Source organism: Oryctolagus cuniculus, chromosome 3 (genome assembly GCF_964237555.1).
Source record: "Oryctolagus cuniculus chromosome 3, mOryCun1.1, whole genome shotgun sequence".
Taxonomy (NCBI): domain Eukaryota; kingdom Metazoa; phylum Chordata; class Mammalia; order Lagomorpha; family Leporidae; genus Oryctolagus; species Oryctolagus cuniculus.
This window is the reverse complement of record NC_091434.1, coordinates 180,159,321-180,231,409: the sequence shown is the minus strand read 5'-3', so window position 1 is coordinate 180,231,409 and position 72,089 is coordinate 180,159,321. Positions and strand designations below refer to the sequence as shown.

General features: G+C 41.5%; 2 protein-coding genes across 2 annotated transcripts; both read right to left on the bottom strand.

Annotated features, from left to right (window-relative positions):
- Positions 1 to 1,611: 1,611 nt before the first annotated feature.
- LOC100337722 (olfactory receptor 10AC1) lies at positions 1,612 to 12,407 on the bottom strand. The gene is made up of 3 exons (XM_051849802.2): positions 11,997 to 12,407; positions 6,282 to 6,491; positions 1,612 to 4,533 (listed from the first exon to the last, which is right to left on the bottom strand). The coding sequence occupies exon 3, from the start codon at positions 4,473 to 4,475 to the stop codon at positions 3,498 to 3,500; it is 978 nt and encodes a 325-aa protein (XP_051705762.2). The 5' UTR covers positions 4,476 to 4,533; positions 6,282 to 6,491; positions 11,997 to 12,407; the 3' UTR covers positions 1,612 to 3,497.
- Positions 12,408 to 42,447: 30,040 nt separating this feature from the next.
- LOC100359126 (TRPM8 channel-associated factor 2) lies at positions 42,448 to 50,885 on the bottom strand. Its single transcript, XM_051849853.2, has 5 exons — positions 50,751 to 50,885; positions 49,795 to 50,008; positions 49,246 to 49,485; positions 47,820 to 48,157; positions 42,448 to 42,815 (listed from the first exon to the last, which is right to left on the bottom strand). The coding sequence occupies exons 1-5, from the start codon at positions 50,883 to 50,885 to the stop codon at positions 42,501 to 42,503; spliced, it is 1,242 nt and encodes a 413-aa protein (XP_051705813.2). The 3' UTR covers positions 42,448 to 42,500.
- Positions 50,886 to 72,089: the final 21,204 nt, after the last annotated feature.

Genomic DNA, 72,089 nt, shown 5'->3' with positions numbered 1-72,089 from the left:
TTATTGATTTGACATCTTGAAAATTTCATTCAACATTACATCATGGGCATTTCCTGAAGTCAAAGTCAAATAATCAAAAAGCTCTTTTCACTTAGACTTTAAATGTTCCATTATATTTATTTATTTAATCATTACTCCACTATTGGACCTATAGTTTTGAAATGTTTGCTAACATAAAAATACTGTAATTATTATCCCTTATAAAATTCTTTCTCAATATATCATATTGTTTTTTTCAGGGTAGATTTCAAAAAGTAGAATTAGAGAATCAAAGAAGATGAATATTAGTAAGGATCATGACTTAAGAGGGAGGAATGGGCTCTTCAAAGTTGTCTGTTAGCAGCATCTGAGTGCTGTTCTTGGTGTAATTTTGCTACCACAGATTTGTCAGACAAATTCTTTGTAAGTCTGACAGGAGACAAATACTTTATAGCCTGAGCTTTTCATTACTAATGAAGTTGAACTTATAGACTTTATAAAATTATATGAATTGTTTATCTTTTGCCAACTATGATGTTCATATTTTTCTAATTGCTTTTTTGTAAAAGATTACTTTTATTTGTAATATTGCTTGCGAGTACAGATTTCCAATTTGTCACTTGCTTATATGCTTGCATGTGTATGTATATATATGTGTGTGTGTGTGTGTGTGTGTGCGTGTATACACATACTTTATTTTTTAAATTTTCTTTCTTAGTTTTTCTCAACTTTTATTTAATAAATATAAATTTCAAAAGTACAACTTTTGGATTTTAGCGGCTTTTCCCTCCATAACCTCCCTCCCACCAGCAACCATCTCATCTCCCAATCCCTCTCCCATCCCATTCTTCATCAAGATGCGTTTTCAATTATCTTTATATACAGAAGATCAACTTAGTATATACTAAGTAAAGATTTCAACAGACTGCACCCACACAGATACACAAAGTATAAAGTACTGTTTGAGTAGTAGTTTTACCATTAATTCACATAGTACAACACATAAGGACAGAGGTCCTACATGGGGAGTAAGTGCACAGTGACTCCCGTTGTTGATTTAACAATTGACACTCTTGTTTATGATGTCAGTAATCACCTGAGGCTCTTGTCATAAGCTGCCAAGGCTATGGGAGCCTCTTGAGTTCACCAACTCCGATCTTATTTAGACAAGGCCATAGTCAAAGTGGAAGTTCTCTTCTCCCTTCAGTATATACTAAGTTGATATTCTGTATATAAAGATAATTGAAAATGAATCTTGATGAAGAATGGGATGGGAGAGGGATTGGGAGATGGGATGGTTGCTGGTGGGAGGGAGGTTATGGAGGGAAAAGCCTCTATAATTCAAAAGTTGTACTTTTGAAATTTATATTTATTAAATAAAAGTTGAGAAAAAGAAAAAAATGAAAAAAAAAAGACTCTCTACTTTGTGCTTAGAATGTCTTTCTCCATCCTGAGACAAGCTTATGTTTTTATTTTTAACCCATTGACTTTTTATGGCTTTGTATTTTACATTTAAATATTTAGCTCATCTGACATTTATTATGTGGTGCATATTTTCGGAAGAAGAAACCTAAGTTTATTTATTCTAAATAGCTATTTTCTTTCCACATTGGCTCATGTTAACGTCTTAACCACATCCTACTTCATCTGTCCCTTCTCATCCCCATCCCAGAAGAGCTTCAGTTTAGAGCCATGTCTTCTGTGGACCACAGCACATCATCCTTGACTCCCTCTTGCCCTGTTGAAGCCAGTGCACCATCCCAGTGTGTAGCCATGTTTGTGTCATGCTCCTATCCCCCGAAGTCAGAGGAGAGAGCCCAAGAGCATCATTAAGTTGCCCCGCTTAGCTTCTCAGGGCTATCTGCACTTAGGGTTCCCATCAGAAATATACCCTGGGACAAATATCAATCGTTCTGATAGTTTCTAACTCTAGAAACCATGTTAAACAGCCCAGGAAAGTGGCTGCACTTGGAGAGAGAGAGTCTGGAAAAGCGTGTGCCCAGGCCTTCTGTCACGTGACTCTTCTTTCATAAGCCTCCCCGAATCAGATTGGGAAGTGGATGATTTGAATCACAGCAAATCAACCACTTTCTCCAAAGCCATTTCAGATACCCCAGCCTTCTCTAGGAATCCTTCCCAATTCATGCCCATGTCTGACCATTCCTTTAATTGCCTATTCATCAGTTCACATGCATTCAGTTGGCATTAAATTATGGATCCCTATTTCCTTTTGTTCATTTTAAGTGATCCAGATGCATCTTTGCATGCTCCCTCTGAAGGGATCAAGAGCAGGAATCAAACTAACAGACTTAGTCCTGGTTCTCATTTGCAGGAGAGGCAACTGAGGCTGCAGAGGCAAAGAAAGCCAAGCCATGGAGCTCCGTAGACATTCCCCAGCCTCCTCCCACTCCTTCCATGCCTGCCAGCTTTCCTCTGCAGCCCAGCGGGGGCCCCTTTCTTCCCCATTTATACTCCTTCTCTGGGTGCTATCACCCACCTCCACAGTCTCAGTAGCCATCTGCACCTCCAATTCTCCCTCTCGAATCTCTCACCTGAGCTCTGGGTTGGTATATTTGCAACATCAATCAGCATCTTCCCTGGCTTGGCCTTTCAGCATTTCAAAACAGAGCCCTCTTCCCACTTACACCTGCTCCTGTGTTCTTCTTAGCAAAGGATCTATCCTCCATCAAATGACCTAGAAAAGAAATGGTCCTGAACTGCTCCTTCTTCCTTGTCTCACATCCACTCATATCTTGAAGTGTCCACCTCCAGCATATCTCTCGACTCTTCCCACGTAACAGAATCCCTAATGACCACACTCCATGGCTTCTCTCGTGGTTCCCAGGTGGTTCTCCAGTCCATCCTGCAGCCTGAGCGATTATGCAAGGGCAAGTCACTGACCACTTCATGAACTCAAATCCTTCAGCTGTTTGCAAGTTGTCTTCCAGGTATCCGAGTCCCTGTCAACCAGTTCTTCTCAGGAACATTCTTCTTCCTTCTCTTCACCTGATTTACCCCTGCTCATCCTCTAGTTCTCCACTTAGCTATCATTTCTCCCCAACAAATTTCCCCTGACTTTGGTTAGGCTTCAAACAGTCTGGAAGGAAGCGCTTCCTCTGAGCTACTCCATCTAGCCCCTGTCTACTCCTCACATCTGTCCCTCTCACCCCTGCTGGAGGGTCCCGAGGCCATGAGTTGTGCCTGCTTCATCACTGCAAGTCCACTATCTTGTGTGGGTTCCAGGTTATTGAAAGACCTCAACGGATTTTTATAGAACCACTGAATCCAGGTCCAGGGCTCTGTACCACATTGTCTTGGCTACTCCCAAAGGAGGGGGAGAGGATGGGGCAAGGTGCCCTTTGCAGGGACATGTTTTCAAGTTCTCTTTTCAGAAATAAGATTTGTAGTGCCGCACCACTCCCCACTCCCATTCTGCACGCTAGCCTTCCCGATACAGACACCTCATGGTAGACAGTACGGAGCGGAACTTCCCACTCTGGCTTGGGCCATGTCTGCTGTCACAGCTCACACAGACCCTGACCCACGGCTTGGGTTGGTTGTCGGCGCCCCAGCACTCTGCGGATGGCAGTGGTGATCTCGCGGTTGCGCAGGCTGTAAATAAGTGGGTAGAGCAGCGGTGTGACGTTGGTGTAGACCAGCGCCAGCGTGCGGTCCAACCATGGGGAGTAGCTGGCCTTGGGCCGTACGTACATGAAGGTGGCACAGCCATAGTGCAGGAAGGTGACTACCAGGTGAGAGGCGCAGGTGGAGGCGGCCTTGCGCTGGCCCCTGGCGGAGCGTAGGCGGCGCAGGGCGGCGACGATGGCACAGTAGGAGGCCAGGATGAGCATTGAGGGCAGCAGCAGCAGCACCAGGCAGGCACCCAGTAAGGGCAGCTCGTCTACGTAGCTCCGCGTGCAGGCCAGGTGCAGGAGCGCTGTGATGTCGCAGAAGAAATGTACCAGCAGGCGGGAGCCACAGAAGGGCAGGTGGAAGACAGCCACTGTGAGCCCCACGGACACGGCTAGGCCCCCGAGGCAGCAGGCCAGGGCCAGTCTCACGCACAATCCTGGGGTCACCACAGCTGCATAGCGCAGCGGATGGCAGATGGCCACGTAGCGGTCATAGGCCATGGCGGCCAGCAGGAAGCACTCCGCCCCTCCTAGTGCCACGAACATCTGCATCTGAACTGCACAGCCCAGGAAGGAGATGGGGCTTCCCCTGCTTTGGCCAGGCATGGTGAGGTCGGCCAGGGAGCGGGGCACCACCACCAGCGTGTAGCAGAGCTCGATGGCTGACAGCTGGCACAGGAAGAGCAGCATGGGCGGCCGGCTGGGCACTGAGGCCACGGCCACCAAGATGAGCAGGTTCCCGCTCAGGGTGGCGAGATGTACAGCCAGCAGCAGCAGGAAGAGTGCAGGCCTCAGGTGTGGGAACTCTGAGAAGCCTTGCAGGAGAAAGCCGCAGGGCGTGGTGGCATTGCTGGGGCTGTCCATGCACAGCCTGCCCAGAGGCACCTGTGGCAGGGGTAGGGACAGCTTGGGGAGTGCGGTCCTGTTAGGGAGGAAGGGTCAGGTGGAAGTTAGAGGGTGGGCCAGGAGAGGTGGTGATGGCTCATGGGTCTCTTCCTGGCCCCCTCCCCGTGAGCCAAGTCTTACTGATTTATTTAGAAAAATAGAGCAGCTTTTCCTGCTGTCTGGACTACAATCCCTATAGCTGTTTTCTTAGCCCACTTTTTTTTTTTCCTGGAGAAGCTTTCATTTTAGCCCCTTTCCTTGCAATGCATCACTTCTGACCTCCACATTCAAACAATCTTTGTGCTCTCATTATCATTTTGTGGGTCCTCCATGGCCATGAAGATCATGGGGTCCTGGTCTCTCAGGACATCTAATGGGTCTTTGGTCCCTGCTTCTGTTCCCTGCTCCCTGACCTACTCTAGCGTTTCTGGGCTGTCCTCAGTGCTGTGTCGGAGAATGATAAAAAGGTAAGGCAGGTGAACGCCTTAGACATATCCCACTCATCATCATTTCAAGCAGAAAACAAAGCTGAGGTGCGGGGTGGGGAGTGTGGAAGGGTTTAGCTGCTCATAAAAAGGAACAGAATCAGGATTCCTGAAGCTAGAACTTTCCGTGACCCATTTGAGATTCTGGGAAAAAGTCACTGGGTTAGGGGTCAGTGCTGTGGTGCAGCAGGTTAATCCTCTGCCTGCAGCGCCAGCATCCCATATGGGCACCAGTTCTAGTCCCGGCTGCTCCTCTTCCAATCCAGCTCTCTTCTATGGCCTGGGAAAGCAGTGGAGGATGGCCCAAGTTCTTGGACCCCTGCACCTACATGGGAGACCTGGAAGAAGCTCCTGGCTCCTGGCTTCGGATTGGCATGGCTCCAGCCATTACAACCACTTGGGGAGTGAAGCAGTGTCTCTCCCTCTCACTGTCTGTAAATCTTCCTCTCAAATACATAAATAAAAATCTTTAAAAAAAAGTCACTGGGGTAACCAGACAATCCATCTTTATTTAGTCTTAAATATAGGCTCCTATCTGAGCCAGGCATGGGGTAGACACTTAAGCAGCAGGGATGCTTTGTGGGAGAGCCTTGCTGGGTGTGTCAGGAAACCCATGGCCCTCATACTTCTACTAATTGCTGTCAACATGAGAAGAGGCAGTGTGTGTTCCAACTCGCCTTTCAGAGTTAGAGCATGCTCCACATTTTCCATCCCATCACTTTCTAACCATTATCCAGTGACTCCTTTGCAGGCAATATTTGCAACACAGACGGTGCCTAGGTCTATGCCCTGATTGTAATAAGTAGAATGGAGGCCACGTGAGCCACAGGAAGAAGTCTGGCTTTTTGCAATAGATCCGATTGCCCCCCCACACCCCGCTTCACTTTTTTTTTTATTACTTTAAATAAATAGTCAACCATTGGTTCCTCTGATCATCACTGTTTATAATCAATGTAGGAAATGGACTTTGTCCATAGTTGTTACACCATGGAATGCAAGAACGATTAAGCTGGGTCAAATGACAACAGGTGAATTGGATGAAAGAGCTGGGAAGCTTGCAAAGAGCTCAGCTTTTGCCGTTTAATGCTCCTTGGTGAGAGGACAATCTCAGGGCTTATATGTATCAGTGGCCGCCCTCTGTGCTCCTTCTTGTCACATCTGAGGGGAGCAATTTCAAGCAGATATTTTAAGTTTTATGGAGGAAGAGCATGGTGCATCCAAGGAGGTGGAATCATTTCCTATTGGTTTTAGAGCCTGTAGTCTTCTGGATTTTTTAAATCAATAAGCAAATTTAACAAACCTGGTTAAGTGCCTTTCCTTGGTCAGGTGTGCAGTTTCAGGTATGAGTGAGAGAGAAGCGAGGGTCTGGGGGTTTCAGCAGGATGAAAGTGCTGGCTTACCCACGCCAGCCCTCCTTACTCTGCCTCTGCGTCCTGCTCTACTTCTTCCTCTTCATCTCGGTAGAGAAGCTCGGGGAGAGAATCCGGTTCTTTTTTCCTTCTTGTTCATGCTGCACAAAGATATAGAAGACAGGAAAGGCTGAGTGGTAGCAGCCATAAGTGGAAGCTCAAGGTGTATCAGGTTTGAGAAACAAGACTGTGTAAAGCAAGCCACATGGGTCAACTGGACTGAGAGGAGACACAGGCGTACCTCTGCTCTGCTTCGAGTTTTTAAGAGGAAGGGCCACAAACTCTGGGAAGGCTGTGTGAGAAGTGCCTTTTCTCCGGGGGCAGGGGAGGAGAACAAGCACCGTTTAGCTTTCAGTGAATCAAATGTAGCTCTGCCCTAGCAGGAGAGGCTGCAGAAAGAGAAGAGGTACCACGTGGCCTGCCTGAGCCATCTTCCCCAGAGAGAGAAGGCAGGTCCTCTCGCTGGTCCAGATCATGAATAACATCAGTGAAGAGAGTGCCAGGCCAACACCCACAAGGACTTTACACGTTTAAGCCATTCAGACCCGCTGACAACCCAGTGACGTAAGTGGATTCTTTATATGTCTTATAGATGAGGAAATTTAGGCCCAATGAAAATAAGTGTCATATAGCGAGTTAGTGCCAAACCCAGGTTTACACCCAAGCAATTTTGCTCCTGGCAGTTCATCATCTTCTCAATGATACAGTCTTCCATATTCATACCACCTCCCCACCCCATCCTCCTCACATGAGGCATGTCTTACCCCCTTACCACATCTCCCACCTTCCCCAGACATGGGAACTGTCTACATCCCCTGGGTGTTTCTGTCCTCAGATTTCCCTTTGCTGACATTGTTCTTGAGGACATGTGGATGAGAGCAGTAATGCAGATGCTCTAAGACTGCAAATCTAAAAATAATTCTCCTTAGCTTTGACATTCATTGCTGCTCTCGTTATGGTTTGAGCAGATTCGCTTTTCTAATTGTGCAGGGCTCCACAGAGCACCCACAGAGTCATGGCTGGCTAGTGGCCCAGGACATCTGGATGTGGCTGGAGAAGCAGATCTGTGATTTGATTTCTGCTGTGCATAATAATTGAAATCATCTGTAACAATGATGTTTTCCTTGGTCATTTCAATGCTCAATCAGAGCACTTCTAAAGAGTGGTTGCCGAAAGGGAGATGATGAGAGAGACAATCAGGTCAGGTCCCTTTGGCTCTTGAGGACGCTATAGAATTTGGAACTGGAACGCAGCTTAAGGTAAAGTGGTGTAGACCCTCATGGCAAGCAAGTGAGGCCCCAGAGAGGTCACCAGGCAACCTGGGTCTGACTGCTAGCTCCTGGTTGAACGGTTCTGTTTCTGCAAGAATTGTCTTCCAAAGTCAACCTCAGCCTATTGGTCTAGCTTTATAGTTTATAAAAGCACCAGAGGAGGGGTCATATTGTCCTGTAGGAAGTTAAACTTAGAAGGTTATGAACATGCCTGAATTGTCTAACTTCACTTAATAACTTGTCATGGGCCTCTGGTCTACAAATTTATAGATATTATTCTGTAACCTATTTTTATCCTGTGCTTTTTAAAAAACATGCATCCATAAAATATTTTCTTTTCTTAGCCTTATTCCTAGGTGAAGGAGTCTCTATAGTCTAAATTTTTGCCTTGTTATTTTCTGGATGCTTCATGGGGCAGGGGGGGCAAGTTAACTCTCAAACCTCAAACTCCTCACTGTGGTATGGAGCAAACAAAAGAAGGACTTGATCAAGGTTCCATGGGAGGACAGGTGAAAGCTTTCAGAACAGACCCGACACAGCAGAGACACACGAGAACACCCAAAGCTGTACTTGACAGGCGTGGCACATTTTCCAAGTATTCATCTTCCCATCACGGAAATTTCCGTATTCCTCCATTGTTCCATTTCATGTGCTTGCTCTTTCTGAGGTCCACAAGCGGAGATGTATCTTGTATTCTGGCTGTAGGAATCTCATGGGGAACTAAGTAGGCAGAGATACAGATAAATCTTATCTACGTACCTATCATCTACCATCTATCTATTGTCTATCTACATCTCTCCTTATCTTCTACATTTTTCTATCTTAGGTTTTCTATTGCTTTTCTGCACAGGCTACGGAAGAAGACTTCTCTGGATTCAAATTCCGGCTCAGCCGCTTCCTAGCCACACTAATCTGGGTAAAGTACTCAGTTTCCCTGGTCCTCAGTTCCTTTACGGCTTAAGGACAATGATGCCTAAGTCATATGGTTATGGCGAGAATTAGGAATTTTATGAAGAACGATTGCAGCACAATGCTAGGCACAAAGAAGGTAACAGAAGGTGGTTTCGAATCATATCATGTTAAAACCTTAGCTTCTGGCCGGCGCCGCGGCTGAATAGGCTAATCCTCTGCCTGAGGCGCTGGCACACCGGGTTCTAGTCCCCATCGGGGTGCCAGATTCTGTCCCGGTTGCCCCTCTTCCAGGCCAGCTCTCTGCTGTGGCCAGGGAGTGCAGTGGAGGATGGCCCAAGTGCTTGGGCCCTGCACCCCATGGGAGACCAGGAGAAGCACCTGGCTCCTGCCTTCGGATCAGCATGGTGCGCTGGCCGCGGCGGCCATTGGAGGGTGAACCAACAGCAAAGGAAGACCTTTCTCTCTGTCTCTCTCTCTCTCTCTCACTGTCCACTCTGCCTGTCAAAACAAACAAACAAACAAACAAACAACAAAACCTTAGCTTCTACATCTGCTGACCTCTGTAATTACTATAACGACTCATTTTCTGATGTCCTAGAGCCCTTTCCTTGGGTTCTGGACAGATAACTTGAAACTTTAATTTACAAAAATTTGCATGATTATATATTTCAATTCAAACTTGTTTTCTGACATAAGACCTTTGAAGTAAATCTCATTTATTATAGTTTTTTCTTTGCTCTACTACATTTTTTTAGTGTTTATTTTTTATTTTTTCTCTGCTCATAAGAGCCAACCATTACCTCTGGATTTAGCAATTTCACTGTGTGCTCTTGCTTCCAACCATTTACGATCTCAACCTTGATCCCTATGAGATTACTGCTTGTGTGGTGTTTCCCTTCTGTGAGCTGGTTCTTTTTACACAATAAAGCGTCTACTAAATCCTTGATGAGTAAGTTTGGTATGATCTCTCATCAAAGGCTTTTGAAAGTCTAAATAAAAGAAATATTTTGTTTGCTTCTTATTGCCATTTTCATTCCCTAAAAGCATTCAAGTAGATTTAATGGAGACTATTTTCCTTATACAAACATCCTTGCTTTCCCTTTTTGGTGTTTGCTGAAGCATTTAGTGATCCTACATATGAAAAAGTGAAGTATCCTTGATTGTTTTCCTGTCTCTCTGGAGCCCTTCTTTCAGATTCAGGGTACCCATAGGTCCCGGGGTTGAAATACTACTTTGGGTTTGCATTTTTTTTACCAACATTTGTCCCTTAAATTCCTTGACAATGCAGAATCACCATCGCTGACAATGTTTGCACTGTGTCTAGAGCTCCCTGAAGAGTTGACAGATGTCAGTTTTCTTTTCTTTAGAAGTCAACTGTAGGATTAGGGCTTTGAGAAATGCATCATTTCAGGCTTCCTGCTCACTCTCACTTTCATCTGGAGAGGAGCTTTGAACCAGGAAAGCCGAGGAGTCCTGCTGATTTTAGAGCTGGTGCTTTGCCTTTTATATTTTTAAAGACCCTCTCTACTTGAATGACACAGCACCTGTTTTAACTCATGTCTGTAACGCAGCCTTTCACCACAGGAAGAGGGATAAGCTTCATAAATGAGCACTTTAATGTTCAACATCAAGATCATGTGGTGAGGAGATTGCCCCAGTTCTGGGACTGTCAAGGTCAATGTTATTACACAGAAATGCACCATCATTGCACTGCTACATTTTAGAAAGTATTCTAGGCCTGAGGGTCAGTGCCCTTATCTACTTGAAAAACATTAGTATCTTTCTAAGGAAACTCATTGGCTTTCATAAAATTTTTCCAATTAACTATAATTTTCCATAAAGTTGATTTTAGTAGGTTTGAAAATACAGGAAATGTTAAATCTGCACTTTGTGCTACATGATGACAAAGAGGGCAGCCTCAAAACCTCAAGAGATTCTCCTTCTGAAAGATGTTTTCTGTTTCCTACTGGCTGCAGGCTGAAAGCTGGAGCTAAGTAATGGGGCCAGGCAGCTGCCTGGAGGAGGAAACCAAGGCTCAGTACTGGGGTGTTTCCTAATTCATTATTAGAGGGAAAAACACTGGTGAACGTTGACCTCTTGCACAAACAACATTTCAGGAGTGAGTGCTGCTGACACATTGAGAGGACTGTAGTGCTGTCTGCAAAAGCTGCTGACACCTTCAAAAGTCTGTCACCGTTAAGAGTCATGTGCACAGTTTTAACATCAGGCACTCATTCCAACGGGACCCTTTCCCCACCATCCAATTTCCTTACCTTCTTTTCTTTTCTTTTTTTTTTTTTTTTTTTTTTTTTTTGACAGGCAGAGTGGACAGTGAGAGAGAGAGACAGAGAGAAAGGTCTTCCTTTGCCGTTGGTTCACCCTCCAATGGCCGCCGCGGCCGGCGCACCGCGCTGATCCGATGGCAGGAGCCAGGAGCCAGGTGCTTTTCCTGGTCTCCCATGGGGTGCAGGGCCCAAGCACCTGGGCCATCCTCCACTGCACTCCCTGGCCACAGCAGAGGGCTGGCCTGGAAGAGGGGCAACCGGGACAGAATCCGGCGCCCCGACCGGGACTAGAACCTGGTGTGCCGGCGCCGCTAGGCGGAGGATTAGCCTAGTGAGCCGCGGCGCCGGCCCAATTTCCTTACCTTCTATTACCAAAAGAGAGCCCTGTGGTTGCTGAGAAAGAACAACGGATTAGATCAAGCGAGACAGCATGCACAGGAGACAGCCAGCCTGAGGCCAGCTCCCCTCAAAGAAGGGCCCTGGACTTGGCATGGTCCAAGGACTGGCGATTTCATTCTTGGGCAGGAAGGAGAAACAAAAGGAGTGCTCCTTCCTTGGTGTTGCCAGTGATCACGTTATCGCCCCTGTGCAGTTTAATAATAATCTTGGCTATCATCTTCTTGAGTATTCCGCCTTTCTGAGTTAAAGAAGTAATCTGTTCTTTAGTTCTGTTCTATATTATACTATAGGAACAACACATCACTGGATGCCTCTTATCCCAAGAACCTTTGTTTGCTTAAGGAGACCAGGCTCTCTTATGTTTAGATAGGAAAGCTGCAACAAATAGGATATGTTTGGACAAAATAATTCAATAAAAATAGGAGCAGAGCCTGAAAGTCCTGGCATCTGCAGCTGTCCTGTGTTCTTCATACCCCACCTCAGAGTACCCAACACTGGAGGATTCTACAGGCTAGAAATATGCTGAGAATGATGTGCTCTGTGATTTACTGAAGGGCACACCAGATCCGAGAGAGGGAGGGTGTTGGTATGGGAATAAATGCTTCTCTCATAGGTAGTTGCCTCTTCTGTGAAAATCTCCTTGGAAAGAGTTTTGATTTCTTTCCTTTCATGCGCTACTTTCTGTGTTTCTTTCTCTTCTTCTGCCCATCTAGCCCCCAAACACCAAGCTTCTCCTTACCTGGGTTCACAGAAAGGGATGACTTTTAGCTGGGTGGAGAAGAGACTCAGATCATGGTGACTGGAAGTTGGAGAGATCTGAAACAAAAGGAGGAGCAAGAGACTACAGAGTTGCAATGTGTTGCAGTGGGCAGGTTTGGAGGAGAGAGAGAGCTTGAGAGGAGGAAAACAAGAGACAGAGAAGCCGTAGAAGGGAGACACCCAGAGGGGGCATTCCCACAGTCGATCTGATGAGCGCCAGCTGATAGAGCCTATAACCTCAGCTTGTAATATTCCCAGAGGTGTGGGAGATAGGGAGAAGAGGAGAACACTGTTTCCTTCCAATGCAAGGGCAACAGCAGAAGCTTCCCGTGATTAACTACTCACCACAAAACCCCTCCTCAAGGTTGGAGACCTAGGAGGGGCGGGGCATGCATACAACTTCACAGCCATCCAGAGCTGGGACTACTCCTATCTTAAGCTGCCCACCTGCCCAGAGGGCTGTCTGTCCCCTTGGGTGCCACATTCTTTCCCTAGAGTGCTTGCTTCTCTCTCATTGCAAGAATTCCTGTCTTGGTTTGTTGGACCAGCTGCAGCTTTAGATCCTGTGGTGAAACACCAGGCGCTTGAGAGATCTAAGATACCATAATCTGGTCAATGACCAGAGCAGGGAATTGGCTGTTTGAGAGGTGTGGACAAATCCCCAACTCTCACACGTGTGTAAGGACCTCAGAAAACTGTCTGAAAAGCTTACCCAAGGACTACTCCTAACCTGGAAGAACGGACTAAATGATTCAGACAGTTCCCTGTAAACCAGGAGCTGAAATGCTTCTGATTATTTTGTTATTATACAAAAACATATTTACATGTTTACATGTTTATCTGAATCGTGGGACTCTAGAGGTTATTTGTTCTAATTGATTTTCTCATTAGTTGGTTCAACAAATGTTTATTGAGTAGTTACTATATGCCAGGCTTTGATCTAGGAACCAAAAAAACAAAAATTCCTGTCCTCATGAAACTTACGTTCCAGGGAGAAGAGATAAGCAGTAGGCAAATTAAGTAAATTAAACAGCAGTGTTGAAAGTGGTAAGTCCAATGGAAACAGACAAAGATGGCAATGTGTGAGGGAGGGTGACGTGCAATTTTTAACAGGATGTTTGAGGAAGGCTTTGGTGGGAAAGCAATATTTGGTGCCCAACTTGCAGAGGTTAGGAAGTGAACCGTGAGGATGCCCGAGGGGTGGGGGGACATTCCAGGCAGAAGAATTGGCCAGTTGGAGGCCCTGGGGGTGAGTGCAGTAGCCTTGGCGTGTTTGAGACACAGCAAGGAGGCCAGTGTGTCTGGGTGGGGCGAGGACAGAGCTGTAGCAGATGAGGTCAGAAAAGCAGTAGGCTGCCAGTAGATGACTGTGAGGAGTTGGCTTTTCTGTGTGAGATGGAGAGCTGCAGGAGCCTGAGGGCTGGAACTGCAGGAGAGGATCGCTCTGGCTGCTGTGTGTGGTGGAGGCAGCCCTCATCATAAGCTGGGCACTGAAACGTGACTCAGTTAGGTTAGCAGAAGTGGTGAGATGTGACTGGATACTAGATATACTTTAAATGTGGCACCAGCAGGATCTCCTGATGGATTAGATACGCAATGTAAAGGAAAGACAGGGATCTGAATAACGTTTTTTTTTTTTTTTTTTCACTTTTTTGGCTTGAGCAATAGGAATGATACAGGTATCATTACTTGAAATGAGGAAGCCTTAGTTAATTTTAGGGGGCCAAACTTTTAGAAGTTTAATGTGGATATGTAAAGTTTAAGAAGTCTATTCGATATCAAGGGTCCCTATCTAATTGGCATCTGGGCATAGGATCTGCAATTCATGGGAGACGTCTAAGTTAGAGATACAGATGTGAGGACATCTATTACAGGTTATTTAAAGTCAAGAACTGGGTAATATTAGACTGGGAATGAGTTTACTTGGAGAAATGAAAGGATCCAAAAAGTGGGCCTTGGGGCACTCCAGCGTTAGAGGTTTAGCAGATGAGAAGGAATCAGAAAGGCAATCTGCAGAAGTCTGCATCAACGGCAGACTGGTATTCTGTCTATCTCCCAGTTTGTACATCTACATTCATTTTTTTAAAGCTTTATTTATTTATTTGAAAGGCAGAGTTACAGAGAGGCAGAGAGAGAGAGAGAGAAGGAGAGAAAGAGAGAGAGAGAGAGAGAGACAAAGTCTTCCATCTACTGGTTTACTCCCCAGATGGCTGTGATGGCCAGAGCTGTGATCTGAAGCCAGGAGCCAGGAGCTTCATCTGGCTCTCCCACGTGGGTGCAGGGGCCAAGGACTTGGGCCATCTTCTACTGCTTTCCTAGGCCATAACAGAGAGCTCGGTCAAAACTGGAGCACCGAGATGCTGGCACTGCAGGCAGTGTGGCTTTACCTGCTACGCCACAGCGCCGCCCCCATCTACGTTATTAAGCAATGTTTACATGGAGAGCAGTTGAATGACATAGTAGAGTGACTTCTCCTATTAATAAGAAACAGTTTAGTCCCTACACAAATTTTATGCCAAAGGTAACAAGGAGGTTGATTGATCATTTAGAGATCACTGGGTCCTCTTTTCTCATCTCCCACTCTTCACCAATGCATACGGAGGAGGAAGTGAGGGCAGAACTCAAACCCCTTGGAGGAAGACAGAGCAGGACATTTAATTCTGGAATTTGGAATTCTAGGCTTTTATTCCAAATTTGCCTTGAGGGGGTTAGGGTACATGTACTTGAGCAAGTAATTTACCTTGTCTGACCCTTAGCTCGCATGACTGAAAAAGAATAACCACTCAATCTGTGTCTAATTACGTTGTTTTGACATTTTAAACGAGATCTTATGAAAACACTACAATTTCTGTAGTGCTACACAGCATACATAGTTATTACCTTACAGAGTCACGGTCAGTTATTTTCCTACCTGGAACTTCGGCGCACCCTCCCTGACAATGAGCTTTCAGAACTTAGAGAGCTCTTGCATTCTCATTCTTTTTCTAATGTAGCTTTCCCGCTAGGGACGGATGTGTTCTTGACAGGCCTCCTTATGAGTAGGAGTCATGGATGAGATGCTATCACTCACAAACAGTAGGGTAGTCATGGTTCAGCATTTTGAAACAGTGCCAAGAGGATCTTGGACGTGAATTTCAGGATGTGGAAGGCCTGAGCTAAAGCAAAGTTTACCAGTGACGGGAGTCTGGGGTTTTCTTCTACACCATGTTTCCTTTGGCGGGAAGCTATATTTGAAGAGTTGTGTCAACAGACAGAACTCCCTACATGGTCCTGGGGATTCCTCAGGCCGGTGATGCCTCTGTCCCCTCTCAGAGGGTTGCTGTGAGCTTTCTCAGAGTAGGAGTCATGTGGGATCTGTCTTTGAACAGACACTGCAAACACTTACATCATCTGCACATTCCTGGGACACCAAGCTACAGACAAATCAGCAGGAGGCGGGGTGCCCCCCCCCCCCCCCCCCCGCCTCCAGCAGAGAAGAGGTTGTTTAAATAGTGTTTTGGATGAATATTCTGTGAACTTAAGGAGGAAAAGTTTCTTTTGGGATATGTGTAATTTTAAAAATATTTCTGGAAATACTGATGATAGAAAAAAGTAATAGAGTAAACCCAAATTATCAATGATAAATTGAATTATAATGAAATATAGGAAAAATCAATGGCATAGAGAAGAAACAGCAAAAAAAAAAAATGAGATCTTTTTTAAAACCTGAAGTTGGTTTTGGAAAATTCTAAAAAAAGACTGATCAATTTCTGCAATTCTCAAGAAGGGAAAGTGTAAATAGATGATAAACGAGTAAAAATTGAAAAGTTAGAAATTAAAGTAGGTAGAGTGGGGATTCAAAAAAGATTATTACAAAGTATGTGTGGGTGCAGTAGACACATACCTGATGATTAAAGGCTAACTGAGCTGAGAAGAAATGGAACACTTGGATAAGTTTTAAGCACCAATGACATTGCATTGCTGTTAAAATGGTGACCTCCTGTTAAGTCTCTGACCATCTCATTCCTCTTGTGGAAAATAACTTTTTAAGCTCAAAGATAATAATATTGGAACAATCACACAATCTCTTTTTTCTTCTACTATTGTCACTGCTATGTGGACCCTTAGTCTTCGTTTTCACCATGTCTTACCAATTAGACTTTCAGGATCAAACTGTCTTTGGCTAAGAGATAAAAGTAAAATCATCCTATTTCTCAGGGAATGTAAATAAAAAAACAATAATCAGATCAGGGCCAACGGCAAGAAAAGATACGGGAGACTGACTAAACTGGGCTTCCGTAACACAGCACAAGTGTTGGCTCAGTATTTATTTGGCATTGAGTCCATATTCCTATTCATGCTTCTCAGAGTGGAATACTTTTTACAATTATTAGTTGCAATTTGCTTAAGATATAACCCACTAAAGTTTTTTCTTATTATTTGCAATTCGGTAATAAATATGTGACACTTTTTAACAATTTACAAAATATAACTTTGGGGCTATGTTTCTAACCTCAGCCAGATGGTTTAGCACATTGAACATCACTTTTGGCACTTAAGGGGTGCTAAATAAAATAGTGAATGAAACGATCAAACAGACAAGCAAAGAAAAATGACATCCCATTTATGTTTATCAGGTTGACAAAAATTAAGATGCCAGGTAAGATTGTCTCTGAGGCTGTGGAAAAATAGGAACCCTGCTGTACTGTGAGTGGTGGTGTCCGTTAATGCAGTCATTCTTGGGAGTAGTTTAGCAACAGTGGCGACATAGTGGCATCATATTCGTATTCTGTGTCTTTGCATTTTCACTCCTGTGTATATACCCAGAGATGTTCTTGTGGAGGCATATAAATACAAGGTTTCAGAAATTTGCTTACTCTAATGTAGTTTGAACCAGCAAAGAATTGTAGACAAGGATATGCAAGCTGTGGTACGTGCAAATGATAGATACCATGCAGAAGTTGGAAAGAATGATCTATATTTAAGTATATCCACATTAATAAATCCTAAAATATGCTAAACAAAAAAGTAAGAAGTGTCAGATAGTTAAACACACAACAGTGAGTTCTTGAACATAAATTTATACAATATTAGATATAAGAATACAGAGGAATCATACATGTCCTATCATATTTTTGTGCCATAAGCCAAATAAGATCAAATTTTTTCTTTTTTTTTTTTTTTTTGATTCAGTCCCTCAAATAAGTAAAGCCAAAGGATAGCAATATTTAAACTAAGAACAATTTAGGTCAGTGTGACTGTCATGCACTTGGTCCTTTCACATTTAGAGTATAACTAAATTTAGTATAACTCTGTTATACTAATAAGTTTGTTATTCCTTGTTAATTTACTCCCATCAAGCTTAGATTTTTCTCGTTCTTAGTTGCTTACTACTAACTAATATTCTAAGCATTGATCCTTCCCTTATTAGCCAATCCTCTCGGTTGAGGCCTAACTTGTATCACCAGCTAATACCAGAAAGTCATATTACAATCACCCATACATTTCATAGGTTGCTTTTACCATCCTTGATGATTTCTGGTAATAAATGATGTGCAGTGTGGGGATGGGTAATATTTTCAATCTCATTGCAGTTACATAATCATATCCTTAGTGAAGCAGTATTGCTCCTAATTTTTTAGCCATTTATCTTCTGAATTTCCAGTGATATTAGCATTCATGTTGTAGTACACTAACCATACATCCAACCTCAACTATCTCCACCCATTTGCTTAACTAGTAGCGAGGAGATGCTTAAGCATCACAACTGAGACTCACCAACCCTCCCCTAGAATATCATCTACTGCTCCCTTAAACGGGTGTATCCCTGTTTATGGAGTATGACTGCCTACTTATTCCACCAGGATTCTTTCTTACCATACACCTACCACTCTTTTTTAATACAAGTTTACCAGGCCAAACTTCAAGTAGGTTCCTGTAGGTGTTTGATGATAGTTTGCTCATTTACTGATAATACACAGGCTCTCCGCCAATCAACCTTCTTATGCTTTTCTCAATGTTCTGTCTTACCTGCTGACTTCATTTTTAGATCCATATTCTCTGTTTCTGTCACTTATGTTCCTTCTACACCACCACTACCACTATAGTAGCTCACAAAAGTTCCTGGAACATAGTAACCACCCAATAAATGCTTGGTGCCATTCTTACCATCACCACTGCTACAATGTGGTTACATCTCTCAGAGCCTTTTGACATTTTACTTATGTCATCTTACTAGACACATTTGTGTTGAGAACATTGAGGCCATTCACAGAGAATATTTAGCTTTTTAGTTTTTTCAAAATCAATCTCCTTAAAATTTGAGCCTTCTACCTATGAGGAGGGAGTTGTGCTTGCCCACTGCAAGGCCAGCAATTTTATCACTTCAAAGAACATGTTTTCTTGGTTTCTGACTCCTCAGAATCTGCAGTCTCTCTCTGTCCATTGGCTCCTTTCTTGGCCTTAAAATATGCTCAGATTTGCCTAACATGACTTGAAAATGCTCAGGTTTGTATGCTTTTTTTTTGTATATAATCATAGTTTTCTCCTTCCCATAGTTGTACACATTCTTGGGTAAATTGTTAGTCATTCCTCTGCTTTCTTGTTCTTGCTTGGATTTTATGCACCTTTAATTGAGCTCTATTGTTTTTGAATTAAGCAAGTTGATAATGATTCCTTAGTTATGAAAATCTACTTTCCAAAAGTCTGTTCTGACTATTTATTCTCCACAGATTTTTTTCTTGTGTGTTTTGCCCTTCCATCGTTTGTATTTAGAATTCTTCCTTCTTTGGTTTTTACAATAGGACACCTTCTTGATTCATTCTCTTACATCTTTCTGGCTTACAGCCCCTCCCCTGCATCTTAAGGCCAGATTGTGAGTATCATATGAGGACACGATCTGAAGGATTTTGCAAGAAAGTCTTGCAAAAAAAGGTCCACTTGGGGCATCCGGGGGCCAGTATTCACATTGCCAGAGAGAAAAAAGAATATACAAGAAGGCAGAGAAAGGTGAAGGCTCATATTCCAGATATCAATTGTTAGTTGAGATAGTTAACAGAAATCTTAGAGAAATAGTGTTTGTCAAAAGGTTTCCAAACACCAAGGAATAGCTGAGGTGGTTTCAGGTGAAAGAGTATGAGGTTTGGACAGAGCTGGTCAGAGAGTTTCCAAGAATGATGGAGCTGGAACAAGGAAGGACAGTAAGCAGCTGTGTGGGCTGACATGGAGGTAGGTAGGTTGGTGGGCAAAAGAACACATACTCTGAAGGGAGAAGAAAAAAGGATAAAAGGGAAATCTGTTTCCATCTACTTATCTTTTCCTAGGAAGTAAATCCTAGTTTGGTTTTGTGAGAGGTTGGGGGTAATGATATCATGAAACAGTAGGCTGGCAAGGATGGGATGAAGAAGTTAGGTTGGTCTGATACTGGCAGTGGAGTAAGTAGCATCTGGTAGAGATACAGATCTGATGGGAGAGGCACTTGGGAGATCATCCTCCATCCTCTTTAATAAAGATTAGCTATCCACACATTTTCATAGCTTTTCACTGTACAGATTTTCAAATACATACAGAAATACAATAGTATATTGGGCTCTCATTGATCTATTACCCAGTTCAGTAACTAACAATATCTTACCAATCTTGTCTAACCCATCTTTGCTCCATACCCTTTGTTTTTTTGTTTTTACTGCAGACAAGACAAAGAAAGAAACATTAGTTTCCACAGATAATTGAATGTGATGGAGGAGGGTGAGAGAGAGGTCAAACCATTTTACTGAGATTTTGAGTCTTTGAAAAATGTCAGAGCATCAACAGAAATGGAAGCATTCATTCAGAAAGAGCTAGTGAGCTAGAAAGGATGCTGAGACTGGAACAGTATATTCTGAGCTCCACATGGTTATTCAGAGGATTATGTACAACAGCTGCTGATGTAGGTCTAAAAGTTGACAGAGGTCAATCTGGACCTGTAGGCATGGGAGTTGTGTGTTTTTTTTTTTTTTTTTTGACAGGCAGAATTAGACAGTGAGAGAGAGACAGAGAGAAAGGTCTTCCCTCCACTGGTTCACCCCATAAATGGATCTACGGCCGGCGTGCTGTGCCGATCCGAAGCCAGGAGCCAGGTGCTTCCTCCTGGTCTGGCATGGGAGTTTTTATAACTGGGCTTTGAGTGTTGGAAGACTGATATAAAGAGTCTGAGCAGACCTTGTGGGTATTGTGGTGTTCTGAAGAGAAAACAGTGTTTTGAGTCAGTAAATCTTATTTCTTTTTTTTTAACTTTTATTTAATGAATATAAATTTCCAAAGTACAGCTTATGGATTACAATGGCTTCCCCCCATAACTTCCCTCCTACCCGCAACTCTCCCCTTTCCTGCTCCCTCTCCCCTTCCATTCACATCAAGATTCATTTTCAATTCTCTTTATATACGGAAGATCAGTTTAGCATATATTAAGTAAAGATTTCAACAGTTTGCACCCACATAGAAACACAAAGTGAAAAATACTGTTTGAGTACTAGTTATAGCATTAAATCACAATGTACAGCACATTAAGGACAGAGATCTTACATGAGGAGTAAGTGCACAGTGACTCCTGTTGTTGACTTAACAAATTGACACTCTTGTTTATGGCATCAGTAATCACCCTAGGCTCTTGTCATGAGTCGCCAAGGCTATGGAAGCCTTTTGAGTTCACCAACAATGATCATATTTAGACAAGGTCGTAGTCAAAGTGGAAGTTCTCTCCTCCCTTCAGAGAAAGGTAACTCCTTCTTGATGACCTGTTCTTTTCACTGGGATCTCACTCGCAGAGATCTTTCATGTAGGGTTGTGGTTTTTTTTTTTTTTTTTTTTTTTTTTTTTTTTTTTTTTGCCAGAGTGTTTTGGCTTTCCATGCCTGTAATACTCTCATGGGCTTTTCAGCCAGATCTGCGTGCCTTAAGGGCTGATTCTGAGGCCAGAGTGCTGTTTAGGACATCTGCCATTCTATGGGTCTGCTGTGTATCTTGCTTCCCATGTTGGATCGTTCTCTCCCTTTTTTATTCTATCAGCTAGTATTTGCAGACACTATTCTTGTTTATGTGCTCCCTTTGGCTCTTAGTCCTATCATTATGATCAACTGTGAACAGAAATTGATCACTGGGACTAGTGAGATGGCATTGGTACATGCCACCTTGATGGGATTGAATTGGAATCCCCTGGTATGTTTCTAACTCTACCGTTTGAGGTAAGTCAGCTTGAGCATGTCCCGAATTGAACATCTCTTCCCTCTCTTACTCCTAAGTCCCAAAGGGACAAATACCATATGTTCTCCCTGATCGGTGACAACTAACTGAGCACCAAAAAGGAAACCTGTTAAAGTGAAATGAACACTATGAGAAACGGTGACTTGATCAGCCCTTGCCCTGACTGTTGATGAACAACTTAACACGTTATCCCTCTTGGTATTTTTTTTGTTTATTTGTTCTAATTAATACTTTTGGTTGAATACTGTAATCAATACACAGTTATTCTCAAGTGTTGAAACTTAACTGAAAAGTGATCGCTGTTAAATATAAGTAAATCTTATTTCTAATTCCGTCTCTGTCACTAATTCTTCACAACTTTTTTTTTTTTTTTTTTGGACAGGCAGAGTGGACAGTGAGAGAGAGAGACAGAGAGAGAAAGGTCTTCCTTTTGCCGTTGGTTCACCCTCCAATGGCCGCCGCTGCAGCCGGCGCACCGTGCTGATCCTGGCAGGAGCCAGGAGCCAGGTGCTTTTCCTGGTCTCCCATGGGGTGCAGGGCCCAAGCACCTGGGCCATCCTCCCCTGCACTCCCTGGCCATAGCAGAGAGCTGGCCTGGAAGAGGGGCAACCGGGACAGAATCCGGCGCCCCAACCGGGACTAGAACCCGGTGTGCCGGCGCCGCAAGGTGGAGGATTAGCCTATTGAGCCACGGCGCCGGCTAATTCTTCACAACTTTTATCAAATTATTTGTCTTGCCTGAACCCACCTGTATATTTATGGGCAATAAAAATGCCTATTTTGAGAGATTGTCGTGAAGGTTGAATTAGATAATGTTTGTGAAATTGCTTTGTAAACTGTAAAGAGATGTACTAATTTTAGTTCTACTTTGAGTGATGAGTTGAAGGAGCTGGAAATCTAAACTAAATCCCAGATCCAGAGTAAGTGGGCAGTAAAGAGAAGACCACTGTTCATATGTACACACATGCCAGGTTCTATGGAGTGGAACTAGTATGGGAATATACAGCAGAGACCACGTGTTTATACAAAGGATTTCTGAGCACAATGGAAAGGATCTTCCTATTGGGAAACTAAGGAGTGAAAGGGAAGCCCACAGGGTGGTCAACATGAGGTAAGTTATCCAAGTCAGCAGGTCTGTGGGGGAGATAAAGACATTAATTCTCAAGGCTTAGAATGCCAAGAGCAGAGCAGAAAGAAAAGTGGCCCTGATGATGCTGAGCAGGTGAACTAGCGGCAAGAATGAGTCCCAGAGTTGAGAGGTCCTTTAATAAAATACAATAATTGTAATCAATACTAGCACCTCCATGCGCCAGGAACTACTTACTATAAACTCTTCACTTATACTGACTGAATCACTGAATTCCCCAAATAACATCAGTTTTAGCATTTAGAAAATGAGGAAACTGAAGCCCTGAGGATTAAAATAATTAGCCAGGTTCACACACAGTGAGTAAGTAGCAGAGCCAGGATTTGCAGACGCGGTGACTGGCTCTGGGGTCTAGCCTCAGGACCTCTATGCCACAGCTGCTAGCATTAAAGGGAACTGGAAAGGAGCAGGTAACTGTTCCATCATCCATATTCCCACAGTTTGGGGGATTCTTGCTGTTAATCTCTGTACTCTCTATCTATATGCCTGATAGTCCTCTAGTCCCTTGGCCAGTGTACTCATTATCACTCAGTATTAATTCCAGGATAAAGGATAGTTTACTTTTCTTATTCCATTGGGTCCTCTCGGATGGAGGCAGTAGATCTTAGCAATATGGGAGGTGCTTTGGTTTCAGAGAAGTCTGGATGTGAGTTCTGCTTCCAGTCCTTGAGGGCCGTGTGCCCTTGGCCTTATTACTCAAATTCTTTAAGCTCCAGTTTTGTCATCTGTGAGTATAAACTAATGTTGTTGAGTGATGATCCCACAAACAGGCTTCGAATCAGGTGCTGTGAATCCTGGCCTGGCCATTTATGAGCTGTGAGAGTTTGAGCAAGTTATGAACTTTTCTATTTCTCAATTTTCCCCAACTATAAAATAGAGATAATAGCAACCATACCTCCACTAGAGAGTTGTTATGAAGATTTAATGAACTCTTGGCAAGATGCCTGAGACATGGTGAGTATTCAGCCAGTGCTCTCTCCAATTGTCGTGTTGTGTGTTTATAAGGCAATTCATACAGTGAGGATGCAGAGTGATAAGTCTGTGCGATGGTGACACAATGCAACGCACAGAGCACATCCTCAGTAAGCATTATTTATTATTTTCATCTTCTCATTTATCCTAATGCATTCAGCACAAAGCAACCTCAGTCCCATGGCGCTGGCCCCACCTTTCATGAATCTTACCACATGCTCTGCTTCATCCTCAAGCTCCTGGCAAGCAAATGCACTTCTTTTGTAGTTTTTTATTTTTACAAAAATGAAAGAAAATTAGATAAGGCAGGAAAAATGATCAGTCCCGTACTCTGCCCTTCCCTATTTCTTACTATTTCAACTCCCTTAGCTATATCTTCTGGCATTGTATTTGAAAAAAATCTTAATCTATTATTATTATTTTTTCAGTTTTACATATTATTTCTCACCTTTCTACTGTGGCAGATGGAAATGTGGCTTTCTTCTACTTCATTTCTCCAGCACAAAAATATTCAAGACACACACAGACACACAGACACACACATACACACACACATGTACTTCCTTTCCCTATGCAATATAGTAATTGTATCATAATTTTGGTATAGAACAATCTGTTGTCATCAATTCTTACATTTCCTTTCTGGTAAAACTTTTATTTCTCCTAGAGCTGATAGTTACTTCATTTCATGTTGGTTTAGCTATCTGTGTAGTCATCACTATTTCACCCCTGAACAGTGAGCCGATAGTACAGCTCTCTGAGTTTGTTTAGCATACTGGGCAAGGCATCAGTTCCACTGTGATCCTGGAGACATTTCTGCTGTAGCCCTCAATTTCTTGCTTCACAGTGGCCTACCTAGGTTTTTCCTCTCTGCACCTCTGTCTTCATCACAGACCTGGAGACCACCTACACTTTTCTTAGGTCGAATTCCTATTTCCTTGCTGTTAGATTTTTCTCTCTCCTTTAATGCCTTATAAACTTGGTAAAAAAAAAAAAAAAAAAAAGTGCAGGGTGGCGCTGTGCCTCTGCCTGTGGCACCAGCATCTCATATGGCCCCCGGTTGTAGTCCCAGGTGCTCCTCTTCCAACCCAGCTGTCTGCTGTGGCCAGTGAAAGCAGTGGAAGATGGCCCAAGTGCTTAGGTCCCTGCACCCATGTGGGAGACCTGGAAGAGGCTCCTGGCTCCTGGCTTCAAATTGGTACAGCTCCAGCCGTTGTGGCATTTGGGGAGTAAACCAGTGGATGGAAGACCTTTATCTCTGCCTCTCCCTGTCCCTGTCTGTAACTCTACCTCTCAAATAAGAAAATAAATCTTATGTATGTATGTATGTATGTACGTATGTATTTTTTGACAGGCAGAGTGAAGAGTGAGAGAGAGAGACAGAGAGAAAGGTCTTCCTTTTTCCATTGATTTGCCCCCCATGGCTGCTGCGGCCAGTGTGCTGGGGCCCGCGCACTGTGCTGATCCTAAGCCAGGAGCCAGGAGCCAGGAGCCAGGAGCCAGGTGTCTCCCCCAGTCTCCCATGCAGGTGCAGGGCCAAGCACTTGGGCCATCCTCCACTGCACTCCCGGGCCACAGCAGAGAGCTGACCTGGAAGAGGAGCAACCAGGGACAGAATCCGGTGTCCCGATCTGCACTAGAACCTGGTGTGCTGGCGCCGCAGGTGGAAGATTAGCCTATTGAGCCACGGCGCCGGCCCAAGAAAATAAATCTTAAAAAAATAAAGTTGTTGAGACTTTCCCTGTTTGAAGAATCTCTTTCTCTGTCCATACATAGAATTAATACAATGAATACATTGTATACAGTGTTGCATGGAAGCTGTTACCCCATAGAATTGTGGAGGCTCGCTCCATTGTTACTGGTTTCTCATATTGATTTTGAGAAAATGTGATTCAATTCTGATTCTCAGCCTTTTTCCTGTAGGCTGTTTTCTTTTTTCTCTCTAGAAGCATTTGATGTCTTTTTTGTTGTTGTTGTTCAGGGTGACCTGAAATGGTGTGACAACTGTGCTTCAATGTCAGTCATTTTGAAGATGGTCTCGGTGGGTCCATTCAGTCTTGGATATCATGACTGTTAGTTCTGGGAAGTGTCCCTTTATCTGTTTTTGATAAATTTGCTCCCTCCATTTTTTGCCCTTTAGTTTTAGAACTCCTATTGAGGGATTGGACTTCCTGGGCTACTCTATTTTTTAAGTATGCATTTTTCATTCTACTTTCAAATTTCTATTGTAAAGAATGTTTTTTATTCTCTGACATTCTTTTTCGTATGTGATACAATTTCTATTTGCTCTTTTTTTAAAGATTTATTTACTTATTTGAAAGTTTGAGTTTGGGTTGGGGAGGGAGAGAGAGAGAGAGAGAGAGAGAGAGAGGGAAAGAGAGAATCTGCTATCTGCTGCTTCATTCCCAAGATGGCCTCAAGGGTCAGGGCTGGTCCAAGCCAAAGCCAGGAGCCAGGAGCTTCTTCTGTGTTTTCCACGTGGGTGGCAGTGGCCCCAGTACTTGGGCCATCTTCTGTTGCTTTCTTAGACCATTTTTTTAAAAAATTTTTTTGACAGGCAGAGTGGACAGTGAGAGAGAAAGAGACAGAGAGAAAGGTCTTCCTTTTGCTGTTGGTTCACTCTCCAATGGCCGCCACGGCCTGCCCGCTGCAACCAGCACACCGTGCTGATTGATGCCAGGAGCCAGGTACTTATCCTGGTCTCCCGTGGGGTGCAGGGCCCAAGGACCTGGGCCATCCTCCACTGCACTCCCTGGCCACAGCAGAGAGCTGCCCTGGAAGAGGGGCATCCAGGACAGAATCCGGTGCCCCGACCGGGACTAGGACCCGGTGTGCCGGTGCCGCAAGGCAGAGGATTAGCCTAGTGAGCCGCGGCGCCGGCTGCTTTCTTAGACCATTAACGGGGAGCTGGATTTGAAGTGGAGCAACCAGGACTCGAACTGGCACCCATAAGCAATGCCAGGGTTGCAAGTGTCTCACCTATGGCCCAGGCTGGAAGGGCAAAGGTTGTCTAGCTTGTATTCTTCTTGTGATAATGGCAGACATCTTGGAGGAAATGCCCATCTGCATATATTCATTTTAAGCCTTGGCTCACATTACATCTAAAATCCCATGGCCAAAGCAATTGACCTAGCCATGCTTATGCTTGAAATACAGGGAAGTCCACTTGCTAAGAGGTCATAGCCAGAGTGTTGATATGTGATATTATTGTAGGAAAGTGAAAATTTTGGACTGATATTTCACTCTACTCGTTAAGTCATGATTACCCATGTCCTTTCCTTATTTTCCCCGCATCATCTAATCATGATATCAGGTTCTAAAGTCTAGGATCTTGTGATATACATGAAATCTGGATGTGGCTTTCTTCAAATCAGAGGTCTATATAGTGATAAAGGCAATTTTACCATTCCCCTGACACTTAATGTATAATTTTGTAGTAAGGATTCCATCACAGAATAAGCATTTCCATTAGAAAAGGAAAAAATTGAAGGCAGATAGCAGTTTTTGAGCAATAGCAATATGAAAAACTGCTGAGCAAGTATTTATGGGTCATTGTACCCTGAGGTAAGTTATGTTCCTTGATTAGATACCATTTATTTTCTTCAGGAGTGGAATCCTCATCTATTGTTTTTCTAGGCTCTTGGTCCTGCACATAAGAGGGCCCTTCCTTTTCCACCATTCCCCAGATTCATACATTTAGAAAATTAAAAACTCAGAGGTCATTTTATCTCTCAAATAGGTTCAACTGCTTTTAATCCAGGCTGGTGACATCTTTGCCAATATGGTTCTCTAAAAAATGTTATGAATTTTTTATGTATTTGATTTCATTTAATATCTATACCCTTGATTTTACCACGATGCTTTGTGAGATATACCTTTCTCTCTAGAGTTATCTTGAATTAATTTATTTTATCAGGCTTTTTTTTTTGGCCACCCTTTAAAGTTTTCATCTAGCTGCAAAGATCTAGTAAGATAAAATCTTAATCTTTTAAGAGTTCTTAACAGAATAGTACAAATTCAACTTTGATTTGGTCTTTATTCTGGGGGGTATAAAAATCCCCATACCATTGTCATTTGTAATCCATTGGTGAGGAACTGCTTCATTGTTCTCCTCTGAAGTTTCTCACTCTAAATTCCTTCTACATTCTTGCAAATTAATCAGTTCTTTCCTCAGTTCAACTCTTTCAGGTAGTATTTTAATAAAGCAGTTAGTAGCAATCAAATCACTACATTCTTCCTCAAAACTTCTTTGCCTAGTGCTATAGTTTTATTAAAGATGTTTTCTTACAAGATGCCTTGGACAGCCAAACTTTTGCACTAAAAAATACATGGCACCAGTTTTCACTAAAAGTTTACTTGCTGCTCACAGCTAATGTCACATATTTAAAGTTTGCATTTTGACAGTACCCTACCTTTGGTGTCAATTTGTGTTCTAGTCAGCTATCCCTGTGTGAAAACAATCACAGGTATCAATGGCATACAAGATGAATTTATTTCTCATTATGTTTCTGTGGAATTTCCTTTCCATATATGTAAAATTATTTCACATTGAGAAAAATGTATAAAACCATTGTGGCTTTTATCAATTATCAAATGTAAGTGAAAGAACAAAGATCCACACCATTGGAGTAGTGTGTTTTTGCAGTGTTTCCTAGCTCTTCCTAGAGATTTGATGGTTAAAGTATTCCATTCATACAGGGTGATGTCTCAATCAGGTTGTTGGATGCCAATCTGGGGCTCACTGGATTTTTACCATTAGGCTAAGAGAGGGGTCATGTGAGCACCTAAAAGACCATCTATTTCCAAACAAATGAATTTATGACTGTGCCACTTCTGATCTGTACATTTTTCCATGTAACATTTCTTTCTAGCTATGGCTTACTTGGAAAACAGGTGAGATAGGTCAAGCAGGTATAGCAAATACTTGGCAGTAAAGCTGGGTGATTAAAAAAAGTGGCGTGAGTTTTTGATGTTTCTGGCCGTATCTAATTATCTGGATGCTAAAGGATAAAGCTGATAGCAATGCCATTAAGTTCTTTCTGTATTTTTTTTTAAGGGAAAAGGTTTATTGGTGGAGAAAACCCAGCAGACAGGAGGGAGGGGCAAAGAGGGAAAAAGAGAGAGACAGGGAGCATAAGAGAGAGAGATCAAGAGGGAGAGAGCGAGAGAGAGACACGTGTTCAGGAACGGGTCCTGTTAAATCTTTGCTAGGGGCCGGGTAGGGAAGTAGGAGCATTGAATTCCACTAGAGTAGGGGTGGAGCTGACACCTATGATTGGGCCATGTGGTCAGTTCCTTCCAGCAATGGCAGTGGGGGCTAGAGCCTAGGATGGTGTCCAGGATGTAGATCACACCATAGATAAGACTGCACCATTTTACTAACATCCCCCCTCCCTTTTTTTTTTTTCTTAAGATTTATTTTATTTATTTGAAAGACAGAGTTACAGAGAGAGGTAGAGACAGAGAGAGGTTTTCCATCCACTGGTTCACTCCCCAGATGGCCACAACGGCTGGAGCTATGCAGAACCGAAGCCAGGAGCCAGGAGCTTCCTCTGGGTCTCCCACGTGGGTGCAGGGGCCCAAGGACTTGGGCCATCTTCCACTGCTTTCTCAGGCCATAGCAGAGAGCTGGATCAGAAGAGGAGCAGCCTGGACTAGAACCAGTGCCCATATGGGAAGCCAGTGCTTCATGCCAGGGCTTTAACCCATTGTGCCACAGTGCCGCCCCCCTTTTGTTTTTTATAAAATAAGAGTCATATGGGATTACATTAGCCCCAAAAGTCCAGGAGGGGTAGACGGACGATGATCTGTCTTTAGAGCTACTTCCTGCTGACATGGGGTGATGAGGTACTCTCTGCTGGCATGGGGTGATGTCTCAAGTCTCTGTCTCCTGGATGGAGAACCAAGTATATCCCTGTAGCAGCATTTGGTTGACTGCCTGGTTGGTGAAGGCTTTGGTTCATTCCATTATCACCTCCTATAAACACTTAAACAGACATAGTAGTATAAAAGACAGGGTGAGAATAGCAACCAATAATCCTAAGAGTGGCATTAACCAAATAATGAGAGGATTTCAGAGGAGAGGAAATGAGGGGGTCTCTGGACCCTTGTGAAGACTGTCTAATGGACGTGGTTTAAAGTTGAGCCCAACCAAGACTGGGACAAAGGCTACTTACCTTTTGCAGATAGAGGGGTTTGTCTGTAGAGAAAATTCTGAACAACTATACAACATTAAGTGGGGAAGAGGACCATCAATACACCCAGGTTGGTAGTAGAGCCATTGATGTTAGAGTAGAGGCTTTGATTACAAAGCAATGAGGCCACAAGTGGGCTAGACAGCGTCTAGAACAAAGGACAGAGTCATCATTGGAGGACTAAGAAAAGTTCTTGCTGTGTTTGAAACACATAAACAAGAGTCTTCCTGTTGAGCAACAAAGATGGAGGATCATTCACAGATGCAATTTCTTCTCTCTGATTTTTAAAAGTATAAACATGATTATGAAAATGCACATACCAGTTCTAAATTTATTTCTTCTGATTATATTTATAAAAGTGGAAGACAATCTTATTAACAGTAGAAGCATTTAAATCCAGGAAAGCATAGAGAAGACCAATTTTTACCATAAATAATTATCAGTTGCTTTGCTTATATTAATATGCCATCTGTACATCTTTGGTGGAATGTCTGATAAAATATTTTGCTCATTGAAAAATCCAATTGTTCATAATATTTATATATTTTATATATAGTATACTAAAACCTAATGTTAAATATGTGTATATATAATATCTATTATATATTTATATTATTTATATATTATATATTACATATTACATATATAATATATAATATGTATATAATATATACTATATACAATATATCTACATATACAAAGTATACAATATATACATATACAATATAATGTATATACTATACGTTATATAATATCATATAATATACAATATACAATATAATATATTAATATATTAATTGTGTATTATATATTATATATGTATAATATTATGTATTATATATTAATATATTAATATAATATAATATAATATATATAGGATACAGACTCTTTATCATAAACATGTTTTTCAAATATTTTTCTCCCAGGATGTGGCTTGTCTTCCATATTTTTAGCAATGTCTTTTAAAGAGTGTAATTTTTAATTTTGGTGAACTATTGTTTATCAATTTTATCTTTATAGATTGGGATTTGGTTTTTGCTTAACTTATGTCATCAAATATTTTGCATTATGTCTCCTAGAATTTTAAAAAAACATTTGTCTATATTTAATTTTTATTTAGTTTTTATATATAATATGAGAAGCAGGTCAAGGTTTTAAAATAACATTTGCATATTTATGTCCAATTTTTTCAAAAAAGTTTTTTGAAAAGATTACATTTTCTCTATTGAGTTCCCTGTGTACTTTCGTCAGAATTAATTTTTTGACTATGTGTGAGTCTTTATCTCGACTCTACTTTGGTATATTGATTTATGCATTTATTTTTTCACCATTGCTACACTGTCTTGATTATCCACTAATTTTGCTTAATATAAATGTTGTAATGGAAGTATGTAAGGTGTCCAGCTCTGTGTTTTTCAAAATTATTTCAGCTCTTTTAAGTTTTAAAATTTTGACATATAATTTTAATGATTGAGCTGTCATCATGGTAAAAATTAAGAGTGAGAATCCAAGAGTCCAAGGTGGTGGGGGAGGAAGCGCTGGAGTACTGGGGTGGGGGAGGAAGGGGAGGGAGGAAAATCCCTCTGTGTTCCTAAATCTGTATGTATGAACTATCTGAAACTTATGTAACTTAAAGAAGATTAAATAAAAAATTAATTAGGCTGTCAACTTCTGCAGGAAATTTCTAGTGGGATTTTTAAATTTAAGATTTAATTGAATCTATAGAATGATTGAGGGAAAGTTGACATCCTAATGATGTTGAGACTTCTAACTCATGAACAAGGAATATCTCCTATTTGTTTAGGTCTTTGATATTTTTTCATTGATGTTTTAGAATTTTCAGTATGCAGATTGTGAATATATTTGTTAAATTATGCCAAAATATTTCCTATCTTTGGAGCTATTATTTTAACATTGAAAAATTTCAGTTTCCATTCGTAGTATATAGGATATAGATAGAAACTATTGATTTGTGTATTGAACTTATATTGGCCTTCTATTCACTAGCCTTGTTGAACTTATTTAGTTCTGATACCTTTTTTCCAGATTCTTTGGAATTTTCTAAATATACAATGATGCCATCTGTAAAAGGAAACATTTTTTTTATTTCTTCTACTCCACAATATAATCTTTTGTCTTTTCCCTGTATTTCTTTTCTTATTAAACTTGAAACTTCTTGTGTGTCAAGTAATAGTCATCAGAGTAGACATTCTAGGCTTGTTCCTGTCGGGAAAAGTATTCAGTCTTTTGCCATTAGCTTTCCTGCTGGTAGGTCACTTTGTAGACACTGTACCTCAGTTTGAGAAAGCCCTTTCTATTACTCGCTTCCTGAGACTTCTTGTTATGAATGGGTTCTGAAATATGCCAGATTATTTTTTGCATTTCTTGGGATTAATGTATTTTTTTTCATCTTTTGGCTACTCATGAAGTGAATTAGTTCAGTTAACTTTAGAATGTTTAACTATCCTTGCATGCTGAGATGAGCTTTGCTTACTCACGATGTATTACCTTTTTTACGTGTCCTTAGATTGCAATTGAATATTTGTGTAGCTATCCTCATTTGGAATATATGGTTTATAGTTGTAATGTCATTGTTGTTTAATACCAGGTATTGTTGGCCTCAAAAGTGAGTTGGGTAGCACTCCCTCCTTTTACTTTCTGGGAAAAGATGTGCAGAATTATCTTTTATTAAAAATATTTGAAAAATATGTCAGTGCAACTCCCCGGGCTTGAAGACTGTGTTTATCACAAATGAAATTATTTTATTTATTTGAGAGAGAGAGAGAGAGAGAACCAGCAAGTGTCCATCCTCGGGTTCATGCCCCAAAATGCCCACAACAGCCAGAGCTAGGCCAGGCTGAATCCAGGAGCTGGGAACTCCATCTGAGTTCCATCTGAGTGGTGGAAGGAACCCAAATACTTGCATTGGTATCTGTTGTTTCCCAACCACATTAGCAGAAAGCTGGATCAGATGCACGGAGTAGCCAGAACTAAGACCAGGCACTCTGATGTGGGTTGTGGGTATCCCAAGTGACTGCTTAACTCAATGTGCCACTACACCAGCCTAGGTAATGAGCAATTTATGCTCTGGACATACAGCAGTGAAAAATCTAGATTTCATTTTTTTCCTTATGAAATTTCTACTTTAGTAGATAAAAGAGGACAATGAATATATAAATAAGTATATCAAGTAATGATAAAAACCAAGGCATAAAATATATTCTAGGTTGTTGTGAGCTATAGTCACACAACTGTGCTGTGTAACTGTAGAAACTTACTCTTTCAATCTGTGATTTGTTTCCCTTCAAATTCCTTGTATTCATCCCTACCCTTCCCTGCCCCTAATAATCACCATTCTGTGCTCAGACTGAAGTTTGTTTTTTGGTTTCCACATATGAGGGAAAACATGTGGTATTTGTCTTTCTGTTTCTGGCTTATTTTACTTAGTATGTGTTACAAAAAAATAGGATTTCACTCTTCTCTATAGCTGAATATTATTCCATTGTGTGTCTATGTGTGCATGGGTACATACAATGGAATAGATATATGTGTATATATATAGACACACAGTATTTTCTTTATCATTTTATCTGATGATGGACTTGGTTGTTTCCATATCTTGGCTACTGTGAATGGTGCTCCAGTAAGCATGGTGGGGTAGGTATCTCTGATGCAATGATTTCAAATCTTTTGAATACACACCCAGTAATGGGGTTGCTGGATCATATGGCGATTCTGTTTCTAGTTTTTAGAAGAATCTCTACACTGTGTTCCGTACTGACTGTACTCATTTATGTTCTCACCAACAGTGTATACGGTTCTCCTTTCTCCACATCCTTGTCAACATTTGTTACATTTTGTCTTTTGGAGAGTAGCCTTTCTAACTGGGGAGAGGTGATATCACATTGTGGTTTTGGTTTGCATTTTCCTGATGGCTAGTGATATTGAGCACTTTTTCCTATATTTGTTGGCCATTTCTATTTCTTCTTCTGAGAAATGTCTATTCAGGTCCTTTGCCCATTTCTTTTTTTTTGAGCAACAGGTGACTTATTATCTCAAAATGTATTGCTCTCACCCAATTTTATCTTATTTATCAACACAATTTTCTATGCCTGATGATTTCAGTCATGTGTCTGAGAAAGCTTGTCCTGTTCTTCCTTTATAATAAATGTTTTTATTTGAAAAATTCCATTTTCTTTTTTTCAACTTTTATTTAATAAATATAAATTTCCAAAGTACAACTTTTGGATTATAGCGGCTCTTCCCCCCTTAACCTCCCCCTCAACCACAACCATCCCATCTCCCAATCCCTCTCCCATCCCATTCTTCATCAAGATTCATTTTCAATTATCTTTATATACAGAAGATCAACCTAGTATATACTAAGTAAAGATTTCAACAGACTGCACCCACACAGACACACAAAGTATAGAGTACTGTTTAGGTAGTTTACTGTTAATTCGCATAGTACAACACATTAAGGACAGAGGTCCTACATGGGGAGCAGGTGCACAGTGACTCCCATTGTTGATTGAACAATAGACATTCTTGTATATGGCGTCAGTAATCACCCAAGGCTCTTGTCATGAGCTGCCAAGGCTATGGAAGCTTCTTGAGTTCATCAACTCCGACCTTATTTAGACAAGGCCATAGTCAAAGTGGAAGTTCTCTCCTCCCTTGAGAGAAAGGTACCTCTTTCTTTGATGGCCCATTCCTTCTGCTGGGATCTCACTCGCAGAGATCTTTCATTTAGGTCATTTTTCTTGCCACAGTGTCTTGGCTTTCCATACCTGCGAAACTCTCATGGGCTTGTTAGCCAGATCCGAATGCCTTAAGGGCTGACTCTGACCTTTGCCCCTTTCTTAACTGGATTAGTTGTTTTACTTTGTTGAGTTTTTTGAGTTCCTGGTATATTCTGAATATGAATCCTTTGTGGTAGTATTTGAGCAAAGAACTAACAGAATGGAAAATAATAGAGAAAGTACATTCCCAACTGAGTGAAAGAACTGAGGCAGGATTGTGCTTGTTACTGGAGAGGAGTGTATCAGGGAAGGGAGTGATAAACCTGGGCATAGAGAGGTAGCAGTGTCTAGGTTGTGGATTGCCTCATAAGCCATGGGGATGACTGGATTTTGAAGGGGAAGCTGTTGGAAGTGGTTTTTCAGTGAATTGAATGATCTGACTTTCACCTGAAAGAATCATTGTTACTGCTGTGGGGAGAGTGGATTGAGGGGATAAGACAGAGGCAGGGAGACCACTTAGGAAAGTATTGCAAAAGTCCAGGGAGAAGATGCTGATGGTCTGGATTAGAGATAGAGTAAAGGTAGTGAGGAGACACTGCATTGCGTGTGTGCGTGTGTGTGTGTGTGTGCAGTCAGGCTGACCAGTTCCACCATTAAATTGCAAAGGGTATGAAAGAAGCCAACCTCTAGTGTCTATCATCCCATTACATAAACTTTTATAGCATTTGTTATCATTTATGACTATATTATATATTTTTGGCTTACTTGTTGACCTCGTTAACCACCAGAATAGGCCATCCATAAGATAAGAAGTCTTGTCTATCTTGTTCACAAATTCCAGCACATGGACGTGTCCTTGGCATATAGCAGGTACGCAGTAAATATTTGCTTGAATGCATTAAAAACAAGGAATTTGACACTTATAATGAGTCCTTAATATATTTCTTTGCTTTAACTCTCTAATTCCACTGAAGGATATATATTTTGATGGAATTTTCACAAATTCTAAGTGTTATCCTGATAGATATTCATCATCATCTAATCGTGAGAAAGTCAAAATATCCTAACTGTTCAATAAGAGACTAATTTGGGACATTTCTCAAGCATTTAAGGAAAAACATTACCCATTTTTAGGGCAGGATGGTCAATGATTGGAAATGGCCTTCTCTTTCAAGGCTGTAGTGCCCAGAGCCCAGCAAACATGTGGCTAAGGGATTATTCCATCCTGATGGCAGGGTTATGTTAGTTCACTTCAAACCATGCATTCCAATTACAAGTCTTAAAATCTCCAGGGTTTAATTTAAAAAGTTTCACAGCCGGCTTTGAACCGGTTCTGGAGACCTCATTATTGGGCCCTTGTGGAGGGAGTTAAGGCAAAAGAGAGAGATGACTAAGGGAGAATGAAGGGGATGAGAAGGATGTATGATAAAAAATCCCAAGAGGAGGTGGGAGCAGAGCTTTAATTAAAACCCATCTGGGCAATTTGCTGCATGAGTTTAGCCCTGAGCAGGAAAAGCAGCCTAAGGAAATGCTGGGGGATTTTGGGCTTGCCTAAGCGCTCAGAGGTAGCATTCGCCAAACACACAGCAGGTGCTTGGCACCCTCTCACAGGAACTCCTGTCTGGGTGTGCAAACATGAACACATTGGAATTTATAATTCTACTTTCGGTAAACCTACATTTATTCTCATGAATGTTGGGAAAAATAAAAGTGACATGACACCATTTTTTTCTCCCCAAAGACAATATGGTTATTTTCTAACTTGTTCAGCAGAGTTCTGAGTCCTGGTACTCAATTTTAAATGTATTTATTTTGAAATCAAAGATTTTCTGAGCTAAGTTACTTACAGGTCATTTGCCCCTTCATTTTACAGATAAGGAAAATGGTACCTGGATAATAGCTCAGGATAGTAGAAAAATAAAGAGTATACTTTATTTCTTGACACCATTTCAGCTCTCTCTCCAGTATCCTGTATTTTTTTCTAGATATTTTCCTCTGTGTTTATTTATTCAACAAATGCTTTCTCTTGTGTGTGCAGTTCCATGGTTAGCCCTTGGGGAAAGAGGAACACAAAGAAAAATTTCATCTTTCTGAAGATGTATGATCTGGAAATAAGTATTCTCTTATTCACCTTTTTTCTTCTTTCCTCTGCCTGATTCTGGAAATAACTTGTAGTGGCCAAGATTTAGACCATTGTGAACCAAAAAGGAGCAAATATGGGTACTATTTGGGCTTCCAAAGATTTTAAGAATTAGCCGGAATTCTTTTAAAATTATTTATTTATTTATCTATTTTCACTTTATTTTTATTTTTATTTTTAATTTGACAGTGAGAGAGAGAGAGAGAGAGAGGTCTTCCTTCCATTGGTTCACCCCGCAAATGGCTGCTACGACCGGTACTGTGCTGATCTGAAGCCAGGAGCCAGGTGCTTCTCCTGGTCTCCCATATGGGTGCAGGGCCCAGGGACCTGGGCCATCCTCCACTGCCCTCCCGGGCCACAGCGGAGAGCTAGACTGGAAGAGGAGCAACCGGGACAGAACCTGGTGCCCATATGGGATGCTGGCGCCGCAGGCAGAGGATTAACAAAGTAAGCCACGGTGCCGGCCCCAACTTTCACTTTATTTTAAAGAGAGGTAGAATGAGAGAGAGAGAGAGAGAGAGAGAGAGAGAGAGAGAGAAATCTCCCTTCCGTTGACTGAGTACCAAATGCCTGCAACAGCTGGGACCAGGCCAGGCTAAAGTCATAAGCCCAGAACTCAAACTTGACATTCCACATTGGTTTCAGGGACCCAAGCACTTGAACCATCACCTGTTGCCTCCAGCGTATATTAGCAGGAGCTGGATTGGAAGTAGAGCTGGGATGAATTCAGCAATTCTGATATGGAAGGGGGTGTCTGAAGCATTGACCTGTTGCTGCAAGATCACTGTGTCAAACACCCATCCCAGGCAGAATTCTTAGAGGACTAGGTTGTCAGGTTGTTCTGAAGATACAACAGCTGTCTGTATATTTGGGATCCAGGCTGGCAAGCAACAGAGAAGGAAACCCTTGTTAGTTCTTACTATAACAAAACAACCTCTGAACTAGTTATATATTTAATTTCCTAGAGAGAAGAGGGAGGTCTTATCCACTGTTTCATCCCCCAATTTCCTGCAACACCTGGAGCTGGGCCAAAGCCAGAATCCAGGATTACAACCCAGATCTCCTACATGGAAGGCAGGACCCAATTACTTGAGCCATCATGGTGGTCTCCCAGGGTCTGCACTGTTAGGAGCCTGGATTCAGAAACATCAGCTGGTAATTTAACCCAGGTACTCCGATGTGAAATGTGGCAGTCTTTTTTTATTTTTATTTATTTATTTATTTATTTTTTGACAGGCAGAATGGACAGTGAGAGAGAGAGACAGAGAGAAAGGTCTTCCTTTGCCGTTGGTTCACCCTCCAATGGCCACCGCGGCTGGCGCGCTGTGGCCAACGCACTGCACTGATCCGAAGCCAGGAACCAGGTGGTTCTCCTGGTCTCCCATGGGGTGCAGGGCCCAAGCACTTGGGCCATCCTCCACTGCACTCCCTGGCCACAGCAGAGAGCTGGCCTGGAAGAGGGGCAACTGGGACAGAATCCGGCGCCCCGACGGGGACTAGAACCCGGTGTGCTGGCGCCACAAGGCGGAGGATTAGCCTAGTGAGCCGTGGCGCCGGCCGAAATGTGGCAGTCTTAATCACAGACTAAATGCCCATTCTGTAACATTTTTAAAAGAAAAATAACCTATTTTTAAAAAGTATAATATTTATTGAGAGCTAACTGTGTAGCAGATACCACACTTATAATGTACAGACATATCCTACTTGAGTGTTACAAATCTCATGAGTTGCTTTTATAGCCAGACTTTACAGATGAGAAAGTTGATACTGAGAAAGGCAAAATAATTTTCAAGACTGTCATTTGTAGCTGAGCAGAGTCTATGCCTATTAGTTCTTTTTTTAATACAGAAGTCTCTTATAAATCAAAAATATAACAAGTTTCAAAATCTATTTGACTTGATATAAATCAGTTTGTGTCATTATGTTCTCATTTCTTTTCCTTTGCAAACTATGACTTCATTTAAGACTGAATTTATTTATTTTTTTCTTCCTTCCAACCCAGAAGTCACATAAATGCTTCTAACTTTTTTCTACTGGGTACGATGTTTTCTGAAGCCTTCTGTAGCTATATGTTACAATATTTCTTCTAGCAAGTTTCTTTGTACTTTACTGTGCTGCAAATGTTTCACCATGAATGGAAGTTGGATTTTTTCAATTTATTTTTTCACATAAAGTTTTTTTTGTAATTTGTGAGTTCAGTGAACATACATAGTAATAGGACTGCGTCCTCCTTGAACTGCTGAGACTTAACTATTTCCCCAGTGTACTTCCTCTGTACTTAGAAGACCGTTCCTGGCAATTCCTAGTCTTTATAGCTCAGATTCTTGTTTTCCCTTCACAATGTGATAGTGTCTTCTTGGTTTTTTTTTTTTTTTTTTTTTTTTTAGCAGAGCCCATCTTAAGGTTTCTCAATGCCATGCTAGAGTTTTTTTTTTTTTTTAAGATTTATTTAATTTATTTATTTCAAAGACAGAGTTACAGAGAGAAGTAGAGACAGAGAGGTCTTCCATCTGCTGGTTCACCCCCCAGATGGCTGCAATGGCCAGAGCTGCACTGATCTGAAGCCAGGAGCCTCTTCCAGGTCTCCCATGTGGGTGCAGGGGCCCAAGGACTCGGGCCATCTTCCACTGCTTTCCCAGGCCACAGCAGTGAGCTGGATTGGAAGAGGAACAGCCAGGACTAGAACTGGTGCCCATATGGGATGCCGGCACTTCAGGCCAGGGCGTTAACCTGCTGTACCTCAGCGCCGGTGCCCATGCTACAGTTTTTTAAATGACCTTGTCTTTCTTGGTTGGTGTTGTGGCACAGCTGGTTAAGCCCTTATTTCAAATCTAGCTTCCTGATAATGCACCCGAGAATGCAGATGAAAATGGCCCATGGGCTTGGGTCCCTGACACCTGTGTGGGAGACCTGGATGGAGTTCCAGGCCCTTTGCTTTGGCCTCTCCCCAGTGCAGACATTGAGGCTGTTTGGAGAATGAACCAGTGCTTGAGAGTTCTGTCTGTCTCTTTCTCTGTAATTCTTCATTTTAAATAATAAGTAAATAAATATACTTATGAAGACAAGGAGAGAGAAAAGATCTCTTTCTAGCAATTTAAGACCAGAGGTTAACACCAGGGCTGGAGCCTGTGCTTAGTGCGCCCTCTTGAGGAGAGATGGGAAAGGATACATGTTACTCCGAGAATGCAAGCAGTTTGGGGATCATCCCTAGGTAGAGGAATGTCCTTGATCCACAACTTGGTGATATACAGTGGGCTAGGGAGAGATAATAACTCAGAAAGAATTATTCTCAAAAATTGATGTTGGCTGAAATTCAAGTGATAGGGAAGAAGTGAAGATAGAGACCACAAAATGTCAAGAACTGAGGAATTTAATTAAAAGCTGATTATTTCCTCTGAAAGTATTTATTGTCACCCCCAGCCCCCACAAAATAATACTGAAGAATTCTCATAAGTACTGAATGTAGATTATATAAAGGGGTGGAGAGGAGATCAATGGAAACTTCCCTCTTGTCCAATCTGACCACCAATAAACCTGTTATGAGGTAGGAAAAAAAAAAACTGAGAGAAAGACTAAAGTCATATTGCAACTTCCTCCTAGAGTAATGGAAGAATGTATTTGAATTTCAGTAAATACCACAGGCCTCTACAAGATACTCAATAGGCATAGGAGTTTGGGATCCTTGATAAGTCTTTTAAAATTTTATTCAGCCCACAAACACCTATGGGAAGCTTTTGATGTGCCTATTACTATGTTATGTATTGGGGATTCAGCTCTGAGAAATAAATCAGTCCTGCCTTCAAGGAACAAATAGTCTGTTGGGGTAAATGACTATGAAACAGAAACTAACTATAAACTTGATGAGAAATATTAAATGTAGACTGGGTAGTAGTGCTGCAGGTATGTGGGCATAGGTACTGCAGGTGCCTGACTGTGGGCACAGTCAGGACATAGCTGGGCATAGGTTTTCCTCTGTGAAATCATATTTAATTTGAGAGATAAGAGAGGAGAAAGAGAACCATTAGCCAATGTTTCTGATCAGACTCCTGTCTTTCCGAAGTTGAGGGACAAACCTTAATTCTTTGCCTATTCTATCTATCCTAAGGTATCTGCAAAAATAAGAGAGGGGGTGGTGTCAGAATCATGAGGTTCCAGAGAAGCAGGGCTTGGTTACTGCTGGCCAGCTTTATTTACCACTGGTGGTTGGGGGCTTATGTGATCACAGTGCTCACTCATAGTGTGCATGAGTCTATTCACTACAAGTAGAGAAGAGAGATATGAAGCCAGGGGCATCTGAGGGCAAATACTCTGTGAGAAAAGATGAATGCCATGTGGCTCCACCAGCAAACTGGAGAGAATCTGAGAAAAGGGTTGATAATTGAGGTGGGATTTTATGACAACAGCTGACAGAAACTCAACTCAAACTGGTGAAAACAAAAGGAAGCAATTTATTGATTCAACAAGAGGATCTAGGTGCTGCCTTGTATCTAAAATCATTATTATGCATAGATTCCCAAACACTACCCACAAGGATATAGCTCTTTGCTTTTATTTTGTCTTCATTTTCCATTGTGTGGATTTCTTTGTCCATCAGGCTCTCTTTGTGTGAAGATGATGATATTACAATGCAACTCTAGGTTTACATGATTCATAGAAACCGTGGTCTCAGAAAGAAAGACAGTCTTTCCCAATCATTCCTTGATTTTTCATCAGGAAGAACACTGCGTGGTTCTCATCATTCATGTGAACATTCATGGTTAAGACACTGGGTCTAGGGAATGGAGTGCCATTGGCCATGCATAGTCTTATTAATTACTCTTATGAGAGAAGTGCTGTCATTATTTGTCACCTCATTTCAGTCATGGAGAAAGTAAGGCAGCTAGAAAAGGTAGGTTCATAGAACAGATGAAAAAGTAAAGTATCTACTAAGGAAATGCAAATTCATGTATTTCCCCCCCTTTATGCATACCTTGGGCCTTTATAATTAGGGGAGGAAGACTTATGGTCGTATTTTATTCCAGTTAAGGGCACTGAATCTTGAATTCAATTATCTGTTTCAAATTCTTGCTTTACCACTTATTAGCCTGTCACTTTGAAAATTAAGTTTCTGTGATTGTTAGTGAAGATTATATCAATATACATGACATATTTGTGCCTATTCATCATGGCTCTTTAATGGTATTGACCATCAGCACAGAAAGTTCTTCTATAAGTTCCTGATCGAGAAGCAGTGGCATGCTTTGCAGAGCTTTCATTGTGTGGTGCAAACCAGTATTTATTGCATTCACTAGCCATGCTCTATCTTTCTGACATTAGCAACCAACTTTCCTATATAGCAGAGGTATATAAGTCTTAAACATCAGCAAAATGGTTATTTTCTAGAGAAATAACATGGAGTGTTTGGTAGGCTGTGCAGCAGCTCCTAACTATGTAGGTGAGGTGAAGGTATATGGTCCTGTAGGTAAAGAATGCTCTATAGGTAAATATACAACTCTTATCCTTCTCCCCTGGCCCTGATACCTTCATGGAATAGCCTGTTACACAAGAGATTTAATTTACAGGAACATGTTTAACTTGAAACTTGGGCTGCCTGTGACAGTTCTGACCCATCGGGCCACTGCAATAAGAAAATGATTCTGTCCTATTAAAGTGACTGTAATGCCCTGAATGCCTCATTAATAATTTCAAGAAGTATTTGTCAACCACATTCTCTGTCCTAATAGCCTAGTCAAAAGATATTTGTAAACCATGGGAAATACTTTCAGGCTTAGAAGAAAGAGGCTCTAAAAGGGTTCAAAGAAGGGGATTCTTGGGTTAAATCTCTGGGCCTGAGCAGCTCTTGACACTTACTAAAACAATTAAAAATGATTTATGATTAAATCAAGAAGAAAATTTCTTAGTGCATAAAAATTAAGCTAGAGAAAGCTACATGTATGATATATTTTGAAAATCAACTGTTAAAATGTTTTCTTTATTTGAAAGGTCAAGTGTCTAGTTTAATTTCTGTCTTGAAAAAGATTTGGGATGAGTCTGAATAAGATAGAGGAAAAATAGTTGACATTAAGTAAATATTATTTTTTTGCATCAAATGAACAACCCCACATTTGATGCAACATTTGCATAATTCCACAATTTTCACTCTGATCTACATATGTTTTCATGGGATTTTCCTCCCACTGTGGCAGGGAGGCCAGGCTATCAGCTACTTCTTTCTGGATAGGCCAGCCCCAGGCATCAAAGAAAGGAACCAGATTTTTTTTCACTATTTTAGAGAACATCTTCATCCACAGATTCATCTTGCCAATGTTGTCTTCAGGGTAGTCTGAGAGGGTCTGGTAGTCAACAAAGAGCTGGGTAAATGGCTCCCATCCAAAGCCTTCCTGGAGCTGGAAAAACAAAGGGGCAGAATGAAAAGTCTAATCTCTAAGAGTCACTGCCCACCTACCACACCTAAATGACTCAGTGATGCTTACATATAAGCCACCTTTTAACATGGCTTTAATTCTCATCAGTGGTTCTCTATCTGCACATTCCAATAACTGATACCATACCTTAGTATGCCTTATTCCAATCCCTGACTTGGATTTGTGCTTGCACATTGGTTGCTTCATATGAGGTTCTCAATAAATGATAGTTACTTTTGGTTTCATTATCTTTCTCACTCCTAATACTAATTATGTATTTATATAACTAGATATGCATATGGATATGAAGATTTAAATTTGACTGAGGCTTGTACACTCTCTCCTGTGTAGCCAAAAATGGAAATGAACATGCAGGATTGTGGAGTTTTAGTGTGAGAAGGGCCAGATTCCTGGCTCATCTTCTAAGAGTGTAGAACCCTGAGAAATATCAGCCTTGAGAACAAATTCAAATGAGGTGTTTCAATCAGCACCATCACATTTCTTTCATTCATGCCCAGCCTGGGCAATTAGAAGATGTCCACAACTCATACTGGCGGCCACTGAGTGAAGCTTTACATTGCTTCACTCAGTATGCTGAACAACAGAGTTACAGACATGAAAGGAGAAATAACATTTGAAGTGTGGTGTTAAAAAGCCATGCAAGACAGCAACTCATAAAATGGCGGATGTGCTAAACAGCACTCTGGCCTCAGAATCAGCCCTTAAGGCATTCGGATCCGGCTGAAAAGAACATGAGAGTATTTTAGGCATGGGAAGCCAAGACACTCTGGCAAAAAAAAATGACCTAAATGAAAGATCTCTGCGAGTGAGATCCCAGTGGAAAGAACAGGTCATCAAAGAAGGAGGTACCTTTCTCTGGAAGAGAGAACTTCCACTTTGACCATGGCCTTGTCTAAATATGATCAGAGTCGGTGAACTCAGGGGGCTTCCATAGCCTTGGCAGCTCATGACAAGAGCCTAGGGTGATTACTGATGCCATAAACAAGAGTGTCAATTTGTTAAGTCAACAACAGGAGTCACTGTGCACTTACTCCTCATGTAGGATCTCTGTCCTTAATGTTCTGTACATTGTGATTTAATGCTATAACTAGTACTCAAACAGTATTTTTCACTTTGTGTTTCTGTGTGGGTGAAAACTGTTGAAATCTTTACTTAATGTATGCTAAACTGATCTTCTGTATATAAAGAGAATTGAAAATGAATCTTGATGTGAATGGAAGGGGAGAGGGAACAGGAAAGGGGAGGGTTGTGGGTGGGAGGGAAGTTTTTTTGGGGGGGCCATTGTAATCCATAAGTTGTACTTTGGAAATTTATATTCATTAAATAAAAATTTAAAAAAGAAGAGTCCCTATCAAAGTAATATGAGTTCTACTAAATTTTAAGCAAGAGTAAGCATTACATTTTTTTTTTACAGGCAGAGTGGACAGTGAGAGAGAGAGAGAGAGACAGAGAGGAAGGTCTTCCTTTGCCGTTGGTTCACCCTCCAATGGGCGCCGCAGCCGGCGCACCATGCTGATCCGAAGGCAGGAGCCAGGTACTTATCCTGGTCTCCCATGGGGTGCAGGGCCCAAGCACTTGGGCCATGCTCCACTGCACTCCCTGGCCACAGCAGAGAGCTGGCCTGGAAGAGGGGCATCCGGGACAGAATCCAGCGCCCCGACCGGGACTAGAACCCAGTGTGCCAGCGCCGCAAGGTGGAGGATTAGCCTAGTGAGCCGTGGCTCCGGCCAAGCATGACATTTACAGTGGAGTTTTTGTGGAATAATTGTGAAATTCTTGATGTTTTATGAGAAGTTTATAGGGGCCACAATCCCCCAAATCAGCAATTAACAGATGGATAATTTGTTTTAAGAAAGGAGGAGAGAGTGTTGAAAATGAAGCCTGTAATGGCAAAATACCTACAGCAACTTGCTAGGAATATATTATTCTCATTCATGTCGAAATTGTAGAGTACTTAAAATTAGTAGTAGAAACAATAGGCAACACCATGGACTTCTCAAATGATTCAGCTTATATAATTCTGATGGAAAAATTTAAAATGGAGCAAACTTTCTGCTTGATAAATGCCAAACAGGAGGTCAGATCAACTGCAGACTGAAGCACAGCTTCCAATGGAAATTTGAGACAAGTGGAATCAAGACGCTGAAGCATTTGTTCAAAAAACTACAAGAGGAGGTAAAACACAGCTTTAACAGTACAATCCAGAAGACGAGGCACAGTCAAGGCAGAGGCTACCCGGAGGTGGAAGTGGTCTGAAGAAAATGTAGAGTGGTCAACACCAAAGGTCATGGCAACAGCTTTGGCAGATGCCCAAGATATTTTGCTTGTAGCTTTCTGGAAGGACGAAGAATGATAACATTTGCTCTTTTAAAGAGAGTTTTGAGAAAGTTAGCTAAAGTGTCAGCAGAAAAATGCTCAGGAAACTTTACCAGAGAGATCTTGTCCATCACAATGTTCCTGCTCAATCTCTAATTAAACAGGAACAACTTTTTAAAAAAATGTCAATGGGAAGTAATCAGGCAGCCACACCACAGTCCTCTCTTGCCTCCTTCTGCTTCTTTATATTTGATAATCTTAAACATCTTTAATGGGCATCTACTTACCGCCAGTTAACAATGTAAAAAAGATTACACAGACATGAATAAATTCCCTGGATACTACATTCTTAAGAGATGGAGTAATGGCTGGCATTGTGGTTTTTAAAAGTATCTTCTGGAAAGACAAATATCATGTATTCTCTTACTTGTGAAAGTCAATATACAGAGTATAGACATTGCAGGGATGTCGTTTGGTATTTAGTTAAAAGTCTTGTTCACTGAGTCATATCAGTGACAATATGCTCCTTTTTTCCACGTTTGTAAAAAGAAGAAATGGATGGCGTGGGGAATAGAGAGGACTCCTGGGGTACTAGTCATGTTTGTGTTTGCTATGAGTGTGCTGAGAAGTCAAAAACTCTGTTCATCTGTATACTTACATGCATTTCTTTTTTTTTTTAATTTATTTATTTGACAGATGGAGTTAGTGAGAGAGAGAGAGACAGAGAGAAAGGTCTTCCTTCTGTTGGTTCACTCTCCAAATGGCCGCCACGGCCAGAACTTAGCCGATCCAAAGCCAGGAGCCAGGTGCTTCCTCCCAGTCTCCCATGTGGGGCCCAAGCACTTGGGCCATCCTCCACTGCCCTCCTGGACCACAGCAGAGAGCTGGATTGGAAGAGCAGCAACCAGGACTAGAACCTGGCGCCCATATGGGATGCTGGCGCCGCAGGCAGAGGATTAACCAATTGAGCCATGGTGCCGGCCCACTTGTATTTCTTAGTATGTATACTGTATTCCAATAAAATGTTTAAATTATAAAAAAGGAGTCTTGTACTTGAAGCAGGCAAAACTAGCGCAGACATTTGGTACAGCCATGGCCTCTTTGCCTGTATCCAACACAAGAGTTCCTAGGTATGAGTCCCAGCTGTGTGTCCAATTTTAGCTTTCTGATCATGCGCACTCTGGGAGGCAGCAGGTGAGGGTTCAGGAAGTTGGGCCCCTGACACTCATGTGGAAGACCCAGATTAAATTCTAGCTCCTGGCTTTGGCCTGGCGCAGGTCCAGTTTTTATAGGCATTTTGAGAGTAAACCAGTGGATCCCTCTCCCCTCCCCACACCCCACCCCGCCCTGTCCCTCTGAAAGAAAGAAGGTGGCAAAACTATTTCAGGAAGCAAAAACATTTGTAAATGAACAGAAATAAGAACCCTGTGAAGTGTTCTGAAAACTCACTCTGTTACAGAGAATGAATAAGGGGATACAACTTGAGGTGGGGCCAGGGCCTAGCCAAATGTTGAAGAATTTGGCACTCTTGAAGGCTACATGGGTGAACCAAAGGATTTTAAGCTGGAGTATATGGTGGTTTTGGCAGTGTTCTGGAAGACAGAGCAGTAGTGTTAGTGGATAGAGGCAGGAGGGATTACTGGGGAAGTTACCGGAGCTGGGCAGGAGTGAGGTCTGGGCAGTTGGGTTTTGGTCATGGTGTTGGAAAATGGGAAGTAAGGAATCAGGAAGAAGTGGCTCCCATCTGAACTTGAGTCTTAGACCCCAGAAAAATGGAAATGTAGGCACACAGCCGAGAAGGAAGTCAATCTTCAGGGGCTTTCTGTTGACTTACATGTCAAGCTCTGGCTGCCATTATGACTGCCTCAATTAGAAGTATACACAGATTACTTATAAATGAGGAACTTGTGTGGTTTAAAAGCAATCTCACACTGTTCAATTATGAAGGCAAAGAGATAATCCAGAGACAGTGTGCTGTAGTCCCCACAGCATGAGATCTACCAATGAGTCTGAGTTCTAGGTCTCACCATTTCTAAGTAATTATAAGGACAGTGGAAAAGTCTCTTTCCCTAAATATGTAGAGTGATAATACCTCTTTCATGCATTTCCTCTGGGTAGCCAGAAATGGAATGGAAGGTTTTTAAAAAGCAATAAAACACTCTGCATATATTAGTTATTCAAAATGAAACAAGAACTCATCCACATTCAGAATTTGAGTAGGAAACTATCATTTGAGAAACTTACTGCCAGGTCACTCCTACAGGAGGTCTTCTTACTAGGTGGAAAGATTAGGGTGATATCATGCAGTGAGTTTAAAAGATGGCTCAGGAGAAATATTTTGCATTTGGCAAAGCTGTGATTCTGTCACAGAATTGTCTACCCAGAGCTATGCTATGCTGGTGTAATTTCACAATGATCCCACCAGAAAGTCCTGAGGAGAGGAGAGGGTCATGTTTTGTTATTTATGAATTATCCTTTTCAACACGTAAAACCTGAGCCACAGAGGGGCACTAAAGTGCAGTGCTAGACTCCTGCGTCCAGGGCAGGAAGAGCCATAGGACAAGGAAAGGAGTTACGGACTGCAGGGGTCATCAGCATGTCACAGGACTGCGTGGCCCCGTGGCCCCCAGCTCCACTTCTGCTCAGTACCTGAAGATACGTTTCCAGAGCAGTCCAGGAGCTCCATTTCCTCAGGGGTGCTCCTCTGTCCATGTGCATTTTGATCCTCTCCTTCCGACTTTCAGGCTTCAGATTAGGGTGAGCCCTTGCTCTGGGGATGTTTAGAACCACCTCGTGCAAGAAGACACTCCAGAGATTGCAGTCGGCCTCAGTGCTGTGGGGAGGGAATTGCCATTGGGGCCGTTGCTGGTTGTGGCCCAAGACATGGAAGACATCCCAGTTACCAGAGGACCTGATTGTCTTCTCATCAATGAGCTGAGGCACTACATTCAGTTGGCCCATGATGGGGTATCCAGGGTGCAACAAGCCTGAAGAAAGCAACAGGGTAGAAGACGTGAGGTGTTTTCTGGTATTCTTTGTAGACACATCTCCTCCACTATCCCAAAAGACTGGAGCATTTTGAGAAATGAGGCTATTCAGAAGAGTATCTGACGTTACCTGAAGCCCAAGCTTATATGCAACATAACTGGTCTGTGTTCATTCACAGAGACTGGTGCTCTCACCTTGACTTGACCCTGATTGGTCTGTGTACATGCAATGTGATTGTGAGTGTCATTGTTCACTTTTCATTTTAACTGGATGATAAGTGTCTGTGCCTTAATGTCTTGCTTCTCAAAGGGAAAACAGTAAGATTCTCCCCTATGGAATGTAGTCTTAATCCGTTTTATGAGTATATAATCAGGCTCCCCCCCCCTTTTTTTTTTGACAGGCAGAGTGGACAGTGAGAGAGAGAGACAGAGAGAAAGGTCTTCCTTTTGCCGTTGGTTCACCCTCCAATGGCCGCTGCGGCCGACACGCTGTGGTCAGCACACCACGCTGATCCCATGGCAGGAGCCAGGTGTTTATCCTGGTCTCACATGGGGTGCAGGGCCCAAGTATTTGGGCCATCCTCCACTGCACTCCCTGGCCACAGCAGAGAGCTGGCCTGGAAGAGGGGCAACCGGGACAGAATCCGGCTCCCCGACCGGGACTAGAACCTGGTGTGCCGGTGCTGCAAGGCGGAGGATTAGCCTAGTGAGCCGCGGCGCCGGCTTCTCATTGTTTTCTAAACACTACATTTCCTCCTTAACCTCTCTTGACTCTGCTATAAGTTACTGAGCACCCCCCGTCCCCCGCCACCTCCCTCCCCTCACTTCTCATGGCCAACTCTGATCCCATCAATTCTTACTCTCCCTGAAGCCACTTGTGAAGATTGCACACTTTGTTCCATTCCTTCTATCCTATCACTTTTCTCATCTGGAGGGACAAAGTGATAATTTACCTGTTTCCATTAGAACATGGTTGACAGGATCCTAAGAGTCTTTGTGCAAAGTTTTCCCAACTGATCCCAGAGGAATTCAGCCACGTTTGTACAGTTGGAAGAAAAATTTTCAGCATGTTCCCCTAGAGCACCCACCTGAATAGATCTGTACGTCAGCAACAATCCTCTCTGGCCTGCGGTAGGGGAAAGGCTCTGCCCCCAACTTGGCTACAGCCTTCATTATCTCATCCCAGAGCCGGAGCAGAGACTCTGGGTTCTTCACAGACTTGAGGTTTTCAGTCGGCACTGTCAGGATGATGTTGTCTGTGGCCAGCTCGCCCCAGGGAGCTGGATTTCCTTGCAGAGAGCGCTTCCACTCCTCCTGGGACGTCTTCCCTGGAAAAAAGTTTCCATAGCCTGCTCCACTCCACTTTCCTAGGCTTCATGATAGCCCTCTGCCTTGCTGAGGGACAGCCTGGTAACTCATTAACTTTCTTGTTGCATCCTCCTCTCAAGTCCTTGACTTGCCCTTTCTGCCCGGGAAGTCTCCCAGAGTAGTGTGTCCACATTGCCCAGCCCGCTTGCAGCCCTCCAGCCTCACCCCCTTCTTCCTCTCAGTCCCCGCCCTGCTTCCCAACAGGCCACTCTCCATCCCACACCTGCCTCTGCCCCGAGTCCCCACCTGAACTGGAACCCCCTACTCACCCAGCTTGAAGTATGGAGCCCGCACTGCCCCACTGATGGTGACCTGCACAGTGCCCAGGTTGTAGTTTGGGGGCACAAGGATGTAGAGGAGGCCTCCCCAGAGCCAGGAGATGTTGTTGTTTGTTTTGTTTAAGTTGTACTCGTGTGTCACGATTGGGGGGCGTTTGTAAGTGCTTGCTCCACTTATGTCATCTGTGTGGCAGTCAACTTGAACCTGCAAGTGAGAGCCCACCAAGGGTGGAGGAAAGGGGTCATCATAAGGAATACTGCAGACATGCATGTGTGTGTGTGTGAGAGAGAGAGAGAGTGAGAGAGAGAGAGAGAGAGAGAGAGAGAGAGGGATTTCATGTGCACACGTGTCATTCTGCTTTGTCCAGGTCATGGGAGGGCAGAATAGGAGCTCCTCAGGGTGAGTAGTCTTCCTTTGATAAATAGTGGAGAATGTACTCACCCACTTTTTCCAGGGCATTCCTTCCTGGTCATCACTATTCTTTGTTCTCTATAGAGTTCGGGGATTTTTCTCTTTGATTTAAACTGAGCAATTCCCAAGATAAATGCTGACCTAGAGCAGATATTGACTGTGCCCCTGGTATTTCTTGTATGTCTGCAAACACATCCTGAGCCTGCAGAACTGATTGCTTTATCTGGATCATGTCTCAGATGCCTCCAAAGAGATTACAGTCAGTCAAGCTTCCATAGCAGTCAAACAAGCAGGAAGAGGTAAAGCAAACTCAAATTTCTCGGACATTTGTTATGTGTGAAGCTCTGCTTGGGATATTACAGATTCTTCCCATAACAAGCTTCTGCTTTCCTGGCATTCCTGTAGAATGAAAGTGGTATCCGCTCTGTATATTTGGTGTTTTTGTTGAAACAATTGAAAAGAAATTGCTGCAAGTAGAAGTCAGCATGCTGAGCAAATGGCACAGATTAGTGTCCTGGGGAGCAGAATGCTTTACCTTCAGTTGAGCAGCAACAGCTCTGTCAGGCAGTGTGACCTTTGCCATTCGTCCTGCAGGTAAGTAGAGTCCAGTGCTCACCCAGGAATCTCTGTTGTCTGGGAAGAACCATTGGAGAGGCTGAGCTCTGCCCATCTTCTTGTCTCCACCCTCACTAAGAATCCCACAGAGCCTCCCAGAGCTGTTGGATGAATTGTGCCCACCTTAACTCACCTGGGCTGCCCTGACTAAAGTGTCTCAGAGTCACCAGGAATCCTACAGTCTACTCCTTCATGGGAATGACAGAGAATGTGCTCTGGAGGGAAAGGCCTCTGGAATGCTCCTGCACTAGCCAACTGCCCTCTCCCCACTCCCTACCCTGCCCTAGCTGCCCTCCTCCATGGCATACCTGGACTGATATCAATCTTCACAGACGGTTCCTTGGTGCTGAGACAGATGGTATCAATAATCAAGAGTGGGTCAAAGATTCCCCACTTGACCAGTCCGTGGGCCCAGGCTAGCAGTAGATGCTGAGGGCTGCCCCTGCTGATGGGATTTTCTTTATTCACAACTGGTAACCCCTCTTTTTTGATCATTTTCAGGATGTGTTTGTACACAGCATCATAGATGGAAATCCCATTAGGTGAGATTTGAAGCATATAGGAAATATCTTGTCTTAGCATCACCATCGAACTTTTTTCCAAGACATTTCCCTTGCTGAACACCATGGACTCATATTGAATTAGTGCTTTTCTGACATGGTATTTCATTATCTCTGGCTTGGGAACTGGGAAGCAGCCTCTATGCCCTTCCTCATTAACGATGCAAAGACCAGCATGTTTAAGGAACTTGTTATTTGGATAGTCAGACATAAGGTTGGAATTTGGGTGTTGCATAGCCCACTGTCTGGCCTGGCTGCCCATCAATACCCCTTTGCCTTCTGCAACAAATTCCTCTATCTTCTTGAGATCCGTGTTGTTGAGTAAGGAACAGCAGTAGACACTCAAGTCGCTGCTCAGAAGGTCTGTGCTGCTCCACTCCAAGTTGTTTTTTGTTAATAAGGGGCCCAGACGATTCAGTTGTGGACTCACCCCAATCTTCCCTTTCTGCTGCCCTTTCAGCCAACGTATAGCATTGATTACAAAGTTGCTCATCCTGTCCTCAAATAGCATACTCTCATGGCCACACAGCACCACACGACCATTGCCATAGCGGGCAGCTGCTAGGAAGCAATTGAATGAGCTGTCTAACCCCAGGGGAAAGGCCAGGGGCCCGTGCACAAACAGTTTTGAGGGTTTTGCTCCTCTACTGATATCCAGCTCGGTGATCCCCTGTAGGAGCTGCTCTTGGTCGTTTCTGACGTTGTTCTGATACCTGGAAAAGAGACATTTCCCAAATTAGTGCTGATCTGGGAGGTTAGCAGAAAATAGGGCAGAAAACACCTACTACCTGAGCTATTTCATATAAACCATTAAGAGAAAGGAGCAGGACCAATATTTTAATCTTCTTCTGTACATCTTCAAATCAGTTCCAGCTAGGAAAATTAATATCATAAAATTGTGTGAGATTTTAATTTATAGACACAATATATCTTGAGATATGCATACACATTTTTCTAGTAACATTTTCTAGGATTATTTATTTTCTTAGTCAACATTCCATTCACTGTTCTGATTTATGAGTTGTTTATTTAACAGCTAAAATTATGAAATAAAGCTTGGAAAATAGTCTGATTCCTTTAGGGAGTAGTTTTGCCTAGAAATTTGGAAGGCTTATATGCCACACACATGCACACATTCAGACACAGAAATAAAAAAGGCTGTGAAATTATATATTACCCTTGTTAGAGCTCTAGAATATCCTTTGTTTTACTTACTTTATGTAGCTATTCTGTAAAACTCCTGGAATAGTTATAAGGAGAAAGATGTTTAGTACATTCCTTATTATTAATAGCTTTGAGTAGGAAAGTATCACCATTGTGAATTAAAATACTTTAATATTGCATTAAATTGTACAACTGTCTATAACTTGGGAGCTGAGTACATCTTGTTATAGGATAGTTATGTTAAATTGTAGTAATTCAAAGGGAATAAAAAAGTAATTCTTAAAAAAAAAGCCCCACAGTACACAGAAATATCCTAGAATCCCTTTCCTGTAACCCTTGATTATTTGGGAATGAGAGAGGATTCCTAAATTTCAATTCAATCTTGTGGTTTAGAGCTCAGATACCAGAATTTTAGGATGCAGAGCCATAAACATTTAGGAATTCAATTCTTTTATTCCTGTAGATATTTAGAAAGTATTTGACAAAATTTATTCCTCATTCAAAATGGAGGAATCTGGAACACATCATGCTGAGTGAAATAAGCCAGTCCCAAAGGGACAAATACCATATGTTCTCCCTGATCGGTGACGACTGACTGAACACCAAGAGGGAAACCTGTTGGAGTGAGGTGGACACTATGGGAAACGGTGGCTTGATCAGCATAGCCCTGACTGTTAATGAACAACTTAATACATTATCCCTCTTAGTAGTTTTTTTATCTGTTCTACTTAATATGACTGGTTTAGATCTGTAATTGATGCACAGTTATTCTTAAGTGTTGAAAATTAACTGAAATGTGATCCCTGTTGAACATGGTGGTGGGAATGGGAGAGGGAAGAGATGTATAATTTGGGACATGCTCAGGCTGACTTGCCCCAAGTGGTGGAGTTGGAAGCATACCAGGGGATTCCAATTCAATCCCATCGAGGTGGCATGTACCAATGCCATCTCACTGTTCCAGGTGATCAGTTTCAGTTCACAGTTGGTCATGGTGGAGGGACTGGGAGTCAAAGGGAGCACATAGACAAGTCTAGTACCTGCTAACGCTAACCGATGGAGTAAATAAAGGGGAGAGTGATCCAACATGGGAAGTGAGATACTCAGCAGACTCATAGAATGGCAGATGTCCTAAATAGCACTCTGGCCTCAGAATCAGCCCTAAAGGCATTCGGAGCTGGCTGAAAAGCTCATGAGAGTACTTCAGGCATGGAAAGCCAAGACACTCTGGCAAAAGATCTCTGCGAGTGAGATCCCAGCGGAAAGAACAGGTCATCAAAGAAGGAGGTACCTTTCTCTGAAGGGAGGAGAGAACCTCCACTTTGACTATGACCTTGTCTAAACAAGATAAGAGTCGGAGAACTCAGAGGGCTTCCATAGCCTTGGAAACTCATGACTGGTGCATAGGGAGATTACTGATACCATAAACAGGAGTGTCAATTTGTAAAGTCAACAACAGGAGTCACTGTGCACTTACTCCTCATGTAGGATCTCTATCCTTAATGTGCTGTACATTGAGATTTAATGCTATAACGAGTACTCAAACAATATATTTCACTTTGTGTTTCTAAGGGGGTGCAAACTGTTGAAATCCTTACTTAATGCATACTAAACTGATCCTCTGTAAAAAAAAAAAAAAAAAAAAAAGAAATTATCAATTCCCAACTTGACTCTCACTGGGATTAAACATGACAATAGGTCTGCTCTGATTTCATCATCATTAAAAAAAATCATCCATTATTTTTCACTTTATGTTTCTGTGTGGGAGCAAACTGTTGAAATCCATACTTGATGTATACTTAGCTGATCTTCTGTATATTAAGATAATCAAAAATGAATCTTGATGTGAATGGAAGGGGAGAGGGAGTGGGAAAGGGGAGGGTTGTGGGTGGGAGGGACGGTATGGGGGGGAAGCCATTGTAATCCATAAGTCGTACTTTGGAAATTTATATGCATTAAATAAAAGTTTAAAAAAAATTTATTCCTCATTTAAAAATTTTAAAAATACAAACAAAAATCATAGGTGGCAGGAAACTTGCTTACCAGAATAAGAGTTTCTAGGAGAATTTGATATTGGAAGCATTCCTACTAAATCAGGAGAAAATGCAAGACTGCCCTCTTTTATTGCTATCAGTCATTATTTTTAATGGATATCCTAGCTAATAAAGAAATAAGCACTTCAATTGTGTAATAAAAAGTCCATATTTTACCATTAAGATTATGCCTACTAAAAATTTGAGATTCTATTGACAAAATATAAACAAAGAAACAAAGAGTTCAGTGGGATGGTTGAATTCAAGATAAACACAAAATTCAATAATTATCCTATTAAGAGTTGATAATTATAAAACAGGTAGTTTTATAATTGATAATGACAAAAATATAAAAGTTGTAAGAACTATGAAAATCTTCTGGTGAAATACATAAAAGTTGACAAGAATATGAAAGAATACTTGAATAAACACATATATTATTCTTTGATGGATAGATTCAGTGTTTTAAAATGTTCCTTCTCAAATAATTTCTAAATTGAAAATAATCCTGACCCAAACCCCAGTATTTTAAAAAATCTTGATAAATTGACTCAATACTTTAATCTATAAATGTAGGTGGCCCTTCATACACAAGGATGTTTTGAAACTGTGAGTGATGTTACATGGAATTATGGAGATGGTTTTTTTTCTCCAGATATCAACATTCATTTCAAAGTTGTAATAACAAAAGCAGTATAGTTTTTGTAAAATTAGAAAACTAAGTCAGTGGTCCAGGGGAGAGAGTTGTTGTAAACAATTCACAGACTTATGGAAATTCATTATGTGAAAAAGGAGTCTTTAAAATGAGTGAGCAAAGTATTGATCCTTCAATAAATGGAGGTGTTATAATTGGCCATATATTTATAAAAATACATATGATAGGACATGCTCAAGCTGACTTACCTCAAACGGTAGAGTTAGAAACATACCAGGGGATTCCAATTCAATCCCATCAAGGTGGCATGTACCAATGCCATCTCACTAGTCCCAGTGATCAATTTCTGTTCACAATTGATCATAATGATAGGACTAAGAACCAAAGGGATCACAGAAACAAGACTAGTGTCTGCAAATACTAGCTGATAGAATCAAAAAGGGAGAGAATGATCCAACATGGGAAGTGAGATACACAGCAGACCCATAGAATAGCAGATGTCCTAAACAGCACTCTGGCCTCAGAATCAGCCCTTAAGGCATGTGAATCCAGCTGAAAAGCCCCTGAGAGTATTTCAGGCATGGAAAGCCAAGACACTCTGGAAAAAAACAAAACAAAACAAAACAAAACCTAAATGAAAGATCTCCGCGAGTGAGATCCCAGTGGAAAGAACAGGTCATCAAAGAAGGAGGTACCTTTCTCTGAAGGGAGGAGAGAACTTCCACTTTGACCATGGCCTTGTCTAAATATGATCAGAGTCGGTGAACTCAGGGGGCTTCCATAGCCTTGGCAGCTCATGACAAGAGCCTAGGGTGATTACTGATGCCATAAACAAGAGTGTCAATTTGTTAAGTCAACAACAGGAGTCACAGTGCACTTACTCCTCATGTAGGATCTTTGTCCTTAGTGTGCTGCACATTGAGATTTAATGCTATAACTAGTACTCAAACAGTATTTTTCACTTTATGTCTCTGTGTGGGAGCAAACTGTTGAAATCTTTACTTAATGTATGCTAAACTGATCTTCTGTATATAAAGAGAATCGAAAATGAATCTTGATGTGAATGGAAGGGGAGAGGGAGTGGGAAAGGGGAGGGTTGCGGGTTGGAGGGACGTTATGGGGGGGGAAGCCATTGTAATCCATAAGCTTTACTTTGGAAATTTATATTCATTAAATAAAAGTTAAAAAAAAAACATTAAGAGAAGGAAAGGAAACAAAGGTTGGAGTGTGGATGGGAGGGAGGGTGGGGGAAATGCCACTATGTTCCTAAAACAGTAAAAAGAAATATATGAAACTTGTATAACTTAAACAAAATACATAAATAAAAAAATTTTTTAAACTTTTTTAAAAAAAGGAAAAGAATAGACAAATTTTACCAAAAAGATATGCAACCTATGTAGCACCAACAAGGAACTTAAAGAACAAGTGATGGAAAGAGATATTTGTAATATTGTAAGAGAGACAAAAAACTGTTACCTACAGGAAGTCTTTAAAAGTTCATGAAAAATATGATAAAAAACTATGAATGAATGTTTGAAAATTTGCAACTATATAAAGTTTTATTGTAGTACTACCTCGACAAGCTTTTTGATATATCTTCATATATAGAAAGAACACTTAACAATCAATAAGAAAAAGACAAAAACTAAATAGAAGAAATAGATAAAGGACATAAATAGACATTTCAAGGAGAAACATAAATCACCATAAATATGTAAAAATACTCTCTGCGTTTGTAATCAGAGAAATACAAATCAAATAATATTTTTCACATTCCACATGAAAATAACATCAAAAGAAAATTCATCTGTTCAGTATTAGCCCTGGCCTGGGACTATATTTTTTTCTATGAGTGCAGTTTTGTATAGTTTTTTAAATGGCAATTTGTCAGTATCTATTATTTCAAAAATAACTATTTTTGAAGTAACTGCTCATCATTTTGGAACTGTATTTCAAAACACCCTTAAATTTCTATACAATGACATGTAAATATGTTAATTTTGAAACATTGAGTAACAGCCAATACCCATCTGTGCCAAAGAAAAAGGTAGACTTCTGGGTATAGGAGAGTTAGGTAAATGAGAAAGAACGTTCAAGTACTTTCCTGTCTGATTTAAGTCACAGGAGGGTTCTAGTTCATTTGATCTAATATATGTCCAAATTTTCTCTAATCTTTACATACCAAAGGAATCCTGCTCTACCTTGGAAGGAGATGTAGGGGACTTCTCCTGACCTCTCTGCCAGGCTGCATCTCCATTTTAACTCTGAGAAAACCATTCCCCCTGTGGCTCCTGTGGAGAGGTTCCTGTAGACTGTGACATGTTGCATTTTTCCTGACATCCCTAGAATACATTGATTTCTTTCACTCATTCAATCAGTGATTATTTAGCACCTACTATGTCATGTCACTATCCGCTAGTGATATAATTGTAAGCAGAACAGACAATTCTTGTCTTTCATGAACTTTGTAGATTTTTTTCCCTCCATGCTACCAATATCTTTCTCATAATTCAAAATGAGGGGGAATGACAGTAGATGAACAGAGGAATACCCTACCCTCAAAGCCTTGAATACTCAAGTCATAGTGGAGATAGAAAAGAAGCCATTGACTAACACAGGTCATTTTTATACTTGCATTTGTAGTTTGTAATGGTTCCATTCCTAAGTGGCCAATTTCTACTTTGAAAACTGGAAGTTCTTAAAAGTGAGGAACAAGACTGCTTTTTGATATGGATTAGACTCCCCTTAGAGAATCATCACTCACATGACACCGAGTGGGATGGCGGGCACTGTCTCAGAGACCATCCAAGGCCCATCATACACACCAGCTTCAGTGATGTATACTCCAGCCACACCTGTCAGTTGGTTCCCAGGGTACTCAAAGAGCACTTTATCATTGCCGTTTTTCTCTGCCCAGGCCCAGCTATGGCCTCCAATGAGCACTCCTCCTCCACGTTTCATAAACGAGAGTATCTTCTTGTTCATGCTGGTATTGTAGGCTTCAAGGCAGTAAACCCCCAGGGACTCTGTAGGTTCTGACTGGATCTGTGCCTTAACCCCAGAGTTTTGCAGGATTTTTGCAAGTGGTGCCTGGGAGGGGCTCACTCCAATGGTGGCCCCAGGGGAAAGGCAGAGCCAGCGCACAGCATTGACAAGAAATTGAGCCAAAGGTGCATGTATCAGGTATCCTTCATGGGCCATGACCACGATGCGGCCCTTGCCATAAGAGGAGGCAGCAATGACCACACGACCTTCAAAATTCACCATCACTGGGAAGGCAGCTTCTCCAGTAAGAAATAGTTCACTGGGGAGGGGGCCTGAAGGAATATTCCAGCTTGTCACATCCTTCATGAGGTACTGAAAGGCAGTAGCATGTGTCGTCGCCATGCTGTCAGGTGCTGCGAGAACATTGAAGACACAGAAGGGTCAATAAAATGACAAAATGGATAGAAGCCTTAGTTACCTTCTCTTCCAGTAGAGCCTGTGGCCAGGTTCACAGAGCTTATGTCATTACATCTAGCTGGTTTTTCAGTCTCTAGAACTATTTCTAGAGAAGTATTTCTCTTTCTAAGGAGTCTCACTCCCTCAGTGTGTCTTCAGCACTCACACATCGCCTTTCATCCCTTCCTCACCTCTACCAGCCCAGCACGGGCCTCCTCTGACTGCTGTCTTCTCAGCAAGCCCCAGGCTGCTGGTGAGAGCACATTTACGCTTGTCCTTTATTTCTAGTAGCTGTAATCAATCCATATTGCTTATTCCTGGCCTGGACTTCTCTAATGGACACAAATCCTTTCTTTTGATCAACATGTGGAGCATTTCAGTAGCAAACTATCCGTAGGAAACGGAACTCTTCTCTACCTGCTCAGCAGTTACTCTTAGAGCGAATATTTCAGCATGCATTTCCTACATGTAGGAACTATCAACTTCAAAGGGGTTTCATGCAAAGATGGACAGAGTTAACACATGCTGAAAGTTTGCTCAGGGATTGGCAATTATTATATTAAAATCAAATTCCTGCTCTTTTGTTATGTCTCCTGTTTTGTTAGAATAGAACTACAGCCTAAGAATAATTACTGTATCCCCTCTCCCATTTGAATGCCCACGCATTCATCAAATTTGTCCAGAATCTTTGGTTTCTATTTCTATTGCCACTAACCTGGTTCACGATCTAGGTCCTTGGGGCTGGTGTAGCAGGTTAAGTCTCTGCCTATGGTGCTGGCATCCCATATGGGTGCCGGTTTGAGTCCCGGCTGCTCCACTTCAGATCCAGCTCCTTGCTAATTAATGGTCTGGGAAAGCAGCAGGAGATGGCCTGAGTGTTTAGGCCCCTGTACCCATGTGGGAGACCCAGAAAAAGCTCCTGGCTCCTGCCTTTTGATTGGCTCAGCAGCAGCCATTGTAATCATTTGAGGAGTGAACCAGCAGTTGGAAGACCTCCCTGTCTATCCTTCTGTCTGTAATTCTGCCTCTCAAAATATTAAATAAATTTTTAAAAAGGACCAAAAGCCTTCATGCTTAGCAAAATCATTCTGGAGTCTGTGGGCAACTGATATGCAGCCAGTGTGAACCGTGCCCAGAGGAACATTAAGTACTTTTGCAAAAATTCTGAGGTGGGATTGAAAGAATCCCATGGCTAGGTAGAGATTGATTTTCCTGATAGTTCAAGAAGAAGTAGGTTTAGAGCAGTAGGATTGCTTTGCTTGAAGCAGATAGGCTGTGTGGTATTTCTTCTCCTTTGCAGGATGTAGAATGATGTTCATCATTAGAAGGTTGTGTTCCTTGAGACTCCCAAAGCCAACTGAATAAACTTAGAGCCCCAAACCTGCCTGGACAGAGTGCTGTCTCCACTATTCCACGTGTAATTAAAAGGCAAATGGTAGACTAAACTATAAAGAAATACAAACATAATTATGATTTTCCCTTTGGTGATTTCTTAATTTGGGGCAGAAATATAAGTGTGTAAATCCTTCTGGAAAGTTTTATTACTGCATTGGAGGCCTCTCTGCTTCTGCCACAGCTTACCCACTGGATAAAAAGCCTTCGTGACATCCAGCTATTCCCTCTGCTTCTTGGTTTATAATTTTCTCACCCACAGAGAACCAGGTTTCTCCAAATTCCCTGCTGCCCTGATAATCTAACCACCTCTGTGAACAAAACATATGAAGTTAGACTCTTTGTATGTGTGATACTACCCAAGAGCACACACAAGCAGGACCAAAGAGAGAACCAGAGTGCAAAGAAAATCAAGAATCAAAGAGACTAGTGGCAAGGAAACTCCTGTCATGCACTTTTATACCCCCAGGGTTCAAGGCAAGCACATGCACTTACGTTTTTCACAAGTTAAAGAACCCAATAGCTCACACTTCCTCAGTGGAGTGAAATTGGTTTGAAGATGGGTGGCCCACTCTGAATTTCAGGTTGAAATTTGATTCCCAATATAATGTTATTGAGAGCAAGAGAGGCCTTTGGGAGGTTATTAGATTCTTAATAGGAATTAATGCTTATCTTATAGTACTGGGTAATTCTCACAGGAGTGAGGAGATTCTTGACCTATGGGGGCTGGATTAGTTATTCTGAAAGCAGATTCCCAGAAAGCTTGCTTACCCTCCTGTTCTCTGTTTTGTACGCATTAGTCCACCCTTCTGTCTTTTCCCCAGAAGGCCAAATAGCTTGTGCTCCTTCACCAGATGGACCACCATCTTGGACTTTGCAACCCCCAGAACTGAGGTCAAACAGAAACTTCTTTTCTTTATAAATCATTCTGGAATATTGTTCTAGCCACATAAAATGGACTAAGATAGCTGTTATTCAGAAGCCCTAGGCACCCAACTCCCAGCTCCCTGCACAAGGAAGGGACTTTGTGAACAACCCCTCCCTCCTTCCTTGCTGCATAGCAGGAAACAAATTCCTGACGTAGTCAGAGAAGCTCACCTGGACGTCTCAGGGCTATTACACAAGTCTCCTGGGAGGGACAGAAATGAGTCTGCAGAAGTAACAAGTGAATCTTCTGGAGGCTGTATATATAGGGAAGACAGTGAAATGATTGTTCAGTATATCCTGCTTCCTGCTTCCTTTTGGGAGGGTGGCGCCTGGCTGTGAGACTTCCCTGAACTCAATGCAGACACTCCAATGGTGCTTTTTATACATTGTATGTAATTTTATTTCACTTTATTTTGAATGAGAGCGTCACATCCAAAAGGAGTCACAATGTTTAATGAAGACAATTTAGAGTGGTAAACAGAGATCATTTTTCTTAAAAATAAATTTGCTTTATGGAAAAATTATTACACAAAATGGAAGTATATATGCCCTGATTTCTGGGAGCAATGCATGTGTGAGTTAGCAGGACATGTATCATCTTAAATGATAGTTGCGTAGACAGATGTTCGAGTTTGAGTTTCTAAGCAGTCTGCTGATGAGTTCCTGGGGCAAGTCTCTTAGGGTCTGGACTTATAATCCAGACTCCAGTGATCTGGGCTCAGAGATTCCCCCCGACCATTCCAGTGCTCTCCATTGCTGTGCAGGAGTGCGTTGCTTTGTAGTTAGCAAGGGTGCCATCACGAACCTCTGTCACAGTTGGAACCATGTATGCACCTGAATGTCAGAGCCATTAACAAAATACACAAAAGCAGAGACTGGGACTCTGGACCTGTTCCTTAAGAGAGGGTCCTTTGAGAAAGCTTATTCTTTGAGCTTGAATCTTGGCTTTGATCCTGGGATGGGAAAATGGGATGGGAAAATGGAATGTTGCTACTGGCCAAGTAGGGCTGGACTGGGTGAGTTGGGTGACATCAGTGGACCCTGTTGTGAGGCATGCAAGCTACTGCTGTGCTCTCTCAAAAGATTCCTGGTGTCAGTGCTTGTCATTTGAGAAGCCCTGATTCCACAGATCAGTTCATCAAGGCTTGCGTTTTAAATTTTCATTCACATTAATCCATTACTCCATTGACCTCAAATGATTAACTTGCTAACCAGATTTGTTCCTTTTAGCTATTTGTTTGAAATTAAGTACACCTGGATTATGAAGTTATCCGTGTAGTTTAAGTTTTGACTAGTTTGGTTTTGAATTGATGCAAACATCTGAATTTTTGATTGTTCTTTCTCCAAAGACTTGCCACTCTAACAGAAGGCCATAAAAAGAGTAAAGTCTCTGCTGGTAAGGATGTAAGGAAGAGTTACTGCTGAAAAATTAACAACCTTACATGTTAACATTAGAGAAGAAACAGGACAGAAAGTAAACTGAACTGAACATCATTTTCAGAAAATGATAGTGAAATAATCTCTCTTCCAAAAAGCTGAAGAAATGCAATCACAAAACTGAGAGTAATTCTTTAAATACAAAGGTAGTGGAAATGATCAAACTCAAAATTAGTTCTTTGAAAAGACAAAATTTGATGAGATTGGTCAAGGAAAAATGTAAGATTGGAAGAAGGAACAAATACCCAGTAGCAGGAATGATGGTTGAACAAAATGACACATGATACAGTGATTAATTAAATAATAATAAAAGGATACTAGAAACACTAAGCTAGTACATCTGAGAATTGTGGTAGAAATAGCTTATTGAAAACATACCTTTCAAAACTGAACTCAGAAAAAAACTAACTGATAATTCAGTAACTATCAAGGAAATATTATCAGTAAATACAAATAAATCTTTCTTATAAAAAATTTGAGACCCAGTGTCTCTTGATTTTTTTCTAATATTTAAGGAACAAATAATTTCAATCTTATGCACTCTTCCAAAGAAAACAAGGATGGAACATTCAATAACTTATTTTGATCCTGGGTCATGAAATTGGAATATTGCGATTGAGCAGATAGGGCCAGACTGCGCTTTGTGAGTTGGGTGGTTGCCCCTCTTGTGAGAGACACAAAGCAATTCACCCTGTTGTGAGGTACTTGCAAGCAGGGGCAGAGCACTAAGAAAGGGAAATCTACAGGGCAATCTAATCTATGAATAAGGTACAAAATGCCCAACAGTAATATCACACTAATAATCAGTATCTTTTGTGTAGCACAATGTTCATAACTAGTTGTGTTAGTACCAGGACTCAATATTGGTTTTCTATTAGGAAAAAATCCACTTTTGTTTATAGGTTAAAAAAGAAAGACCATGATCATTTCAGTTTTGAACAAATGCTTTTTATTAAACTTAATGTTTACTTGATAAAATAACTTAGAAAATAAAAAACACAAACTTTCCTAACTGGATGATTGATTTGTATACAAATCTACATTAAGCATTCCAAATAATCGAATGTTCAAATATTTCCTTTTGAGATGAGGAAAAATTAAAGCCTCGCACTGTTACTACTTTTTAGAAATTTTTTTTAATTTAAAAATTTTAAACATTTAACGTATTTCTTTTTATATGAAAAGCAGATAGAGTGAGAGAGTGATGGATAGAGATATTCTACATTCTTCTCCCGAATGCCTTCATCACCTGGAACTAGGGCCAAACTGAAGCCAGGAGGCTGGAACTCAGTTTGGGTTTCCCAAAAGAGTTGCAGGGAGCCAAATACTTAAGCCATATCCTGCTACCTTCCAGGGTGTGCAGAAGCAGGGAGCAGGAATTGGAAGCAGAGCTGGGACTTGAATGCAGGCGCTCTATCTGAAATATGGGTGTCCCAAGTGGTGTCTCAATGACAGTTCCAAATGTTTTCCCCTAGTTTTATTAATTGACATGTAGTAATTGTACATATTTGTGAAGTACACTTTCCAATACATGTATACCATGTGTCATGATCATTAGTGTATCTCTCATCTCTGACATTTGGAAACATTTAAAGTTCTCTCTATAATTGTGAAATGTTGAATTGATTGTTGTCAACCATAGTTATCCCCTTGTGATATAGAACATTGTAAATTCTTCGTTCTATCTGACTGCATCCTGTACCCTGTAACTGTCATCTCTTCTCCCCTCCGACCCCTTATACCCTTCTCAGGCTCTGGAAATCACCACTCTACTCTCTACTTTCATGAGGTACACTTTATTCCTTCCACTACAAGTGAAAACAGTATTTGTCCTTCAACACCTGAATTATTTCAGTTAATATAATGTTTGGTTCTGTATGTTGCCAGAAATCACAGATTTTGTTCTTTTTATGATCAACTGGTATTCCATTGTGTGTATATACCATATTCTCTTTCCATTCATCTGTCAATGGACACCTGGTTTGGTTCCATATCTTGGCTTCCATGAATAGTGCTGTGATAATCATTCTTATGCAGATGACCCTTTGACATACTGACAGCAGTTCTTTGGATATACACCCAAGATTGGGACTATTGAACCATATGTTAATATTATTTCTAGTTTTTTTAGCGACCTCTGTACTACTTTCTCTAATTGCTGAACTAATTTAAATCTCATCAACAGTACATAAGACTTCTTTCTCCACATACTCAACAGAACTTCCCATTTTAAATTTTTGATTATAACCATTCTAACTGGTGTGAAATGATATCTCTTTATAATTTTGATATACATTTACCTTATGTTTGAAGATGTTGAGCAATTTTTCATACACTTGTTGGCCCTTTGTGTATCTTCTTTATTTTTATTTTTTTACTTAATTAATTTATTTTTTATTTGACAGGCAGAATTGAACAGTGAGAGAGAGACAGAGAGAAAGGTCTTCTTTCCGTTGGTTTACCCCGCAAATAGCTGCTACAGTTGGAGTGCTGCGCTGATCCGAAGCCAGAAGCCAGGTGCTTCTTCCTGGTTTCCCATGTGGGTGTAGGGGCCCAAGCACTTGGGCCATCCTCCACTGCCCTCATGGACCACAGCAGAGTGCTGGACTGGAAGAGGAGCAACCGGGGCTAGAACCTGGCACCCACATGGGATGCTGGCGCTGCAGGCAGAGGATTAACCAAGTGAGCCACGGTGCTGGCCCCTCTTTGTATATCTTCTTTAGAGAAATTACTATGCAGGTTATATCTTCAGTTTTGTATTGCATTTTTTTTTCCTGACTAGAGTTTCCTATACTTTCTGGACATTAATCATTTTTGGATGAATAGTTCGCAAATGCCTTCTTCATTTCTATGGGTGGTCTCTTAATTGAGTTGATTATATAGAAGCTCGTTAATGATGTAATTCCATCTGTTAATTTTTGCTTTTGTTGTCTGTGCTTTTGGGGTCTTATCCAACACATCTTTGCCCAGACAAACATGCTAAAGCATTTACCTTAGGTTTTCTTCTAGTAGTTTTACAATTTTAGGTAGAATTTTACTCTTTGATCCATTTTCAACTTGAGTTTTATACGTGATGATAAGTGTGTGTGTGTGTGTGTGTGTGTGTGTGTGTTGGGGAATATCCTTGTTGCATTTTTCTATACATGGAATTCCAGTTTTCTCAGAAACAATTATTAAAGAAAGTTTCCTTTATACAATGCATATGTTTATTGCCTTTGCTGTAGAATGGTTGAAAATACTATGTGAGTTTATATCTGGGTTCTCTGTTCTGTTTCATTGATGTTGTTGTTGGTTTTTATGCCAGTAGTAGGCTGTTTTGGTTACGATAGCTTTGCAGTATGTTTTGAAGTCGTATGTTTTGTAGTATGTTTCCAGCTTTGTTATTTTGGTTCATAATTTCTTTGGCTACTTGGGGCCTTTCATATTTTCACTAGAATTTTTAAATGTATTTCCTATTTCCCTAAAGAATTCCATTGTTATCTTCATGGCAATTGCATTGAATCTGTGAATCAGTTTGGGTCCTATGGACATTTTAACAACAATAATTCTTTCAATCCAAAATCATGGAATGTCTGTCATCTTGTGTATGTCCTCTTCAATTTCTTCCATTATTGTTTTATAATTTTCATTTTAGTGACAATGACCTTTCTTAATTAAATTTATTTTATGTTTAGTATTTGTTGTGACAGGGTTTGCTTTACGGGTTTATTTCTCAGCAATTTTGTTATTGGTGTATAAAAAACTGAGTTTTATATATTAATTTTGTTTCCTGCTGCCTTATGACATTTGTCAGTTCTGTCTTTTGGCTGATACTTTATGTTTTTCTACATGCAAAATCATGATATCTGAAAAAGGGATAATTTATAATTTATTTTTATAATTTATTCTCTTTTCCTATTTATATTCCTATTCCTTTAGAACCCCTTTATTTCTTTCTCTTGCCTTGTTGCTCATACTAAGCCTTCCAATACTGCATTGAATGAGTATCTTGTTCCTGATCTTAGAAGAGATAATTTGTTTTCCTTCTTCAATTGACATGATGTTAACTTTGCTTTTGTCATAGGTATTCTTTATTGTATTGGGGTGCATTCCTTTTATACCTAATATTTTTAGAGTTTTTACCATATGAAATGCTTAGTTTTATGAAGGCTTCATACACACTTATTGGGATGATCATGTAGTCTATGTTAGTATGATGTATTGCATTTAGTGATTTGCATATGTTGAACCATCCTGAGATAAGTCCCACTTGATCGTAGAGGATTTGATTTGTTAGTATGTCAAAGAAAATTTTTGCATCTATGTCCATCAGGATTGTTGGTCTATCGTGTGTGTGTGTGTGTGTGTGTGTATCCTTGTCTGGTATGGATATGAGGGTAATGATGTACTTTAGAGTGAGTTTGTAGTAATTAATTTCCTTTTAATTGTTGGGAATAGTCAGAAAAGAATTGGCGTGAGACCAACTATGTGGCAGAGTGGGGTAAGCTGCTACCTATTACACTGATAACTGATTTTGGAGCATTGTTTTGAGTCTTGGCTCCTCTGCTTGCGATCCAGCTCCCTGGTAATGTGCCTGGAAAAGCAGCAGGGGAATACCCAAGGACTTGGGCCCTGGCCATCCATCTGGGAGACTGGATGGAATCTCTTGGCTTTGATCTGGTCTAACCCTGCTATTGTGGTCATTTGGGGAGTAAACCCGCTGGAGGAAAATATCATTCTTGCTATGTTTCTGCCTCTTTGTATAGCTCTGCCTTTCAGATACATAATTCTTAAAAAAGAGTTGATGTTAGTTCTTCTTTAACATTTCGGTAACATTGAACAGTGAAGCCATCCAATTCTGGGTTGTTCTCTGTTGGAAACTTTTTGTTACTGATTCAGTCCTGTTACTTGTTACCGGCATATTCAGGTTGTCTATATCTTCATGGTTCAATTAATAAATAAATTAATTATTGTTTTTTGCATAGTATACAATTTTTATTTAATTATGTCATGATGCAATTTTCTGCTTGACAGGAACACCCATATTTGGTTCTAGATAAAGCAAGGAAAGGAAATTAAAGTTATAATCATGCCAGCAAAGGCTTCCCTTTGGCTATCTGGGATATAGGAAAATTTGGTTGAAGCTGAATTTAATTCAACCAGGCCTATCCCAGTGCTGAGAGTGTGATGAGCACGTCTAGTGGCCCAAATACTGTCCAAATAATACACAGCACTGGGGACCAGCAGTGTGTCTTAGTGAGGAAACCTGCCACCTCTAGTGCCAGCAATCCATATGGGTACCAATTCAAGTCCTGGCTACTCCACTTTGGATCCATTCCCTGCTAATATGCCTGGGAAAGCAGCAGAAAATTGTCCCAACTACTTGGATCCCAATACCCACATGGGAGACCTAGAAGAAGCTCCTGGCTCTTGGCTTCTGATTGGTCCATCTCCTGCCATTGCAGCCATTTGAGGAGTGAACCAGTGGACAGAAGATTCTCACCCCCACACCTCAGCCTTTCAAATACATAAATAAGTCTTTAAAAAAGAACACAGGAAATTTTGAAAAGGCTGATAAATATTAATATATCTTCATGAAGATTTGTTAATTTTCCTTTTATCTTCTGAAGGAATTTAACAAAATAATAGTAAAATCTCATTTTTGATTGCTAATACTTGAGAAATACACAAAGATCATAAAAAAGGAGTTAAAAGATAAGTTTTTGGTACAAATAGTTTGAAATACATGCATATGAGAGGTCTTTAAAAATCACATAAAATATGTATTATGAAAAACCTATGCATGATTTAGAAGGAAATTTTAAAAAAATATTTATTTGTTTATTTGAAAGTCAGAGTTACAGAGTGAGAGGGAGAGAGAGAGAGGTTGATTTACTGTGTGCTGGTTCACTTCTCAGTTGGCCACAAAGGCCAGGACTGGGTCATGCCAAAGTCAGGGGCCAGGACCTTCATCTGAATCTCCCACATGGGTGGCAGAAGCCCAAATACTTTGCCAATCTTCTTCAGCTTTCCCAGTCCATTAACAGGGAGCTGGATCAGAAGTGGAGCAACCAGGACACATGTAATGTAGTGCCCACAGGATGCAGGCATCGCAGGTGGTGGCTTTATCCATTACACCACAACTCTGACCCCTGGTAGTAAATTTTTAAAAGCCTTTAGTATTCATATGAGTGTGTCTGTGGGGAATATAAAGCTATTCTCCAAGTATGATAACTAATTTTAACATAACAATATTATTGTAGTTTAATGTCAATGTACAAAAATTAACTTTGTCCTGTATACTAGCAATATATCAGTTGTGAAATTAATTTTCACTCATTTGTAATAATGGAAAATTTTATTTTAGTTAAAAATATGAATGAATGAGAAAAGATTAAAGTAAGAGATATACAAAATATTGTAATCATTTATGCAAAAAATCACATACGTGTACAGAGAATTAATGGAAAGTCTTACAATGAATGCAGAGGTATAAGATAATCATAGATTGGAATACTAACTTTTAAAAAGTCAAATCTATGCAATTATCTATAGTATTAAAAAAATCTCAGAATGTGAATCCTATTGTGGTTTGTTTTTGCCCCAGCTGTTTGTTTTAGTGCAACTCAGTAAGCTGAATTTAGAGATTTAAATGCAATTAGAAAGCTCCAAGAATAGGTATTGTTGAAGAAAAATAGAGTAGATAAAATAGCAGGATTTTAGGCCAGCGCTGTGGAGAAGCAGGCAAAGCTTCTGCCTGCAGTGCTGGAACCCCATATGAGCACTGGTTCATGTTCTGGCTGCTCCTCTTCCATACAGCTCTGTGGTTATGGCCTGGTAAAGCACTGGAGGATGGTCCAAATGCCTCTGCACCCACGTGGGAGACCTGGAAGAAGTTCCTGGCTTCTGGTTTCGGATTGGTCTAGCTCTGACCATTGCGGCCATTTGCGGAGTGAACCAGCCTATAGAAGACTTTTCTGTCTCTCTCTCTCTCTTTGGATCTGCCTTTCAAATAAATAAATAAGAATCTTTAAAAAAAGCAAGATTTACTCCTTCTACAAAGATATTACAATATATACCTCAAGAGAAAGGAATAGAGTCTCCATGCAGAGCCACACATAGCTAGATACTGAGTAGGAAAGGATGAACTTTTCAATGAGCAGTACTCTGGGTAGGATTCCATATGCTTAATAACAAACACATTGTATTCACACTACACACAAAACTTTTTTTAAAAAAAGATTTATTTGAAAGAGTTACACAAAGAGAGAAGGAGATGTACAGAGAGGGAGAGAAAGAGAGAGAGAAGTCTTCTGTCCGCTGGTTCACTCCCAAGTTGGCCACAATGGCTGGAGCTGCACTGATACAAAGCCAGGAGCCAGGAGCTTCTTCCGGGTCACCCACGTGGGTGCAGGGACTCAAGGACTTGGGCCATCTTCTGATGCTTTCTATAGCAGAGAGCTGGATTGCAAGTGGGGCAGCTGGGTCTCGAACTGGTGCCCATATGGGATGCCGGCACTGCAGGCGGCAGCATTACATGCTACGCCACAGTGCTGGCCCCACATAAAACTTTCAAAGATCTGAATCTGAAAGGAAGATTACTGAGCTCTTGGAAGACAGTACCCACATAGAAAAGTATCTTATGGAATTTGGATAAACAAATGCTTTTCCTCAAGATATAAATGGTATTAACCACAAATAAAATATTGATGACTTCATTAAAATTAAATTTTATTCATGAAAAACCATGTAAGAAAACAGAAGCTGGGCGGAGCCAAGATGGCGGAATAGTGAGGGCGCGCACCGATAGTCCGGGAAAATTTAGTTTAATAAAAGGGGAGTTACGGTAGCCTCAGAAAAAAGAACCAGGAAAATATTGCAGACAAAACTCTTCTGGATCCAGTGGGCGTGAATCGGAAGACCTACTGGGAGAACAAGGTCGCCCACCGCGCGCGAAAGCCGAGCCGCAGGACCGAGCCGCGGGACTGAGCCGCGGAAGCCGAGCCGCGGGACTGAGCTGCGCAAGCTGCAGGGTCTGCGCGCAAGTGCTCGAAGGGGAGTGCAACAGCGGGGAGACTTGGGACATCCAGGGCTCTGAGTCCACACATCGGCGCTGGAAGGGGAGCAGACCTGCGTGGAGAGCGTGGGAGCCCACAGTTCGGGACACCAGCGGCAGACTCAACACACCAGCGCTGGAACGCGAGGTGAGCCGAACCTCATTAACCCGAGACACCGGCAGGCATGCGGAGAGAGGAGACTAGAGGGAACGACCCCCGGGGCGGGGGGGACTTCACCAAGCTAACTGGAAGAGAGAGAGAGGGAAAAAAAAAAAAAGGTGACTGGTACGGACACGGGTTTCTCTCTCTCCACTCACCTCTCAAGGGCGAGCAAGACAAAGAGCAGGCGCCATCTTGGACATACGTCATAAGCAGAGCGACCTCAGGTCTGCACCGGCCCTGAGCCTAGCAGTAAAACCTGACTCTGGGTGGGGCGAATTAACAGGAGATTAGGACCTAGTAAATTTATGGTGCTACTGAACTGAGACTGTGAAAAAAGAGACGGTGGGGGAGAGAACTCACGGAATTCACGTGAGCACTCTCCAGAGACGCTACAATTCCGTAACTTTGGCAACCCAGTGGGAGACTGAAGGAGAATTTGAGCCCACTCTAAGGGCTGAACAGATTCCCTGTGTGGTCCTTGGGAAAGAGCTTCTGATCTCTGGCTCCTGTGGGTATATCATTTGCCTGCTAACTACCTCCAACTTCGTTCAGCTGTGCAGAATAACTTCCCTTTTGAATCAAAAAGAGAGAGAGAGAGAGAGAGAGAGAGAGAGGTTTACCACGCCTAACCGGGGAGTGTCACCTTTGGCACACCAAACAGAGCTCTCAGGCCACACCCATCTCAAGCCCTAAGGCTCCATCAAAAACAGATAGTCCACTTAATCTAGAGTCATAGTATAACAAGAAAAAGCACCACAGTGAAGAAACCAAATATCTCCAATATGACAAATAACAAACGCAAAAACCAAGGTAATAAAAACAAGGAAGTCACCATGAAGCCCTCAAATGAAAAAGACACCCCAATTCAAGATTATGAGGATGATGACATAGAAGAAATGCAAGAAGCAGATCTCAAAAAATTGATAAGAACATTAAGAAGTTCTCAAAAACAAATTCTTGAACTACAGAAATCCTTAATGGACAAGATAGAAAATCTCTCTCGTGAAAATGAAATATTAAGGAGGAATCAAAATGAAACGAAACAACTAGTACAACAGGAAACTGGGATAGTGACTGAAGTGAAGAATTCAATAGATCAAATGAAAAACACAATAGAGAGCCTTACAAACAGAATGGGAGAAGCAGAAGAGAGAATATCAGACTTAGAAGACAGAGAACAGGAAAGGATACAGTCAGACCAAAGAAAAGACGAGGAAATTAGAAATCTGAAACATATTGTCGGGAATCTTCAGGATACTATTAAAAAACCCAACATTCGGGTTCTAGGAGTTCCTGAAGGCATGGAGAGGGAGAAAGGATTAGAAGGCCTTTTTAGTGAGATATTAGCAGAAAATTTCCCAGGTTTGGAGAAGAACAGAGAAATCCTAGTACAGGAAGCTCACAGAACCCCTAATAAACACGACCAAAAGAGATCCTCACCACGACACGTTGTAA

Excerpts from the sequence above, each read along its gene's own strand:
- LOC100359126 (XM_051849853.2), bottom strand. The coding sequence starts at position 50,885 with ATGGGCAGAGCTCAGCCTCTCCAATGGTTCTTCCCAGACAACAGAGAT. Across the intron at positions 48,158-49,245 it reads TGACGTACAGATCTATTCAG|GCTTGTTGCACCCTGGATAC; the intron begins GTGGGTGCTCTA and ends TGCTTTCTTCAG. Across the intron at positions 42,816-47,819 it reads CTCTGGAAACGTATCTTCAG|CTCCAGGAAGGCTTTGGATG; the intron begins GTACTGAGCAGA and ends TTGTTTTTCCAG.
- LOC100337722 (XM_051849802.2), bottom strand. The coding sequence starts at position 4,475 with ATGGACAGCCCCAGCAATGCCACCACGCCCTGCGGCTTTCTCCTGCAA.